This window comes from Mobula hypostoma, chromosome 23 (genome assembly GCF_963921235.1).
Source record: "Mobula hypostoma chromosome 23, sMobHyp1.1, whole genome shotgun sequence".
In the NCBI taxonomy this organism is placed as follows: domain Eukaryota; kingdom Metazoa; phylum Chordata; class Chondrichthyes; order Myliobatiformes; family Myliobatidae; genus Mobula; species Mobula hypostoma.
The window spans coordinates 3540731-3601678 of record NC_086119.1 but is presented as its reverse complement, the minus strand read 5'-3'; the positions used below and the strand labels follow the sequence as shown (position 1 = coordinate 3601678).

The 60948-nt window shown below is 48.3% G+C and overlaps 1 protein-coding gene across 1 annotated transcript; it reads right to left on the bottom strand.

Moving 5' to 3' along the window:
- Positions 1–3274: 3274 nt before the first annotated feature.
- Positions 3275–40280, bottom strand: smtnl (smoothelin, like). Its single transcript, XM_063031489.1, has 8 exons — positions 39749–40280; positions 23151–23241; positions 21654–21878; positions 18203–18278; positions 11374–11544; positions 8448–8568; positions 5136–5287; positions 3275–3617 (listed from the first exon to the last, which is right to left on the bottom strand). The coding sequence occupies exons 1-8, from the start codon at positions 40040–40042 to the stop codon at positions 3491–3493; spliced, it is 1257 nt and encodes a 418-aa protein (XP_062887559.1). The 5' UTR covers positions 40043–40280; the 3' UTR covers positions 3275–3490.
- Between the last annotated feature and the right edge of the window lie 20668 nt (positions 40281–60948).

Genomic DNA, 60948 nt, shown 5'->3' with positions numbered 1-60948 from the left:
CTTGTCAGGGGTTGAGGCAGACACATAAAGGACATTTAGAGAGTTTTAGATTGGCAAATAGAGGTCCATATGGTTAGATTGAACTTATAGAAGAAGAAAGAAGAAGAAGAAAGCCCTTTACTCTGAGTGGAGTCATCGGGACGCTGTCATTTGACGGCGTTTTTTTAAGCAGGCTTTATTTTTACGAGGTCAAGTTGCTAGCTCGACACTCAACCCCGCATGGATGGAAAGCGTGCAAGGGAGCCGGCTGGGTTCGAACTCGGGAGCCTTCGCTTCAAAGTCTGGTGCTGATGCCACTACACCACCAGCCGGCCAAGATTGATCTTATAGAGTAGGTTAAAAGATTAGCACAACACCATGGGCCGAATGGCCTGTACGTTCTATGCCTGCGGGAGGACAAATCTGGAGAGAGTTGTATTCTGTGTACATAATTAATGTACTTTGAAGCAGTCCTCTCAGATCCATGTCGTGCAGCCGACAGAGGACAGCACATTTTAAGCAACAGTTAATAGGGTTTCGAACTGGAGAAGAGCGGGTCTTGTCCACAATCGAATAAACGTTGGAAAACCGCAGCTGGTCAGGCAGCACCTATGGAGGGAGAAACGGATCTGATGTTTTGGGTCACTAGTTCCAGTGAAAGGTGAGTGATACAAGGCAGGAGCTACCTTGCTCCCTGTAGACACTTCCGAGCTCTTCTCATGGATTCTCATGTCTCCTGTCTCAGCAGCGTTTTGCTTGGTTTCAACACAACATGTTAGGAGCTATTTCTCATCCGTGCTTGTCTGACATGATTTCATGAACAGCTTAATAAACATGCTTAGTAGGAACTCGAGAGGGCGGATTTCCAGGTCTACGTCCCCTTCCATGCTCCCAAAATAGCCAGTGAGATGCAGATTCAGAATCAGGTTTAACCACTGGCGTATGTCATGAAATTTGTTGTTTTGTGGCAACAGTTGGTTGAAATGTATAACAAATCTGTAAAATACAGTAAGAATTGTATATATATATATATATATATTTAAACAGTTAAATTTAAAAAGTAGCGTAAAAATTAAAACAAATTTAAAAGTAGTGAGGTAGTGTTCATGGGTTCAGTGCCCATTCAGAAATCTGATGGTGGAGCGGAAGAAGCTGTTCCTGACAATGGATGAGTTGACGGCGCTAACCGGGAGTCAGAGAACATTTCGGGAGAGCAGTGTTATGTGTTTTACTGAAACATGGCTGCACGACGATATACCCGACCAAAACTTTTCTACGGAGGGCTTCCAGATCGTTTGGTGTGACCAGAAGTGCACTGAGAGCGGTAAGCGTAAAGGAGTTGGGGGCTTGCTGTTCTGGTTAACAACGGATGGTGCAATCCTGGTCATATTACGATCGAGGAACGTGTTTGTAGCCTGGATATTGAACTTTTTGCTATTGGACTCTGGCCATATTCCACCGAGATACAACACTGGGTGTTCCTGCCTGTGGACATCGAACTTTGCAGCTCCTTGCGTAGAGGGTCAGACACCCTGGTCCTGGACTTATTTCCATCTGGCATAGTTTGCATATTGTTGTTTGATTGTTTGTAGTTTTTGTATTGCTATATTTATGCTCTATTCTTGGTTGGTGCAGCTGTAACAAAACCCAATTTCCCTCAGGATCAATAAAGTATGTCTATTTATCTATCTGAATCGTTGAGTGTGTGCCTTCAGGCTCCTGTACCTTCTCCCTGATGGTAGCAATAAGGAGAGGAATGTCCTGAGTGATGGGGGTCCTTAATAACGGACGTCGCCTTTCTGAGGCACTGCTCTTTGAAGATGTCTTGGATGTTCAGGAGGCCAGTGCTCAGGATGGAGCTGAGTAAGTTTACAACTTTCTGCAGCCTTTTCCAATCCTGTGCAGTAGCCACCGCACCGCCCCCCCCACACCCACCACCCATGCAGCTAGTTAGAATGCTCTCCACGGTACATCTAAAGAAATTTGCAAGTGTGTTTGGTAACATACCAAATCTTCTCGAACTCCTACTGAAATGTAGCTGCTGTTGTGCCTTCTTTGAAACTGCATCGATATGTTGGGCCCAGGTTAGATCCTCAGAGATGTTGACACCCAGGAACTTGAAATTGCTCACTCGCTCCACTTCTGATCCCTGCAGGAGGACTGGTGTGTGTTCCCTCATCTTACCCTCTCTGGAGTCCCAATCAATTCTACGGTGTCACTGATGTTGATTGCGAGGTTGTTGCTGTGACATCACTCAGCTGGCTGATCTATCTCACTGCTGTACGCCTCCTTGTCATCATCTGAAATTCCACCAACATCAGCAAACTTATAGATGGCATCTGAGCTGTGCCTGGCCACATAGTCATGGGTGTAGAGAGAGTAGAGCAATGAGCTAAACACACATCCTTGTGGTGCGCGAGTTGCAGAGGGAGGTACAGAGGCCCAAGTTTTGGAGCTTTTTGATCAGAACTCTAGGAATATTTGTGTTACATGCTGAGCTGTAGTTAATAAACTGCAGTCTGACACATTGTCCAGGTACAGTACTGGAAGAGGCAATGAGACTGCATCCACTGTAGACCTATTGTGGTGATAGGAAGATTGCAGCGGGTCCAGGTCTTTCCTGAGTCAGGAGTTAGTTCTGGACATAACCAGCCTCTCAAAGCTCCTCAGCACCGTAGATGTGAGTGTCACTGGATGGTAGTTGATAAGGCAGTTCACCCTGCTCTTGGGCACCATTATGATTGTTGCCCTTTTGCAGCAGGTGGCAACTTGTGAGTTCTGACACGGGATTGCTGAATGGTCTATGACCACTACCTTACTATTTTTCACTCTCTTTGGTCTGTTTATTTATTTATTTGATATTTCTATTGTAACTTGTGTGGTTTGCACCATACTGAGGATAAGAGGTGACTTGATAGAGGTGTACAAGTCGATAAGAGGCATAGGTTGGGTGGGCAGATATGTAGTATCACAATACTCCAGACATGGTCTGATCAATGCTTTATAAAGCCTCAGTCTTATCTTAGTACTCAGCAGGTCAGGCAGCATCTACAAAGGGGAATAAATAGTTGACATTTTGGCCAAGACCTTGCATCAGGACCTCCAGGAAGGGTCTTGGCTCAAAACGTTGACTGTTTATTCCCCTCCATAGATCCTGTCTGACCTGCTGAGTTCCTCCAGCATTGTGTGTGTTGCTGAGAAATCTCAGGACAGAAAGCTAAAGAATCACCCTGAGACAACAGCAGTTCTCACTGCCTGCCACCAAATTTCAGAGTTGGTTTCGTACGGAAAGTTCTCCTGACAATACAAGTGAAATTTCTTTTTATTGTAATCTTTAAAGTAAGATGCTACTTCGGAGTGGGTCAGGACGATCCTGGTGCAATCTGCGTTGGGTGCTTGTACCCTGTGTCAGCGGGAGATGGTGTTCGGGATTTGTTCATCCCCTGGCACCGCGCCCCTGGAGCTGGGATTACCAGTGCTGCTTGGCCACCGCTCTGGCAAGGGGGTGGCCTCATTCAAAGCGGCGCAGGTGGTTGTAGAGCGACTGGACGTAGGTGAAGACACACATGGGGTCGGGCTTGTTCCCCATCGCCATCATATCCTCCACTTCAATTAGCCTGTCGCAGTGTGCCAGCTTCCTGTAACATGAGAAAAAACAAGACTCTGACTCCTACAGCACTTCCCCAGCCTCTGCCGACACTACAATACCTTGGGGTTGTCCCTGAAGGAGAGGGAGCCTGTCAGGCGGCTGTCTCTGCAGGGCAAGGTCCTGGAGAGCGGTGTGATAATGACCGGTGGTTCAGGTTTGGTGGTGGTCGTTGAAGGACAGTGACAGCCAGAGCCTCAGGGGAGCTCTCCTGCCTTCCAGCATGGTGGGAATGTCCTCCCGAGAGGGGAGGAGACTGTATTTAACTTCCCAAAAATGGTCCCTCAAATGTTGCTGGCATTGGAGGTGTTGGACTTATGGAATGAAGCTCAAATCCATGACCCCTTCAGGCAGGACCATAAAACATGGGAGTAGAATGAGACCATTCAGCCCATCGAGTTTTCTCTGTCATTCCATCATGGCTGATTTATTATCCCTCTCAAACCCATTCTCCCTCCGTATCCCCGTAACCTTTGACACCCTAACTAATCAAGAACTTTATCAACCTCCGTTTTAAATATACCCAATGATTTGGCCTCCACTGCCGTCTGCAGCAATGAATTCCACAAGTTCACCATCATCTGGCTAAAGAAATTCCTCATCTCTGTTCTAAAGGGACGTCCCTCTATCCTGAAGCTGTGTCCTCTGGTTTCCCCACCATTGGAAACATCCTCTCTATATCCATTCTATCCAGGCCTTTCAACATTTGATAGATTTCAATGAGATCCCCCCCTCAGATTACAGCTAGTTCCTGAGCATCCAGACAACCCCACATGAAGTTAACCTCTAACTTCATTTTTATATAATCTTTAATTTTTGTAGTTGTTGAATGTGTCTGTTTCTGTTGCGTTTTGTGTCCTAAACAACATGTCAGAGCAGATTCCGAGTACGTGGAAATGTCGATCACATTGCAGCCCCATTCGTCGCACACTGGGGATAATTACAAGATGGTAAGAGGCTAGATTGAGTGGGCAGCCAGAGACTTTGTCTCAGAGTGGAAGTGGCTAAGGTGAGGGGGCATCGTTTTAAGGCGATTGGTGGAAAATATAGAGGGATGTCAGAGGTAAGTTTTTCACACAGAGAATGGTGAATGTGTTGAACACCCTGCCAGGAGTGGTGGTAGAGGCAGATTCATCAGGGACATTTAAGAAACTCTTAGAGAGGCACATGGATGGTAGAAAATTGGAGGGCTAGGTGGGAGGGAAAGGGTAGATTGATTTTGGAGTACGTTAAAAGGTCAGCACAACATCATGGCCGAAGGGTCCATATTGTATTCTGCTGTTCTGTGTTCTATGTTCCAAACAACCATTCTTTGTTTTAATACAGGAAACATTTAACTATGTGCAAAGGTCCTAGCCTCGTACCCAACACAGTCAGAATTAGTGGGGATATTCAACTGCAGAGTGCATCACAATCCCCAGCAGGCTCCAAGGATTGTGGTCCCTGTATGTTCGATTGTCTACCCCCCCCCCCATGTTTATGGCCCCTGATATACGGGGATGGTACTCACTCAGCCGTGCCGAACGCCAGCTCGAAGTTGTGCTTGCGGTCGCTGGGATTGAGCTCATTGTAGTCAAAAGCCTCAGGGAAGAAGGAGTGGACGAGGGCGCAGAATGCCATTCCAGTGCTCCAACTGGAGGAGAAGTTCTGGATGTCAATGAGCTGCAGAGAAACATTTGAAATTTATAATCCATGTCCGAGTACAAAGGCTCAGTCATTAACAATAGTTTCCATCCCAGCTACTCAGTTCTGGCTGGTGGTAGAGTAATTCTTTACATTCTTTCATCTACAACTCTCAGAGCAGACAGCATGAACTAGACACAGACACAGACGAGACATATACATGGACATGGACTGGACACATATACGGACACGGACTGGACAGAGACATAACTAGACATAGACACGGACCAGGCATACACGCGGACTAAACACAGACACGAACCTGACACAGACACGAACCTGACACTGACATGGACTGGACACAGATATAACTAAACACAGTCACGGACCAGGCATACATGCGGACTAGACACAGACATGACTAAACACAGACACGGACTAGACACAGACATGACTAAACACAGACATGGACCTGACACAGACACTGACATGGACTGGACACAGATATAACAAAACACAGACACGGACCAGGCATACACGCGGACTAGACACAGACATGACAATACACAGACATGGACCAGACACAGACACGGACTAACACAGACACAGGCACGGACTAGACACAGGAACAGACATAGACTAGACCCAGATACAGGCAAAGTTCCCTCCCATCAGAGTCTGAAGACAGGCATGGATTAGATCCAGTGTAAAGCTCCCTTGGCACTGTCCTGTTTACAGTTGTGCAGACCCCTCAGCCCAATAGATCTGCTGGTCATCACACCTGTCCACACTAATCCCACTCACTGGCCATCACACCTGTCCACACCTACCCACACTAATCCCACTTGCCCTCTTCTGGTAATTCATTCCAGACACCAACTGTTCAATAACATAGAACATTCCAGGCTCTTCAACCCACTATGTGTGCTGACTTTTTAACCTAGTCCAAGGTCAATCTCACCCTTCACTCCTCGTCCTCATCTTTAAACCTCCTGGCTGTCACTTTAAAACCTATGCGTTCCAGTTTTAGACAGCCTACTATCAGAAGTGGGTTGTGGGGTGGAGATAGGTCTTTACCAAAGGAAGTGCAAGGTGCTCCTTCCCTCTGCTAGCCTGCAGGCCACCCTTGGGCAAGGTGTGACACCTGCTTAGCAGCCCACCCTCCGATCAGGGTCACGTGAAACCATGGGAGCAGATGGTCATATGAGCAGCTGGTGCATATCACCAGTCCTGGTTATGCGACCACAGACAGCGGACAATCTCTGAAGAGTATTGACAATGGCTGGGGTCACCTGTCTTGTAAAGACACTGCCCAGAAAAAGGCAGTGGCAAACCACTTCTATCGAAAAATTTGCCAAGAACAATCATGGTCACCATAATCACCTACATCATCTGACACGGCACATAACGATGATGTCATCTGACACGGCACATAACGATGATGTCATTGGACACGGCACATAACGATGATGTCATCTGACATGGCACATCATGACTGTGAGAAACAACGACTGGCTGTTTATCATATCCACACCTCTTACAATATTATTTAGCTCTATCATGTCACTCTTCATCCTCCTTCAACAGATCCAACCTATCCAATCTCTCCTTATAACTAAAGCCCTCCGTTCCAGATAAAGTCCTTGTAAATCTTTTCCACACCCTTTCCAGCTTAATCACAACTTTGCCTGTAATGTGAAACTAGAATTTATATAGATATGTGATGGAGAGTATCACAGCCTGGAATGGAAACACCAATGCCCTTGAATGTAAGATCCTACAAAAAGTAGTGAATGTGGTCCAGTCCATCATGAGTAAAGCCGTCCCCCTCCACTAAGCAGCATCCATTGTCAGAGAACCCCCCCCTCCCCACCACCTTCACCACCACCCAGGATGTGCTCTCTTCTCACTTCTGCCATCAGGAAGAAGATACAGGAGCCTCAGGTCCCACACCACCAGGTTCAGGAACAGTTATTACCCCTCAACCATCAGGCTCCTGAACCCGTGGGGATACCTTCATTGAAATGTTCCCACAACAACAGACTCACTTTCAAGGACTCTTCATTTCATATTCTTGATACTCATTGCTTATTTATTTATTTATTTATTATTATCTTTTCTTTTTGTATTTGCATTATTTGTTGTCTGTTATACACTGCTTCAACACCCTTGTTGGGCAGTCTTTCATTGATTCTATTATGGTTATTATTCTTTAGATTTATTGAGTCTGTCCACACGAAAATTAATCTCAGGATTGTTAATGGTGACATATATGTACTTTGATAATACAAATGTAAATTTACTTTGAACTTTGAACTACGGAGAGGTGTATGGTGAACCCATCAATCTGAAACTCTGCGTCCAGAACAGAAGGGGTTAAATTAGTCAGCCCCATCATGAGCACTAGCCTCTGTAATCTCCAGGACATCTTCAAGGAGCGGTGCCTCAGAAAGGCGGCGTCCTTCATTAAGGACCCCTGTCACCCAGGACATGCCCTCTTCTCATTATTACCATCCGGAGCTTGAGGACACACACTCAATGATTCAGGAACAGCTTCTTCATCTCCACCAGAAGATTTTCTGAATGGATTACTGTAATATGTTTACTGTAATTCATAGTTTTTTCTCTAATATCATGTATTTCATTGTTCTGCTTGTTGCAAAGTTAACAACTTTCACAACATATGCCTGTGATATTAAACCTGATTCTGAACTACTGTACATGCAAAACTCCAAGTGTAGCCTGGCTAATGTTATGTAGAATATAGAACAGTCCAGAAACTACCTGCCTCTGTGTAAAAAAAATCTTCCTCTGACATTCCCCCCTATACTTTCCTTCAATCACCTTAAAGTTATGACCATTTTAGCCATTTCCACCCTGGGATAAAGTCTCTGATGGTCCACCCTATGTCTCATGTCATCTTATATATTCTATCCTCCTTCGGTCCAGAGAGAAAAGCCCTAGCTCACTCAACCTCTCTTGATAAGACACGCTCTCTAATCCAGTCAGCATCCTGGTAAATGTCCTCTGCACCCTCTCTAAATTTTCCACAGGGTCACAAACTCCATACAGCAGTGGGAAATGAACCCTAATCTTCCAATAGCTGGTGCTGTAGTAGTTTTACACTCACTGCTACACTACCATACTGCCCGCAGAATCAACTGGGTGCGTCAGTTGCGACTGTCTCCTTCCGTCTCACCTTGTACCCTATCGTTTTGGAGCGACACCACTCCAGGAGGATCTGTTTGATGCTGCTCGCACTAGCCACTCCAAAACTCTGTGACCTCTGGAGCTTTCCCTTTGAAACTCCGACTCTCCCCCTGAGGAACGAGGAAACAGACAAAGTGAACCACACCCTCTGCCCGCCACTGTTGTCAGCCTGGCCATCCCCAATTGAACCGCCCCTTGAGCAGCACCCAGTGACAGGAAGTCCATTTGGCCCATCATAACTGTGTTGGACCTTTGAAAGATATCTCAATGAATCCCGTTTCCTGCATTTTCACCCTAGCCTGGTCAGTATTTTGTGTGGATATATAATTTTGTATTTTATTTCTGACTGTCCCTTGGTACCACTTCCTCCCACATAGCACCCCTCCCACAGTGTGACCCTCCCTCAGTACCCCCCCACAGTGTGACCCTCTCTCAATACCACCCCTCACAGTGTGACTCTCCCTCAGTACCACCCCCCCACAGTGTGACCCTCCCTCAGTACCACCCCTCCCACAGTGTGACCCTCCCTCAGTACCACCCCTCACAGTGTGACCCACCCTCAGTACCACCCTGCCACAGTGTGACCCTCCCTCAATACCACCCCTCACAGTGTGACCTTCCCTCAGTGTGACCCTCCCTCAGTACCACCCCTCCCACAGTGTGACCCTCCCTCAATACCACCCCTCACAGTGTGACCCTCCCTCAGTACCACCCCTCCCACAGTGTGACCCTCCCTCAGTACCACCCCTCCCACAGTGTGACCCTCCCTCAATACCACCCCTCACAGTGTGACCCTCCGTCAGTACCACCCCTCCCACGGTGTGACCCTCCCTCCGTGATGCTAGTGTCACAGGGACTATATACACCACACTGAGATCTGCATCGGGGTTCCTGTGCTGTTGAGTCCGGCAGGGGGCTGTAAAACAGGGCAGTCTTGGACAGAGAGTAATGCAGAGCTCCAAATGTGAGTGACATCTACTGTACCTGTGTTCCTGGTGCGGCCTCTTCTACATCAGTGAAACCTGACACAGATTCGAAAACCACTTCACTCTGTCCGCCACAAAAGCAGGAGCTCCCAGTGGCTACCCATTTCAATTCGACTTCCTAAACACAAAATAATCTGCAGATGCTGGGATCAAAGCAACACTTACAGTACACTGGAAGAACTCAGCAGGTTGGGCAGCATCAGTGGAAACGATGAGTCGATGTTTTGGGCCGGAACCCTTCGTCAGGACTGAAGAATGAAGGAGGGGGAAGGATTTGAAGAATGCTTGTAGGTTCGGTTGAAAGACCAGTGATTTGAAAGACAAAGGGGTGGGGGAGGGGAAGCATTGACATCATTGGCAAGAAAACAATGGGTAGTAGTAGAAGGAGGCGGAACCATGAGGGAGGTGATAGGCAGCTGGGGGGGGGGGCCGAGGGAGGGAATTACCGGAAGTTGGAGAATTCTATATTCATACCAAGGGGCTGGAGACGACCTAGACAGTATATGAGGTGTTGCTCCTCCAACCTGAGTTTAGCCGCATCATGGCAGTAGAGGAGGCCATGTATGGACATATCTGAATGGGAGTGGGAAGCAGAGATCCTGTCTGTTGTGGCAGACGGAGTGGAGGTGCTCAACGAAGCGGTCCCCCAATCTGCGTCGGGTTTCACCGATGTAGAGGAGGCCACACCGGGAGCACCGGATGCAATAGATGACCCCAACAGACTCACAAGTGAAGTGTTGCCTCACCTGGAAGGACTGTTTGGGGCCCTGAATGGTGGCAAGAGAGAGGTGTAGGGACAGGAGTAGCACTTACGCTTACAGGGATAAGTGCCGGGTGGGAGATCCGTGGGGATGGACATGCGGATAAGGGAGTTGCAGAGGGACCGATCCCTGCGGAGAGCGGAGAGGGGTGAAGAGGGAAAGATGTGCTTAGTGGTGGGGTCCTGTCGAAGGTGGCGGAAGTTGCGGAGGATAATGTGCTGGATCCGGAAGCCGGTGGGCCCCCTCCCCCAGCTGCCTATCACCTCCCTCATGGTTCCGCCTCCTTCTACTACTACCCATTGTTTTCTTGCCAATGATGTCAATGCTTCCCCTCCCCCACCCCTGTGTCTTTCAAATTACTGGTCTTTCAACTGAACCTACAAGCATTCTTCAAATCCTTCCCCCTCCTTCATTCTTCTGTCCTGACGAAGGGTTCCGGCCCGAAACATCGACTCATCGTTTCTAACTGATGCTGCCTGACCTGCTGAGTTCTTCCAGCGTACTGTAAGTGTTGCCTCAATTCGACTTCCCATTCCCATTCTGACAAGGCCCATGGCCTCCCCTAATGCCATGATGAAGCCAAACTCAAGTTGGAGGAGCAACACCTCATATTCTGTCTCAATAGCCTCCAACCTGATGTCATGAATATCCAATTCTCTAACTTTAAATAATTTCTCACCCCTCTCCTCTTTCATTCCGCATTGTGGTTCCTATCTCACCCCTCCTATTCTGCCCATCACCTCCCTCTGGTTCCCCTCCTTTCAGCCCTTTACCTCTTCCACTAATACCTTCCCAGCTTCCCACTCATACCACCCACCTTTCCCCTCACCTGGTCTCACCTATCACCTGCCAACTTGTACTCCTCCTTCTAACCTCTTATTCTGGCCTCTGCTCCCTTCCATTCCAGTCCTGATGAAGGGTCTCGGCCCGAAACAGTGACTATTTACTCCCCTCCATAGATACTGCCTGATCTGCTGTGTTCCTCCAGCACTTTGTGTTACTCTGGATTTCCAACATCTGCTGAGTCTCTTGGGTTTAAGAAAGGGGTTCGCAACCCTTGTTATGCTGTGGACCCCATCATTAACCGAGGGATCCGTGGGCCCCAGGTTGTGAAGATGAGAGTGAGTACTACCCTCCCTGTCTACTGTGTTGTGGGCTGAGCTCTAACCTGCTGCCTTCTGGCTCAAACTTCTCAAAGAGTGCCTTTCTGGACTGGGGTGCTGATGTCCGCGGCAGTGTCTGTGACCGCATCAGCTGAGGCCTCTTCCCCCCCTGGCGAGGTGCTGTTGGTGGTGGTGACCGCGATTTGGCGTTCACGCCTGGGTAAAGGTCGAGGACACTGTGGGGAAACAGACCAGCACATAAGAATCAGGATTATTTTCACTGATATACATTGTAAAATTTGTTTGGTTTTTTTTGCCAGCAGCACAGTGCAATACATACAATTACTATAAAGTCATAGAAAACTATAGCTCAGAAAGAGGCCCTTCAGCCCATCTAATATGTGCTGAACCTTAATCTACTTAGTCCCATCGACCTGCACTCAGACCATAGCCCTCCATATCCCTCCCATCCATGTACTTCAGTTAAGTGTTGAAATCGAGCCCACACCTGCCATTTGCACTGGGAGCTCGTTCTACACTCTCACCACCCTCTGTGAAGTAGTTCTCCCTCATGTTCCCTTTAAACATCTCACCTTTCACACTTAACCCATTACCTATTCACCCAATCTCAGTGGAAAAAGCCTGCTTGCACTTACGCTATCTATACTCCTCATAATTTTGTTTACCTCTATCAAATCTCTCCTCAGTCTTCTATGTTCTAAGTCATAGTCATAGTCATACTTTATTCATCCCGGGGGAAATTGGTTTTCGTTACAGTTGCACCATAAATAATAATAGTAATAGAACCATAAATAGTTAAATAGTAATATGTAAATTATGCCAGTAAATTATGAAATAAGTCCAGGACCAGCCTATTGGCTCAGGATGTCTGACCCTCCAAGGGAGGAGTTGTAAGGTTTGATGGCCACAGGCAGGAATGACTTCCTATGATGCTCTGTGTTGCATCTCGGTGGAATGAGTCTCTGGCTGAATGTACTCCTGTGCCCACCCAGTACATTATGTAGTGGATGGGAGACATTGTCCAAGATGGCATGCAACTTAGACAGCATCTTCTTTTCAGACACCACCGTGAGAGAGTCCAGTTCCATCCCCACAACATCACTGGCCTTACGAATGAGTTTGTTGATTCTGTTGGTGTCTGCTACCCTCAGCCTGCTGCCCCAGCACACAACAGCAAACATGATAGCATTGGCCACCACAGACTCGTAGAACATCCTCAGCATCGTCCGGCAGATGTTAAAGGACCACAGTCTCCTCAGGAAATAGAGACGGCCCCCTAATCTATTCAATCTTTCCCTTTAACACAGGTCCTCAAGTCCCAGCAGCATCCTTGGAAATTTTCTCTGCTCTTTTTCAACCTGATTTTCATTTTTCCTGTAGGTTGATGACCAAAACTGCACACAATGCTCCAAATTAGGCCTCACCAACATCTTATAAACTTCAACATAACATCCCAACTCCAATATGCCAAAATCTTTTATTACAAAACTACCTGTGAGGCCACTTTTAAGAAGTTATAAATTTATATTCCCAGATCCCTCTGTTCTATTGTACTCCTCAATGCCCTACCACTCACCATGTATGACCTACCCTCCAAAAGTGCAACACCTCACACTTGTCTGCATTAAGTTCATCTGTCATTTTCAACCCATTTTTCCAGCTGGTCAAGATCCCGCTGCAAGCTTTGATAGTCTTCCTTGCTGTCCACTACACCCCCAATCTTAGTGTCATCCACAAATTTGCTGATCCAGTTTATCACATTATTATCCAGATCACTGATATGGATGACCAACAACAACAGACCCAGCAGTGATCCCTGTGGGACATCACTAGTCACAGGCCTCCAGTCAGAGAGGCAACCCTCTGCCACTGTCTGGCTTCTCCCACAAAGCCAATGTCTAAGCCAATTTACAATCTCATATTGAATGCCAAGCGACTAAAACTTTTGGACCAACGTCCCATGCAGGCTCTTATCAAATGCCTTGCTAACGTCCATGTAGACAACATCTGCTGCCTTGCCTCCATCAACTCTCCTGGTAAGTTCCTCAAAAAACTCTGTAAGATTGTTGAGATACGATTTACCACGCACATGTTGACTATGTCTAATCAGTCCCTGTCGATCCAAATACTTACGTATCTGGTTCCTTAGAATTGCTTCCAATAACTTTCATGTCATGCTCACCAGCCTATAATTTCCTGGTTTTTTTAGGGCCTTTCTTAAACAACGGAACAACGTTAGCTGTCCTCCAATCCTCCAGCACCTCACCCATGGCTAATGATGTTTTAAATATATCTGCCAGGAACCCTGTAAATCTGCAGTAGCCTTCCACAGGGTCCAATGGAACACCTTGTCAGGCCCTGGGGATTTATCCACCCTAATTTGCCTCAAGACAGCAAATACCCACTCCTCTGTAATCAGTATCTGCTGCTGCATTTCCTCACATCTATAGACTCTGTGTCCATCTCCCAAGTAAATAGACATGCAAAAAAATTCATTTAAGATCTCCCCCCCCCATCTCTTTCAGCTCCACTCTGATCTTCCAGGCAACCAGTTTTGTCCCTTGCTATCTCCTACACCAACTCCTTAGTCATGTGTTAAAACTGTATAATCTTCCTTTTGCTGGCCTCACTAGCAGGTGGCACATGTAGCAATCCTGAGATCACCAGCCTCGAGGTCTTGTCCTTTAACATAGCACCTTACTCCCTGAACTCACTTTGCAGGACCTCATCACCCCTCCTACCCCTGTCCTACATGGACCACGACCTCCAGCTGCTCACCCTCCCACTTAGGAATACTGAGTATTTGCTCAAAGATGTCCTTGATCTTGGCACCCTGGAGGCAACAACCCATCTGGGAATCTTGTTTTCATCCATAGAACCTTCTTTTTGCCCCCCTAACCAACAATCCCCATCACTGCAGCTCTCTGTTTCTCCCCCCACTTCCTTTCTGAGCCATAAGGGGAACGATAATTTACAAGAAGAAATATGTATGTATTAAAATTGAATGTAGTGCAAAAAGAGAGGAGAAATGGTGCGGGAGTGTTCGTGGGTTCATAGTCCATTCAGAAATCTGGTGGTGGAGGGGAAGAAGCTGTTCCTCAAATGTTGAGTGGGTGTCCTCAGGCTCCTGTACCTTCTTGATGGTAGCAATGAGAAGAGGGCACGTCCTGGGTGATGAGGGTCCCTAACAATGGATGTTACCATTTTGAGGCATTGTCTTTTGAAGATGTGCTCAGTGCTGGGGAGACTAGTGTCCATGATGGAGTGGCTGAGTTTACAACCCTCTGCAGCTTTTTTGCAATCCTGTGCATTGGTGCCTCCGTACCAGATGGTGATGTGACAGGTCAGAATGCTCTCCATGGTACATAGTCATATAGTCATAGTCATACTTTATTGATCCCGGGGGAAATCTGTAGAAATTTCCAAGAACTTGGAAGTGCAATACTGATGTGAGCTGGGAAGATTGGAAACAATCCTTAAGTCCAAGGTTAATGGTGGGATTCTGATCAGTCTGGAGCAACAGAGGGATCTTGTGGTCTACGTCCATAGATCCTGCACAGCTGCCACATAATTTGACAGGGAGATTAAGAAGTCATATGATGGGTTGGCCTTCATTAGTTGGGCAATTGAGTTCAAGAACCACAAGGTAATGTTGCAGCTCTATAAAACCCTGGTTAGACCAGACTTGCAATGTGATCAGTTGTGGGTGCATTGTTATAGGAAGGATGTGGAAGCTTTAGAGAGGGTGCAGAGGAGACTTACCAGGATGCTGCTTGGATTAGAGAATATGCCTTATGAGGAAAGGTTGAGTGAGTTGGGGCTTTTCTCCTTAGAGTGAAGGAGGATGAGAGGTGACTTCATAGAGGTGTATAAGATGATAAGAGGCAAAGGTTTTGTGAAGAGCTGGAGCCCTTTTCCTGGGGTGGAAACAGCTAATGTGAAGGGGAGGGGGCATAATTTTAAGGTGATTGAAGGTAAGTTTAAGGGGGGATGCAGAGGTAGGTTTTTTACATAGAGAGTTGTGCGAGTGTGGAACTTGCTTCCAGGGGTGGTGGTAGAAGAGGCAGATACATCAGGGACATTTAAGAGACTCTTAGATAGGCACATGGATGATAGGAAAATGGAGGGTATGTAGAAGGTAGGGGTTAGATCTGCGATTGCCAAACTTTTTTGAGTTACTGCCCCCTTGGCTCCCAGACCACATCTGTCCCTCTCTCCCTTTCTGGCCATTACATAAAGCCTATAAAGAATTTTGATTTATAGTGCATAATAAAAGGAACTGCAATTTCAAAGCAATGACTAATAATTGCAAAAAATTTGTAATTGAAGACTGATTTCATTAAACTTTGCAAATAATTCTGACAAATAAGCAATGTCATGCTTAATATTCTTGTGTTGATTACTGAATAAAGTATTTGAGTCTTCAGAGAATTATCACAATTTCAAAAAGTGCATGAGAGTGTCTCAGGCAGTTTCCTTTTGAGATCCATCTGACTTCTGTGTGCAACAGCAAGTGTTTAAACTATTTATCATTCTCAATACAAAGCTCTGAAAATAGTTGAGAATTGAGAGCATGGGACTTGATTTTATTTACCGCTGAGGTAACGGTATTTAAATGATTTGTGCAGCTGATCACTTGGGCATATTTGCAACAAGACGTTGTCTGTGAATTACACACTGAGTACCCCATAGGGGTGTCCTGTCATTGATGGTGCCCCTTCTGTTGCACAAGCATAAATATTGGTGAGCAGAACGTCCTTCTCTTAGAAAAGTTGCTGAACAATCTGAAGTCTTGACTCCCCCTTCATATCTGTTTCTAGTCCCCTTGGAAATAACAACGCTTGAACTATACTTTCGTCTTTTATGAGGCAAACATAACCAAGAAGCAAATATTTGTTGTCTGGTAAAATTGATTCATCCAACTGTAGAGCAAATTCTGCTGTTCAAATTATGTTGCACAATGTGTCTTCCTCATGCTCAAACATTTCACCTATTTGTCTTTGAGCAGATTTGCCACCGAGCTGAATCTCTTTAATTATTTGGTCTGGTGACTTATTCAAAACTATACTCAGGACTTCCCTCGCTGCTGGCAGAATCAGTTCTTCTCCAATTGTATGGGGCTTTCCAGACTTAGCAATGAGCAGTGAAATGTGGCACGAAACACACAATCAGTTTTGTTGAGAAGAGTTGACAAGCATGTTTTGAAGTGCTTTACTTTTCTGTAAGTTTTCGCTGAAAATAAGCCAAGTTCTTGTTTGCTTTATCAGAGTGTATTCTCATCAAAGGAACTGCATATTCCCTGTACAGGAATTGTGTCACTGCTTAATTGGATAGTGGGAATCATACTAGCTAACACTGTACTACAGTAGTGAACAGCAATAATGCACAGGCTGGACCTGGAAATAACACGATTCCTTCAGTCCAGATTTCTCATGAGATACCAAATACAGAAGTGTCACATTACTTGTCAACGACTATAATGCACTTCGAGCAAAGTCCAAGAGAACGGAGGTTTAGTAAGAGATGACATGATCAATTATGAGGCACTGTATAATTGGTAATTCATTTCTTAAATTAAGCCCGTAATCCCTCTGCTAGTCCCCTTGTTACCAAGCGCCCCCACCACCCCCAGGGAGGGTGATATTGCCAAATTTGGAACCACTGGGTTAGATTGATCTTGGAGCACACACAACACCGTGGGCCAAAGGGCTTGTGGTGTTCTGTGCTGCTCCAAGTTCTCACTTGAGATTTTGGAATATAAAGGGATCAGAGAGTTGTGAGGTTAGTGGAGGAAGGTGATATTGAGAAGGGGGATGGACAGTATGGAGCTGAGTGCCTATTTCCTGGTGCTTCTGGGTATCATGGGTGCCACCAGGCTTGGTGGACCCACCTCTGATTAGTTGATCCATCTCTGGGCTGGCAGATAGCTGGACGATCCCGAGTGACCTCAGTGGGAACTGGGCAACGGGTGGTACAACAGGTAGTCCTGTTGTCTTACTGTTCCAGGGGCCTGGGATCAACCCCAGCCTCCATTCTTTTCTGTGAAGCTGACATCTTCTGCCGTAATGGTGTGGGATTCCCCCGCGTGCTCCGGTTCCCCTCTGCATCCCAAAGACATGCTGGTAAATTAATGCACTATGGAGATTACCCCTGAGAGTGGCTTAGTAACAAAGAGATTAAAAGGAGAGTTGATAGGACCATAAGACATAAGAGCAGAATTAGGCTATTCGGTCCATTGAGTCTTCTCTGTCATACTATCGTAGCTAACTTATTTCCTCCTCTAACCCATTCTCCTGTCTTCTCCCTGTAACCACTGACACACTGACTAATCAAGAAACTATCAACCCCCACTTTAAATATACCCAATGATTTGGCCTACACAGCCATTTGTGGCAATGAATTCCACAGATTCACCACCCTCTAGCTTAAGAAATTCCTTAACTGTTTTCTAAATGGATACCACTCGATTCTGAAGCTGTGCCCTCTGGTCCTAGACTTCCTCAGTATCAGAAACATCCTCTCCTCATCCACTGTACTGTATATAGTTTACAATATTTAATTGGTTTCAATGAGATGCCCTGCTCATTCTTCTAAACTCCAGCGAGTACAGGTCCAGCGCCATCAAATGCTCCTCCCAAGTTAACCCTGTCATTCCCAGGATCATTTGGTGACTCTCCTCTGGTCTCTCACCAATGTCAACACATCCATCCTGAGAGATGAGAGATGAGGGAAGTAGAAGGGGAAAGGAAACCAATGGCATTGTTCTCCAGGAGCTGACATAGACCCAATGGGTAGAATGGCCTCCTACTCTGTACTAAGTGAGCAAGGAATTGTTGAAGATGGGAGTTGATACATGCTTTCCCGAGGTTTTACCTGGTCGGAGAACGGACGTCGCGTGACGTGGAGTGTGTGGTGGAAGAGAGCGTCCTACTGCCGTTGGCGTTCTTGCCTGCAGAGCGAAGGCAAGGAAAGAATCACAGAAACGTACAGAACCAAATCAGGCCCTTCTTCCCATTTCATCCTCGCTGACTGTGATGGTCATCCACTTCCATTCTATTTGCCCAAATTAGACCTGTATCCCTCTGCACCTTCCCTGTCTGAGTATCTTCAAACAGTGCAATGCAGTGATGTTGTGTGAAACCCATGCCATGTTTCCTCCAAGAACTCCTCACCGCCTCACACATCTGCTGCTGAACCAGAGCATTTCTTAAAGGTTAACAATTAACAGTAACGACCATACGACATGGGAGCAGAATGAGGCCAGTCAGCCCATCAGCTCTGCACTGCCGTTCCATCATGGCTGATTAATTATCCTTCTCAACCCCATTCTCCTGCCTTCTCCTCGTAGCCTTTGACACTCCAACTAATCAAGAACCTATTAACCTCTGCTTTAAATATACTCAATGACTTGGCCAAAAAAAAGCTTTATTTGTCACATGTATACCAAAGCATCAAAATGTACAGTGAAACCCTTTGTTTGCGTCAACGGCCAACACAGTCCAAGGATGTGCTGGGACCAGCCCACAGGTGTTGCCACAGTTCTGGCACCAATATAGAATGCCCACAACTTACTCACCCTAACTGGTACATCTTTGGAATGTGGGAGGAAACTGGAGCACCTGGAGAAAACCCACTTAGTCATGGGGAACGTACAAACTCTTTACAGAGTGTGGTGGTCACTGGCACTGTAAAATATTTCGCTAACTGCTATGCTACTGTGCTGTCCATATTTAATGTGCTTTTTCCCTGTGGATGGGGTGAGGGCACTACTGGCAATGCAGACATTGTTGGTCTAACCTTAACCACCCCGGGCTGAGAACGTTGATCAGCAAATGGGAATGCACGGGTGTTGCTACCACAGAGGGTCTTCAACAGGCGATGCCCCAAAAGGTGGCATCAATCATCTGGGACCCCCACCACCCAGGACAGGCTCTCTTCTTGCTGCTGCCGTCAGGAAGGTAGTACAGGAGCCTCAAGACTCTCACCACCAGAATCAGGAACAGTTACTACCCCTCAACCATCAGGCTCCTGAACCAAAGGAGATAACTTCACTCAACTTCATTCGCCCCATCATTGAACCGTTCCCACAACCTACGGACTCACTTTCAAGGACTCTTCACCTCATGCTTTCAATACTTACTGCTTATTTATTATTGTTATTATTATTGAATGAATCTTGGGCTTGTATATGGTAACGTATATGTACTTCGATAATAAATTTACTTTGAACTTTGATATAACGGTGTTGCTACCACGGAGAATCTTCAAAAGGCAGTGCCTCAAAAAGGCAGGAATGATTAAAGACCTGTATCGCTCAGGACGTGCCCTCTTCTCATTGTACCATCAGGGAGGGGGTACAGGGGCCTGAAGGCACACTCAGCGATTCAGGAAGAGCTTCTTCCCCTCCACCATCAGATTTCTGAATGGACAATGAACCCATGAACACTGTCTCACTATTTTTTTCTCCTTTTTGGCTCTCTTTTGCACTACTATATATTTTATATATATATATATTCTTATTGTAATTTATAGTTTATAAGATTATGTATCGCACTATACTGTTGCATAACTACAGATTTCATGACATATACCGGTGATATTTAACCTGATTCTGAAGGTTGAACGCAACAGGCAGTTCAGCCTTCTGGTGTATAGAACAGGGTGTTGGCAGGGTGTTGACGTTGTAGTGCCAGCTATGGAGTGCACTGCTACAGAAGCAAGGATATCCAAAGGCAGCATAGGAAGATAGCGGTTAGCATGACACCATTACTGCTCAGGGCATCAGAGTTTGGAGTTCAATTCCAGCATTTTCTGTTTGTATGTTCTCCCCGTGAACGACATGGGTTTCCTCTCACTGTCCAAAGACGTACTAGTTAGTAGGTTGGTTAGTGACTCTAAATTGTCCCGTGATTAGGCCAGGGTTAAACTGACAGCTTGCTCGAAGCTCGTACTGGTTAATAGGTTAGTTAGTCGCTGTAAATTTTCACGTGATTAGGCTAGGGTTAAATCGGCAGCTCGCTTGAAGGCTCCGAAGAGCCTATTGCGCACCGTCGCTCTAAACAAGTAAACAAATACGAGTCTATTCAAATGAGACCGTTTGGGTGGTGTTCAGAAATATAAAAGGGGTGATCACTAGCCTGGACTTGTGTCAGCAAAACACAAGAGCCGTCATTGACTTTGGGAAGAAGGGTGGAGCACACAGCCCGTCTGTATCTGTGTCCGAGGGATTCGGGGTCCTGTGTGTAAACATCTCCAATAATATTTCCTCATCTGGCCACATGGACGCCACTGCCAAGAGGAGTATCCAACACCTCTAATTCCTCAGGCTGAGGAAACTCAGGCCCAGTGACCCTCACCAATTTTTACTGATGCACCATAGACAGCATCCTGTCCGGGTGCACCATGGCTCGATACAGCAACTGCTCTGCATACGGCTGTGAGAAACTGCACAGAGTTGTGGACACAGCCTAGTCTTACACAAACCGGCTTCCCCACCCCTGGACAACACAGTCTACTACTCCCTCTAAAGATCCCAACACACGCCGGGTATTCTTTCTTCTCTCTCCCATTGAGCAGGAAAGCCTGAAAGCACATCCCACCGGGCTCAAGGACAGATTCTACAGACTCTCACACAACCAAGATGAACTCCTGCTCTCCCAATCTACCTGAGCGAGTCCCTTGCACCTGCACTGCACTTTCTCTATAACTGCAACACTCTATTCTACACTCTGTTACACTTTCGCCTCGATGTACTTACAGTGTGTATGGGAGGATCTGTCTGAATTCCACACAGATAAAAGATTTTCACTGTATTGGTACACAGACCAATAAAAATCAATTACAGATTGCTTCAGGCCTCCAGACAGTGGGTAAGAGACAGGGAGAACGTGACAGCAGCTGATGTCAGGATTAAACCCGGGCCTCTGGCCCTGTGAGGCAGTGTATCTGTCCTCTGCGCTGCTGAGGTAGTGGTCCATGGGTTGAGCGCATGGTAGCGTGGCAATTAGCGCAACACTTTCTAGTGCCAGTGACCTGGGTTCCATTCCAGCCGCTGTCTATAAGGAGTTTATACACTCTCCCCGTGACTTTGTTGATTTCCTCTGGGTTCCCTGGTTTCCTCCCACATTCCAAAGCTGTACAGGTTAGGATCAGTAAGTTGTGGGCATGTTGTGTTGGTGAAGCATGTGGCTGCCCCAGTACATCCTCTGACTGTTTTGTTTGTTGACGTAAAGGATGCACTTCACTGTGTGTTTCGATGTACATGTGACAAATAAAACAAATCTAATCTAAACCAGCGATTGTCCTGATCCCCAGGGTCACTCACCTGTCTGTGGTGCCGTCTGGCCGACACACTCTGTCTGGGGTTTGTTCACAGCCGGCTGAGCGAGGGACTCCGAGCGGGGAGTGGCGCCACTCGACACCTCCGCAGAGAACTTCTCCCCGGACTTGGTAACGGCGGTGATAGGCAGGTGAGCCAGGCTCACCGCTGCCGGCCGGTGCTGCTGTAGAGCCAGGGACGGCACGTTCCATGGTGCTGTCCCCTCCTTTTCTGTGGAGAGAGGGATGTGGCTTGAGCTGCGGGCTGGTGAGAAAAGAACCTCACCCACGAGATAGTCCGGGTGCTGGTGACAACTCTAACAGCAGAAATCCTCGAGGACGCTCTGTCCTGACGTCCTGGCTGATCTAGTCAGCCTCCGTACTCCATCTCCACCAACACCTTGGTAACGTAACGGTGAACGCAAAGCTATTACAGTTCAAGGTGTGGAGTTTGGAGTTCAATTCCAGTGCCCTCTGTGAGGAAGTTTGTACATTTCTTCCCAGGTGCACATGTGTTTCCTCGGGGTGCTCCGGTTTCCTCCCATCGTCCAAAGTCATTGGTTAGTAGGTTAATTGGCCATTGTAAGTTGTCCTGTGATTAGGCTGGTGTTAAATAGGTGGGTTGCTAGGCAGGGCTCAAAAGGCCAAATAGGGCTGTTCCTTCTGCTACCTTGAAGAAACCCGGTAACTCTCTCCTGCTCTCACGGGGAGAGGATCCAGAGATTCACAGTCCTCATAAAGATGGAAATCCCCCTCAACTCTGCCTGAAGTAGGCCCAGATTCTGAAACTCGTGTTGATAGGAGGGAAGGTGGGAGGAAAATGTTCTTGTGTAGACCACAGCAGTGAGAGTAGGACCAGGGGGATGTTTATGCAGAAACACTGCCTGCTAGTGGAAACGATGTGGAGACAAGAGAGGCTGCAAATGCTGGAATCTGCAGCAACAGACAATCAATGGGTCTTCCTGACTAATCAAGAACCCACCAACCTCCACTTTAAATATACTCAATGACTTGGTCTCCACAGCCGTCTGTGGTGTTGAATTGCACAGATTAAAGAAATTCCTCCTCACTTCTGTTCTAAAAGGACATCCTTGTATTCTGAGGCTGTGCCCTCGGGTTCCTGCAATATAGGAAACAACTTCTGATCATCCACTCTATCCTGGCTTTTCAGTGAGTTTCAATGAGATCCTCCCTCGTTCTTCTAAACTCCATTGAGTACAGTCCCAGAACCATCAAATGCACCTCAGAGGACGTTCATGAGAATGATCGTCCTCTGGACTCTCTCCAATGTCAACACATCCTTTCTTAGATAAGAGTCCCAAAGCTGCTCACAACACTCCAAGTGTGGTCTGACATTATAAAGCCTCAGCATCACATCCTTGTTTTTATCTACCCGGGAGGACTGGGAAAATTCAAAATGCACAAGACCTGAGAACATTCAAGTGAACGACAAGGTTCTGAGGTGGGAGGAGGTTTGAAAGGGAAGGGATGCCTCTGGCCTTGCCTCGTGCAGACTGGAGGGGGGCCATTTCTGTCCTGCAATGTGGAGGTCCACTGCCTTCCATTCCATTCTGCTCAGTCATCTGCTCTCCAGGCTGAAGAGACAAGAAAGAGAAAAAAAAATGGTTATGTTCTGGGAAAGGATCCAAGCCGAAGTGGATTCCGGAATCACTTTGATGCATGGAGCCTGAGAGGGTGTGGAAACACGTCACTAACAACAACTGTTGACAGTTCTGTTGATGAAGATTAAAGATCTTAAACTTAAAGATTAGCTTTATTTATCAAATGTACATCGACATATACAGCAAAATGCATTGTTTGCATCAGCGTCCAACGCAGTCTGAAGGTGTGCTGGGGGCAGCCCACAATTGTTAGCACCAGCAGAGCACGCCCACAGCTTACTAACCCTAACCCTTATGTCCTCAGAGTGTGGATCATAGTCAATGAGAGTTATTAAAGGATGGAACTGGCTCTGGGGGTGAATGCTCTCACCCTGTGCCTAGAAACCCACGAAGGCCCAGCCAGAGAGAAGGGAAATCTGTCCCTCCTGTAGAAGCGAGGGCAAGGAGAAAACTCAAGTGGGACTTGGTCAGACCTGTCCAGGCCCACAACACCTTTACAACTAGTTCTCAGGATTATTTTTATAGAGTCTACTGCTGCGATGAGGCCACACTCAGGCTGGAGGAGCAACACCTTATATTCCATCTGGGTAGCCTCCAACCTGATGGCATGAACACCGATTTCTAAAACTTCCAGTAATTGCCCCCTTCTCTTTCACTATTCCCCATTCCAGTTTCCCTGTCTCCGCTTATCTCCCTACCTGCCCATCACCTCCATCTGTTGCTCCTCCCCCATCCCATTCTTCCATGGCCTTCTGTCCTCTCCTACCAGATTCCCCCTTCTTCAGCCCCTTATCTCTTTCACCAATCAACTTCCCAGCTCTTTACTTCACACATCCGCTTCTCCAGTTTCACTTCCACCTACCACCTTGTACTTCTTCCTCCCCTCCCCCCACCTTCCTACTCTGACATCTCATCTTCTTTTCCAGTCTTGATGAAGAGTCTTGCCCTGCAACATCGACTTTTTAATCTTTTCCATAGATGTTTCCTGGCCTTCTGAGTTCCTCCAGCATTTTAAGCCATAAGAATATCAGATATAGGAGCAGAATTAGGCCATTTGGCCCATCAAGTCATTTCATCATGGCTGATCCAATTTTCCTCTCAGCCCCAATCTCCTGCCTTGTCCCTGTGTCCCTCATGCCCTGACCAATCAAGAATCTATCAACCTCTGCCTTAAATATACATACAGACTTGGCCCCCGCAGCTGCCTGTGGCAAAAAATTCCACAGATTCACCAATCTCTGGCTAAAGAAATTCCTCCTCTTCTCCAATCTAAAAGATTGCCCATCTATTCTGATGCTGTGTCCTCTGGTCTTAGACTCTCCCACTAGAGGAAACATTCTCTCCACATTCACTCTACAAGACCTTTCACCATTCAATAGGTTTCAGTGAGGTCACCCCTCATTCAAACTGCTCACAAATCTCCAAGTGAAGCCTCACCAGTGCTTTATAAAGTCTCAACATTACATCTTTGTGTTTATATTCTAGTCCACTTAAAATGAATGCTAACATTGCATTTGTCTTCCTCACCACAGACTCAACCTGCAAATTATTCTTTTGGGAATCTTGCACAAGGACTCCCAAATCCCTTTGTACTTCAGTTTTTTGCATTTTCTCCCCATTTAGAAAATAGTCAACACTCTCATTTCTTTTTACTAAGTGCATGACCATACACTTCCCAACATTGTATTCCATCTGCCATTTCTTTGCCCATTCTCCTCATCTGTCTAAGTCCTTCTGTAGCCTCTCTACTTCCTCAAAACTACCTGTCCCTCCACTCAAACTTGGCCACAAAGCTATCAATTCCATCATCTAAATCGTTGACATATAACGTAAAAAGGATCAGTCCCAATATAGAACCCTGTGGAACATCGCTAGTCACAGGCAGCCAGCCAGAAAAGTCTCCCTTTATTCCCGCTCTTTGCCTCCTGCCATTCAGCCACTGCTTTATCCACGCTAGAATCTTTCCTGTAGTACCATGGGCTCGTAGTTTATTAAGCAGGTTCATGTGTGGCACCTTGTTGATGGCCTTCTGAAAATCAAAGTACACAACATCAACCTTTGTCTATCCAGCTAGTTACTTAGACCATAAGATTATAAGACACAGGAGCAGAATTAGGCCATTCAGCCCATCGAGCCTGCTCTGCCTTTGCATTATAGCTGATCCCAGTTTCCACTCAACCCCATACACCTGCTTTCACACCATAATCTTTGGTAGTCTGACCAGTCAGGAAACTACCAATTTTTGCTTTAAACATACCCACAGACTTGGCCTCCACAGATTCACTACTCTCTGGATAATAAAACAATCCTCCCTGCCTCTGTTCTAGAGGGTCACCCCTCAATATTGAGGCTGTGCCCTCTAGTTCTGGACACCCCCACCATAGGAAACATCCTCTCCACATCCACCTTTTCTAGTCCTTTCAACATTTGATAGTTTTCAATGAAATCCCCCTCTCCCCACGCATTCTTCTAAATTCCAATGAGTACAGGCCCAAAGCTGCCAAACGATCCTCATATGTTAATCCCTTCATTCCCAGAATCATCCTCTTGAATCTTCTCTGGACTCTCTCCAATTACAGCACATCCTTTCTGAGTTATGTATGGGCCCAAATCTGTTGACAATACTCCAATTGCAACCTGACCAGTGTCTTATAAAGCCTCAGCATAACCTCCTTGCTTTGATATTCTACTCCCCTTGAAATGAATGACAACATTGCATTTGCCTTCTTTAGCACAGACTCAACCTGTGAATTAACCTTCTGGGAATCTTGCACAGGGACTCTGAAGTCCCTTTGCACTTCTTCAAAGAATTCCAATGGAATTGTCAGGCAAGATTTTCCCCTGAGGAAACCATACTGACTACAGTCTATTTTACGACGTGCCTCCTGACACCTCATCCTTGATAATCAACTCCAATATCTTCCCAACCACTGAGGTCAGACTAACTGGCTGACAGTTTTCTCCTTTCTGACTGTCTCCCTTCTTGAAGTGTTGAGTGACATTTGCAATTTTCCAGTCTTCCAGAACATTCCAGGATCTAGTGATTCTTGAAGAATCGTTACTAATGCCTCCACAACCTCTTCAGCAACCTCTTTCAGAACTCTGGGATGATCTACCTTCAGACCTTTCAGTTTCCCAAGAACCTTCTCTCTAGTTATGGTAACTTCACGCACTGCATGCCCCCTGACACCTGGAACTTCCACCATACTGCTAGTGTCTTCCACAGTGAAGACAGATGCAAAATACTTATTCAGTTCATCCATGATTTTGCTGTCCCCCGTTACTACCTCTCCAAAATTGTTTTCCATGGTCTGATATCCACTCTCGCCTCTCTTTTACACTTTATGTATCTGAAGAAACTTTTGGTATCCTCTTTAATATTATTGGCTAGCTTACTTTCATTTTCCATCTTCACCTTCTTTATGATTTTTTAGTTATCTTCTCTAGGTTTTTAAAAGCTTCCCAATCCTCTAACTTCCCACTGATCTTTGCTGTATTAAATGCCCTTTCATTGGCTTTTATATTGGCTTTGACTCTTGTGCATGTTGCTTGGATTTCCAGAATCTGCAGATTTTATTGTGTTTGTCGTCCCCAGTCTTGGTGTCATCTACAAATTTGCTGATCCAGTTTACCACATTATCATCCAGATCATTGATAGAGATGATAAACGATGGGCTCAGTATGTACCCCTGCAGCTGCAGGCCTGTAGTCAGAGAGGCAACCACCTTCTACCTCTCTCTGGCTTCTCCCACAAAGTTGATTTTTAATCCAATTTATTACCTCATCCTGAATGGTGAGAAAATTTATCTTCTTTTACACAATGGTTGTTTGTCAGTCATTGTCTGTTTATGCGTAGCTTTTCATAAAATTCCATTTTTTACTCTATGAATGCCTACAAAATATGAATCTCAAGGAGAAATATGGTAGCATATAGGTACTTGGATAATACATTTACTTGGAACTTCGAACATTTAAGAAAAGATATGCTGGTATTCAAAATAGTCCAAAGAGATTAATTAGACTAATTCCTGGAAGGAGATGATTTCCTGATCAGAATCAGGTTTATAATCACTGACATATTTTGTGAAAATTGTTGTTTTGTGGCAGCAGACAATGCAACACATAAAATATACCCTACATTACAGAATAGGTAAGCAGTGCATTAAGAGCACAAAAGTCACAGCAGCTGAAGGAATGAGATAAGTGTGCTTAGATCTGAGTTTAGAAGAATGGGGCGGGGAGGTGGGTGAATGTACTGAAACATGGAAGATCTAGAAAGGAGGTTGTTGAGATGTTCCCACCTGTGGGAGGGCCTTGAATAGATACCGGAGTAAAACTGTGGTGTGCGGGAATTTCTCGCAGAGGATGGCAAATTTCTGCAATCATCTACGCTGGAGTGCTGCAGAGTCTAAATCGTTGGAGGTGTTACAGAGGCTGCTTCGTTCATTATGCACCATGTCGTACGATGTAGGTGATCATGATCTTTCTGTGACCATGATTGTTCTTGGGAATTACTTCTACTGAAGTGGTTTGCCATTGCCTTCTTCTGGGCAGAGTCTTTACAAGACGGGTGACCCCCCCGGCCATTATCAATATTCTTCAGAGATTTCTGTCTGCCTGGTGTTAGTGGTCGCATAACCAGGACGTGATAGACACCAGCTGCTCATACGACCATCTCACGTGACCCTGATCAGGGGCTAAGCAGGTACCACACCTTGCCCAAGGATAACCTGCAGGCTAGTGGAGGGTAGGAGTGCCTGACACCTCTTTTGGTAGATGCACATCTCCACCCTGCCACCCTGCTACAGAGGTAGCAGATAGATTCTGGAATGATAGAGGTGAGGTCAGGGGGGAGATTGAAGGCAACATTGTGGAGGTGAGACCTGGGGAGATCAGTGAAAATCAGAATGAGTTGTGGGGCAGTCCCTTGTTTCAGAAACCATTCTTGTGAATCTCCTCTGGACTCTCTCAAATGCCCTCACAGTCACTGTGGGTTGAACCAAATACTCCAACCAAGGCCAGACCTATGATTTTATAAAGGTTTAAGGCTTCTCTGCTGTTACAGATTAACCCTCTATTGTTAAGCCCAGACTTGTGCTGGCCTTTCGTAACCTGTCCTGCTACGTTCAATAAACACAAGAGATTCTGCAGATGCTGGAAATCCAGAGCACACACACACAAAATGCTGGAGGAACTCAGCAGGTCAGGCAGCGTCTATGGAACAGTCAACATTTTGGGCAAAGACCCTTCACCAGGACTGGAAAGGAAGCGAAAAGAGGTCAGAAAATCTTTATATTCCTAGTTGACACATTCAGTAGTGTAAACTTAAAAAAAAACATAAACACCCACCTTCCCCCTCACCTGGTCTCACCAATCACCTGCCAGATTGTACTACTCCCCTTCCCCACCCACCCACCTTCCCGCTCACCTGGTCTCACCGATCACCTGGTCTCACCAATCACCTGCCAGATTGTACTACTTCCCCACCCACCCACCTTCCCTCTCACCTGGTCTGACTGATCACCTGGTCTCACCAACACCTGCCAGATTGTACTGCTCCCCTTCCCCACCCACCCACCTTCCCGCTCACCTGGTCTCACCAATCACCTGCCAGATTGTACTACTTCCCCACCCACCCACCTTCCCTCTCACCTGGTCTCACCAATCACCTGCCAGATTGTACTGCTCCCCTTCCCCACACACCCACCTTCCCCCTCACCTGGTCTGACTGATCACCTGCCAGATTGCCCTCCTCCCACCTCTTTCCCCTCCCCCCACCTTCTTATTTTGGCTTCTTCTGCCTTCCTTTCCAGTCCCGACGAAGAGTCTCGGCCAGCAACGTCGACTGTTTTTCCCCTTCCACAGATGCTGCCTGACCTGCTGAGTTCCTCCAGTACTTTTGTGTGTGCTCGCATTAGCGAACATGGCACCATTCCCCCTCCTGTGGCCCCCCACCCCCCCCCGAGGCGATACCTCTTTCATTGTTGCAGGAGCTTTCCCTCCGAACTCAGCCTCTCTGTGTGTGGTAGCAGGTCCTTCCCCACAGAGCATCAGCACTGGCTACTCTGAGCTCCAGGATGTTCCTCAGCCTGTGGGAGCCAGAGAAAGCTGTCCAACCCCTCGTCTACCGGTTCTGCATTACCTTTGATCTCACCGTTACCAAACAACGTCGCTCTCCCTTCACAGTAACTGAGCAGCTGGAAGTGCCAGAAAAGTTAACAGGCTCCAAGGCCAGATCTCAGATCTCACTCAGGCTCCCGGTTCCGGTCAACTCTGTAACACTCGGAGAGCTGGCTCGGATACAGGCGGTTTTGGATATTGAGTGTCTGATGTGATGGGGGATGAGCTTATTAAGTGTTGATCCTCGACAGATGGAACATAAATAATAATCTTTAAATAGAATAGAGCCAGAGGCCTGGAGCAGGGGTGAGGGGCTCCACCGAGAATGGAATTAGAGTGGGTGTGAGATGTAACAAGGGGTGACAACAGACACACGCTCTCATCTGAGTCGCCGAGGTAGGTGAGGGAGTAAGCAGAAGGCACGAAGGTTGGTGGAGTTGTAAACAGTTTAGAAGGCTGTTGTAAGTTATAACGAGACATTGATAACAGGATGCAGAGCTGGGCTGAGACATGGCAGATGGATTTCAACCCAGAGTAGTGTGAAGTGATTCAAAGTACAAAATAGATTTATTAGCCAAGTATTTATATATCACCATCTACAACCTTGAGATTCAATTTCTTGCAGGCATTCAGAACGAATAAATACAATAGGATCAATGAAAAACTACACACAGAGACTGACAATCAATGTGCAGATATACAGATAATAAACAAACAAACAGCACAGAGAACTCGAGCTGTGAAAGTGAGTCCATAGGTTGTACAGTCAGTTCAGAGCCAAAGTTGAGTGAAGTTATCCACACTGGTTCAAGAGCCTGGTGGCTGAAGGGGTAATAACTGCTTCTGAACCTGGTGGTGTGGGTCGTGAGGCTCCTGTACCTCCTTTCTCCTGGCAGCAGGAGAAGAGACCGTGGCCTGGATGGTGAGGGACCTCATTCACCCAGTAACCTTATCCTCATTGTGTGCTCTTGCCCCCGTGCTCATCACTGACCAGCCCACTGGAGACGGCCAGAGAGTGTGGTCATCCCAGGTTCCTTCCCAGGTCAGTAGCGGGTGACCCCTGTGTAAGGTCAGCCTCCTTTGCTGCCCTGGTCAAGATGGCACTGACATGCAGTGTCTTTCGGTTTGTAGGGATGGTTTTGGGACAAGCACAGGAAGCTAAGGGACAGGGATGAGAGGTTGGAGGCTGGAGTCCAGGTCAGAGTGCTCTGCAGTCGAAGGCCAGCAACCCCAGAGGTCAGATCAGCGACTCCCGGGCGGGCACTCTGGGGTTGGGGGTCTGTGTGGGCAGGAGGCACGAGGGTCGGTGACCCCACAGGGTGGAGATTCCCAGAATCCGAGCGAGTCTGGGTGCTGAGGCCAGAGGGTCAAAGTTGTGTGATCAGCGAGTGAGCTGGAGGTCCTGGTGAAGGGCTTTGGCCTGAAACATTGATTGTTTATTCATTTCCAGAGATGCTGAGTTCCTGCAGCATTTTGTGCGTGTCACTCAGGATTTCCAGCATCTGTGTTTCCCGATGTCTGTGAGTCAGGGGCCGAGATTTGTAGGCCCAAATGTGGTCTGTGCTGGAGTTGACGGCCCATCTGCGTGTGTATTAGTGGGTGGGTGTGTGGCAATGGGAGTTGATCTTATGTTGTTCTCTTGAATGTTGTGGACGTGCTATGTTGGCACCAGCCGATGTGGCCACACCTTGCAGGCTGACCCTAGCACTTTGTTAAGTTGTGTTGGTCATTTTTGATGTACGTGTGATAAAAAAAAATCTGAAATTTGAGTCCGAATCTGTCGACTGGAACCCATTAGCACATTAACTGAGACTCCAGGTAGACCTCTCCGGTTTCCGGGCTCACTGCCCTTCTTTGGTTACAGGCAACTGGTCATCGTGACTCTTTTTCCATTGCCTCAGCTCCCCTCCAAGCCAAGATCGAGGCTGGTTCAGGGTCTGTCCTCCTCTATACTCAGTCTGTGGGCTTACCCTTTGCTGACCTGCCCAGCTGCAATGGTATGAATTTGCCTCTCTGCCCATACACATCTCCTTTCAGTCTCCTGCAGTTCCCATCAATGTCTCAGTAACACCCTCTCCTGAGGTTCCTTCCGCCCGCTAAAGCAACTTCAGAATCAGCCCCCTCTGCCCCCTTCCATTCCAGTCCTGATGAAGGGTCTCAGCCCGAAACTTTTGACTGTTTATTCTCTCCACAGACACTGCCCGACCTGCTGAGCTCCTCCAGCATTTTGTGTGCGTTACTCTGGCCTCTGATCCCTTCCTTTCCAGTCCTGATGAAGGATCTCAGCCTGAAATGTTGACTGTCTATTCCTCTCCGCAGATGCTGCCCAACCTACTGAGCCCCTCCAGCATCTTGTGTGTTGCTCTTTGCTGTTCCCCTTCAGTCCACGATGTTGTGCCCATCTTTTACCTACTCTAAGATCATTCTAACCCTGCCCTCCCACAGACCCCTCCAACTCATCCATGTGCCCGTCTCAGAGTTTCTTAAATGCCTCAATGTATCTGCCTCTACCACCCCTCGGCAGCATTTTCCACACACTCTTTGTGTAAAAAACTTAATCCCCTATACTTCCCTCTAATCTCCTTAAAATTATGCCCCCTGGTAGTTACCATTTCCACCCAGGGAAAGTCTCTGGCTGTCCACTCAGTCTATGCCTTTTATCATCTTGTATACCTCTACCAAGTCAGCTGTCATCCTCCTCCTCTCCAAAGAGAAAAGCCCTGGCTCACTCAGCCTTTCTTCATAAGACATGCTCTGTAATCCAGACAGCATCCTGGTAAAGCTCCTCTGCACCCTCTCTAAAGCTTCCCCATCCTTCCTATAAGGAGGTGACCAGAACTGAGCACAGTATTCCAAGTGTGGTCTAGCCAGGGTTTTACAGAGCTGCAAGTTTACGTCAGAGCACATGCTGGGGGTGCTCAGCTGAACAGGCAGCATCTATGGAGAGGAATAAACAGTCGACATTTCACATGAGACCCTTCATCAGGACATTATCTCATGGCTAAATCACCCAACTAGTGAAGGCCAACACACCAGAACCACCCCATCACATGCACTGCAACTGTGGATGTTACCCTGCATCCATCTGTTAAGAATCTTGCCATTACCCCGGTATTTTGCCTTCAGATTTGACCCGCCACTCTTCCAATCCCCCTGGTCGCAGCCAGCAGGTTGCTGAGAACCTTCCTTGTGTAGGGGAGACTTCCATTCAGGATAAAACATTGCTGTCACTGAATGACTTGGGAAAGACGTTATTTATTGACAAATTGTCTATAAACAGTTTCTCTCCATAGCAATCCATTAGAAATAGTTTGTTATTAGTACATGTACCAAGGTCTGGCTGTGCGTTAGGACAAGACCTGCCACAGTCCAATCCTCGACCAACACCACGATGAATCAAAGTGTTAGAGAAGGGCGGCTTCATGTGGAAACGGCACCCTGCATTATTGTCTTTCTTGGCTGTGCCATTTTATTATACTTTATACTCCTTTACTAAAGATTAAAGATTAGCTTTGTTTGTCAAATGTACATTAAACATACAGTAGATAGATATACTTTATTGATCCCGAAGGAAATTGGGTTTCGTTACAGCCGCACCAACCAAGAACAGAGCATAAATATAGCAATACAAAAACCACAAACAATCAAACAACAAAATGCAAACTATGCCAGATGGAAAATAAGTCCAGGACCAGTCTATTGGCTCAGGGTGTCTGACCCTCCACGGGACAGTGAAATGCATTGTTTGCATCAACAACCAACACAATCTGAGCTTGTGCTGGGGGCAGGCCGCAAGTGTTGCCATGCTTCTGGCACCAACATAGAATGCCCACAACTTACCAACCCCAACCTGGACAACGTTGGAATGTGGGAGGAAACCCACATGGTCACAGAGAATGTACAAACTCCTTACAGACAGTGGCGGGATTTGAACCCAGATTGCTGGCGCTGGGAAACATTTCGGTAACTGCGACACCACCGTGCATACATTCCATGTGGATGTGATCACCACATCAGTGCATTGAGGTAGAACGAGGTAAAACAATAACAGAAAGCAGAACGAAGTGCAACAGCTCCCAAGGAAGGGCAGTGCAGGCAGACAGTAAGGTGCAAGGTGGATTGTGAGGTCAAGAATCCATCTTATCAACTAGGAAGATTTTCAGTCGTCTGATAACAATCTGTTCACTTCAGTTTATCGATATCACCACTGAGAGTGGCTTGACCAGTTCAATCTCCGTCTGCTCTGGGAATCGCAAGGCATCTGACGGTAAGATCCTGCAATGGATTGTGAGGACTGCTGAGAGAATCATTGGGGTCTCTCTCTTCCCACTCCACCCCTAATCCAGAACATACACCAGAAGTACAGCATTCACAGAGTGCTCACTGTTGTCAAGGACCTCTCCATCCCTCCCACAATCAGCTTGACCGCCTGACGTCAGGCAGAAGGTATCACAGTGTAAGAACAAAGACTGTGAGTACAGCATTAACAGAGCGTTCAGCATTGTCAAGGATCTCTCCATCCCTCCCACAATCAGCTTGACCGCCTGACATCAGGCAGAAGGTATCACAGTGTAAGAACAAAGACTGTGAGTACAGCATTAACAGAGCGTTCAGCATTGTCAAGGATCTCTCCATCCCTCCCACAATCAGCTTGACCGCCTGACGTCAGGCAGAAGGTACCACAGTGTAAGAACAAGGACTGTGAGACTGAGTAATAGCTTCTTCCCCCAGGCTGTGGGACTTCTCAACACCTCACTACCACCCAGTACACGTTAATTATGACAGTGTCAGTAGCATTATACTGTTGTATATTTAACTATAGGTTGTATATGAACTTTATGTCAACTTTGTACAGTATTGTACAAAAGTCTTAGGGACACTCAGTATACATAGCTATGGTGCCTAAGACACTTGCTCAGTACTGTATTTGTCTATATGGAGTGGAGCGAGTTTGTAAATCTGGCAAGAGCGAAGGATGTTGGGAATGGTGAGAGTGGAGCAGGAGGGGTGTGGAACAGGTGGCAGAGAAGGAATGCCAGGGTGCAGGTGGTGTGGGTGCAGACACACCCAGCCCTGAGACACCAAGCAAAGTCATTTGATTCCAAACAATTGGTTTATTGATCATTACAGAATGTCTCTCTGGTGCTTTCTGCTTTCTCCCCTCTCCCTTCCCCTTCTCCCAACCATGATTCCCCTCTCCCTGCCCCCTTCCCACCCTCAGTCCACAGCAGAGACCCAGATCAGAATCAGGTTTATCATCACTCACATATATCATGAAAAGGTTTTTTTGTATGGCAGCAGTACAGTGCTATATATAACATTACTACAGTACTGTGCAAAAGTCTTAGGCACCCTAGCTATGTATACACGTGTCTAAGACTTTTGCTCAGTACTGTATGTACACAGATTTTTTATTATTATCAATTAATATTACACCCTGAATAAACAGTGACTCTGTACAGTTACACAGGCAGTGACCCTCATGTTAAGTAAACAGTGACTCTGTACAGTTACACAGTGACCCTCATGTTGAATAAACAGTGGTGCTGTACCGTTACACAGTGACTGTCACTCTGAATAAACTGTGACTCTCTACAGTTATACAGTGAGTGACCCTCACTCAGAATAAACACAGACTCTCCACAGTTACACAGTGAGTGATGCTCACCCTGAATAAACAATGACTCTGTACAGTTACACAGCGACCCTCCCCATGAATAAACAGTGACTCTGTACAGTTACACAGTGACCCTCGCCCTGAATACACAGTGACTCTGTGCAGTTACACTGTGACCCTCATTGTGAATAAAGAGCAACTCTGTGCAGTTAAACACAGCGTGACCCTCTCCCTGAATGTTTGGGGAGGGGATGTGAGTCATGGTGAGGAGAGTGCAAGAGTGAGAACAGGAGGAGAGGTGAGCTTGCGAAGAACCAGCTGTTCACATGGTACCAGTGTTTGCTAGCTAGGCTGTCTCTATCTAGGGGGAAGAGAGGCAAACCAGGGGCAAATGCCACTCTATCTGTGCCTCTTATCATCTTGTACACCTCTGTCAATCCACCTCTCATCCTCCTTGACTCCAAAGAGAAAACCCCTAGATCACTCAACCCATCCTCGTAAGACACGCTCTCTAATCCAGGCAGCATCCTGGTAAATCTCTTCTGTATCCTCTTTAAAGCTTCCACATCCTTCCTTTAAAAAGGTGACCAGAACTGAACGCAATATTCCATGTGTGATGCAACCAGAGTTTTATTGTGCTGCAATATTACCTCGTGGCTCTAGAAATTTTAATTCCTTCCATTTTCTACCAGTCTGAGGTAGAACCTTGCACACTGACCTGGGCTCCCAGCTCCACCTGCCTTTTTGCTTACCCATAGAGCAGCCCAAAGCTTCCCCGCGGGGCACCACTCCTGACTTGTTCATCTTCACATCACCAGCTGCACTGGGGCTGCCTCATGCATGAATTTTATCAGAGTTGCAGAGAAACACCCACTGTGACCACAAATTCACTGGTATCATTTCAGCCACTCACCACCCAACCCCTCGCCGTGGACAGTTCCTCAGTCCTCAGCTCACTCCGCAAAGGCTCAACACCTGTACCAGTCCTAGCAAAAGGAGAGGAGGTTCACAAGCATGATTCCGGAAATGAAGGGGTTAACATAGTGGAGCGTTCGATGGCTTTGGGCCAGTGGTGTTTAGAAGAATGCAGCAGGATTTCATTGAAACCAATTGAATATTGAAAGGCCTGGATAGAGTGGGTGTGGAGAGGATGTTTCCTACAGTGGGGGAGTCTCAGATCAGAGGACACAGATAGAGTGGATGTGGAGAGGATGATTCCTATAGTGGGGAAGTCTAGGACCAGAGGACACAGATAGAGTGGATGTGGAGAGGACGTTTACTACAGTGGGGAGTCTAGGACCAGAGGGCACAGATAGAGTGGGTGTGGAGAGGATGTTTCCTACAGTGGGGCAGTCTAGGACCAGAGGACACAGATAGAATGGATGTGGAGAGGATGTTTCCTACAGTGGGGAGTCTAGGACCAGAGGGCACAGATAGAGTGGGTGTGGAGAGGATGTTTCCTATAGTGGGGGCGGTCTAGGACCAGAGGGCACAGATAGAGTGGGTGTGGAGAGGATGTTTCCTATAGTGGGGGAGTCTAGGACCAGAGGACACAGATAGAGTGGGTGTGGAGAGGATGTTTCCTACAGTGGGGAGTCTAGGACCAGAGGGCACAGATAGAGTGGGTGTGGAGAGGATGTTTCCTATAGTGGGGGCGGTCTAGGACCAGAGGGCACAGATAGAGTGGGTGTGGAGAGGATGTTTCCTATAGTGGAGGTGGTCTAGGACCAGAGGACACAGATAGAATGGATGTGGAGAGGATGTTTCCTACAGTGGGGAGTCTAGGACCAGAGGGCACAGATAGAGTGGGTGTGGAGAGGATGTTTCCTATAGTGGGGGCGGTCTAGGACCAGAGGGCACAGATAGAGTGGGTGTGGAGAGGATGTTTCCTATAGTGGGGGAGTCTAGGACCAGAGGACACAGATAGAGTGGGTGTGGAGAGGATGTTTCCTACAGTGGGGGCGGTCTAGGACCAGAGGGCACAGATAGAGTGGGTGTGGAGAGGATGTTTCCTATAGTGGAGGTGGTCTAGGACCAGAGGACACAGATAGAATGGATGTGGAGAGGATGTTTCCTACAGTGGGGAGTCTAGGACCAGAGGGCACAGATAGAGTGGGTGTGGAGAGGATGTTTCCTATAGTGGGGGAGTCTAGGACCAGAGGACACAGATAGAGTGGATGTGGAGAGGATGTTTCCTGTAGTGGGGGAGTCTAGGACCAGAGGACACAGATAGAGTGGATGTGGAGAGGATGTTTCCTATACTGGGGGTGTCTAGGACCAGAGGACACAGATAGAGTGGATGTGGAGAGGATGTTTCCTATAGTGGGGGCGGTCTAGGACCAGAGGGCACTGCTTCAGAACAGAAAGACATTTGTTTAGAACAGAGATGAGGAAGAGTTTCTGTAGAGAGGGTGGTGAATCTGTCATTGCCATAGATTCACCAAGGTCAAGTCACAGGGTATATTTAAAGCGGGGACTGATAGGTTCTTGATTAGTCAGGGCATCAAAGGTTACGGGGAGAAGGCAGGAGAATGGGGTCGAGACGGATTATAAATCAGCCATGATGGATTGGTGGAGCAGACAGCAGAGGCAATGGTCAAAGGGCCTCACTCGGCTCCTGTGTCTTATGGAATGGCAGAGCAGACAGGATGGGCTGACTGACATAATTTTACTCCATTGTCTTATGGTCTTTTCTGCTGCTCCCTTTCCACCATCAGAGGACCCCTATCTCTGTGTAGACCCCGGTCTGCCCATCCACCCCCTCCCCAGGCTCTGTCCCTCTGTCTCTCGGTGGGGGTACACCAGTCCCTCATCCGTGGAACCTAACTGCCCTACCAGACAGGGTGAAGGTTCATCAGCAGCTCTTGCACCCTCACTTTCTGCTGCGGAACCCAGCTGCTGCCTTCGAAATGCAGTACCGTAACGTGGCTGTCAGTGTCACACGTGACACAACAATCACCCATTTCATTCCCGCCACATTCAGCAGCAAGTCTGCACGCGACGTGTGGGTTTTCCCAGAGTCCTCCGGTCTCCTCCCACATTCCAAACATGTGTGAATGAGGGTTCCCGAGTTGTGGACTTGCAACGACTGACACGAGAAACATGGTGACACTTGCTTGGTGCAACCAGCCCCAGCATATCCCACGACACAAACGACACATTTCACTCTATGTTTCGATGTATGTCTCACAAATAAAGCTGTTGCTTACTGTAAATCAGTATGAGACTATCAGTATAAAACACCGGGGTATAAGACTGACAGTGTGAAACACCAGGGTACGAGACTGTCACTGTGTAACACCGGGATACGGTACCGGTGGGGACGGGTCAGTCACTGTATAACACCGGGGTACAGTACCGGTGGGGACGGGTCTGTCACCGTACAACACCGGGGTACGGTACCGGTGGGGACGGATCCGTCACTGTACAACACCGGGGTACGGTACCGGTGGGGACGGGTCTGCACTGTATAACACCGGGGTACGGTACCGGTGGGGACAGGTCTGTCACTGTATAACACCGGGGTACGGTACCAGTGGGGACGGATCCGTCACTGTGTAACACCAGGGTATGGTACCGGTGGGGATGGGTCTGTCACTCTGTAACATCGGGGTACGGTACTACTCCATACGAGTGTCAGTGTGTGTGTGGGACCGTCATCTAGTGAGGATCAGTGTGTGTGTGGGACCCTCCCCCAGTGAGGGTCAGTGTGTGTGTGGGACTGTCCCCCAGTGAGAGTCAGTGTGTGTGTGGGACCGTCATCTAGTGAGGGTCAGTGTGTGTGTGTGGGACTCTCTCCCAGTGAGGGTCAGTGTGTGTGTGGGACTGTCCCCCAGTGAGAGTCAGTGTGTGTGTGGGACCGTCATCTAGTGAGGGTCAGTGTGTGTGTGGGACCGTCCCCCAGTGAGTGTCAGTGTGTGTGTGGGACTCTCTCCCAGTGAGGGTCAGTGTGTGTGTGGGACCGTCCCCCAGTGAGTGTCAGTGTGTGTGTGGGACTGTCCCCCAGTGAGTGTCAGTGTGTGTGTGTGTGGGACCGTCCCCCAGTGAGGGTCAGTGTGTGTATGGGACTGTTCCCCAGTGAGTGTCAGTGTGTGTGTGTATGGGACTGTTCCCCAGTGAGTGTCAGTGTGTGTGTGTGTGGGACTGTCCCCCAGTGAGGGTCAGTGTGTGTGTGGGACTCTCTCCCAGTGAGGGTCAGTGTGTGTGTGGGACCGTCCCCCAGTGAGGGTCAGTGTGTGTGTGGGACTGTCCCCCAGTGAGGGTCAATGTGTGTGTATGGGACTGTCCCCCAGTGAGGGTCAATGTGTGTGTATGGGACTGTCCCCCAGTGAGGGTCAGTGTGTGTGTGGGACCGTCCCCCAGTGAGGGTCAGTGTGTGTGTGGGACCGTCCCCCAGTGAGGGTCAGTGTGTGTGTGTGTGTGTGTGGGACCGTCCCCCAGTGAGGGTCAGTGTGTGTGTTTGTGTGTGTGTGGGACTGTCCCCCAGTGAGGGTCAGTGTGTGTGTGTGTGTGTGTGTGTGTGTGTGTGGGACTGTCCCCCAGTGAGGGTCAGTGTGTGCTGGACCGTCCCCCCAGTGGTCAGTGTGTGGGGACGTGGGGACAGACGTCCTGTGAGGGTTAGTGGGATTTTGAACCCTTGCACTTTTGCAGGGACGCGGAGACGAGCCGGGTTACGGGGCCGTGATGGGAGAGGTCCCGGCCGCTCTCCCTGTCCCTGTCCGGCACCCAGCGGCAGTCACTCACCCTTCCGGCCGGCTCGCTGCAGACCCCGGCTGCTGTGTCGGCGTCTCGGCCGGCTCTGCCCGTCAGCCGCTCCACCTGCTGAGCGAGGCGCTGGACCTGTCCGCGCAAGTCTCGGTTCTCCGCCTGCAGTCTGTCCACGATCAGCGACAGCGGCTTCACCAACTGCAGCAGCTCCTCGATCCGCTGCTCCACGTCCCGTCTCAGCGCCCCCATGTCCCCCTGAACCTCCAGCTCCACCTTCCGCAGAGCCGCCTCCAAGTAGCCTACCGCCTGATCCACGCTCTCCGGCTCCATTGAGCTCAGTTCGTGTCCCTGGGATCGCCCGGAGCTCCCGATCACTCGACAGAGCGTTGCTCAGCTCCGCTGTAAAACTTTCCTTCAGATACTGTCGGTGTCTGTCACCTCCCCCCGTATCCTTATCTACACCGGCGTTTCTTCAGTTCCTGCAAGTCGATCCTGACTGCTGGCTTCACCCTGTGTCTCTGTCTCTGTATCTGTATCTGTGTCTCTGTCGTTCCCCCCGCCTCCCACTCTCCTTCTCACACACTCCCTCCCTCCCCCCCACCGTCTCTTCCTCTCACTCTCCCCCCATCTCTCTCTCCCTCCCTCTACCCGGCTCTTCGTTTCCTCCCCCCGCCGTCTCACACTCCCCCACCCTTTCTATCTGTCAGTCTCTCTGTCCCTCTCTCTTTCTCAGACACACACACACTCTGTCTCTTGTATACACTCTGTCACTCACTCTCTGGTTCTCCCTCTCCCCCTTTTCTCTCTCTGTCCCCTCTAACTCCCCTTCTCTCTCTCTCTCTCTCACACACTCACTCTCTATCCCTCCTTCCCTCTCTCTCACTCCCTCCCTCTTTCTCTTTCTCACTCACTCTCTCTCTCACTCTCTCACGCTCTCTCTCACTCTCTCTCACGCTCTCTCTCACTCCCTCTCTCTCACTCCCTCTCTCACTCACTCACTCTCTCACGCTCTCTCTCACTCACTCTCTCTCACTCTCTCTCTCTCACTCACTCACTCACTCTCTCTCTCTCTCTCTCACTCCCTCTCTCACTCACTCACTCACTCACTCTCACTCCCTCTCTCTCTCACACTCACATTCACTCTCTCTCACTCCCTCCCTCCCTCTCTCCCTCCCCCCCCACCCCCACCCTGGACACATGTGCTCCGTGGTCTCGGAGACAGAGACAGCGGGGCGGACGCTGCCAAACTGTGAGGGAGGGCCAGGGCCGGGGCCGACCAGGACGGGGTGGTGTGGGGGTGCTGAAGCAGCTGCTCCGGGGGAGGGGGGAAGTGACTGTTGATGGAGGAGGGGTGGGGAGTGTCTCCTTGTAACCAGACACTGTCACGGCACCGTCAGCCAATTCAAGGATTGCTTATCAGTCAGGCTGGAGACGCCGGGAGAGAGAGAGAAAAACGTAGGCTCTCTCACACAAACACACAGTCAAGGAACAGCTGTTCTCTCTATCTCTCTCTCACTTTCTCTCTCTCTCTCTCTCTCACTCACACACTCACACACAGACACACAAACTCACACACAGACCCCCCCCACACACACACAGACCCACACACACACTCACACACACACACTCACACACACTCACATACACACACACAGACACACTCAGTCACACACACACTCACACACACACACACTCAGACACACACACAGTCACACACACACACACACACACTCACACACACAGACACACACACACACACACAGTCACACACACACACACACACTGACCCTCACTGGGGGACAGTCACACAGACACACACAGTCACACACACACTTTCTCATACTCTCCCTCCCTCTTCTTCTTGCACTTTATCTCTCTTCTCTCTCTTCCCTTTTCCTTTTGCATTCCCTCTCATTTCCCTCTCTCACCCTTGCTCACCCCTCTCTCCTTATCTCTCTCTGCCTCTCTCTATCTCTTCCCTGTCTTCCTCTCCCCCTCTCTCTCTCCCCCTCTCTTCCTCTTGCACTCTCTCCCCCCACTTTCTCTTCTCTCTCACTCTCTTTTCTCTCTCTCCCCCTTCTTCCCCTTTCTCTTCTGCCTTCTATTTCTATCCCCTTCCTCTTGCACACTGTCTAGCACTCTCTCTTTCTTCCTCCCTGCCTCTCTCTCCCTCACATACACACACTCCACCTCTCTCTCTCTCTCTCTCTCTCTCTCTCTCTCGCACACACACACACACACACACTCTCTCTCTCCCCCCCCCACTCTCTCTCCTCCTGCTGAGCCCTGTTTAACCCAAGGTCTTCCAGTCCATACATTAGAAATTGTGGAAAGTGAAGTCACACCTGCCAAGTTCTGACCAAAATAGAGGCAATTATTGCCCCTTAAAGGGGAAAGTTCAGGGCCATACCTGTTTGTTGTGTGATCCTGAGCCCTGGGGTTACTGAATCGGTAGCTTGCTGTATCGAGGCCAGATCTCCAGAATCCGCGCCCCCCCCCCAGCCCATCCAACTCTGCTGTCACCATGTTACCAGACGGTCAAGGTTTCGTGTCTTTGAGGAATCTACCCTTCTCCAAGGTCTCAGCTTTATACCCACAACACATTTTCACTGTCGAAGCAAAGCAAGTAATTTGGTCTGCATTTGTCCCAGGTTGACCTACTCTGTCCTTCCCCCTCAGTCAGTACACACAGACTCGCTCACACACGCATACACACACACACACACACACACTCATACACATACAGAGTCGCACACACACACACACACACACACACACACTCATACACATACAGAGTCGCTCACACACACACACACACACCCATACACATACAGAGTCGCTCACACACACACACACACACACACACACACTCATACACATACAGAGTCGCGCACACACACACACACACACACTCATACACATACAGAGTCGCTCACACACACACACACTCATACACATACAGAGTCGCTCACACACACACACACACACACACAGACTCGCTCACACACGCATACAGACACACACACACACACTCATACACATACAGAGTCGCTCACACACACATTCACTCACTCAAACACACATATTCACACACTCACACACAAACACACAGACTCACTCATACTTACACCAACACACTCTCATTAACACTAATGGGTGCAGACACAGACACACAAACACATTAACTCGCACAGACACCATAAACAAGCATAAAGTCACATTCACTTATTGACACTTACATAGAGCCACAGATTCACACACACACATGTATTCCCTCAGTCAAACAGACACACAGAAACACACACTCACTCACACTTACACAAAAACACACCCACACTCACTTGTACACAGATGGTTACTCACACACAAACTCACACTTACAGATACACACACATCACTCACACATGGATGCACTTGCTCACTTACGTGCACTATCACTTACACATATCCATACTCACTCTCACAGACACTCACACACACACACAAAGACACACACAGATACTCAGACACACACACACAGAGTCTCAGCCAGTGAAGTTACACAGAGAACGCCCTGTCAGAGGTGTTGGTAGAGGCAAATACATTAGGGACATTTAAGAGACTCATAGGCACCTGGATGGTAGAAAAATTGAGGGTGTGTGGGAGTGGAGGGTTAGATTTATCTTAAAGTAGGTCAAAATATCAGCAAAACATTGTGGGCTGAATGGCCTGTACTGTTCTATGTTCTATGAACAATAATACAGAATCAGTTCGCACGACGTATTACAGCTTGGGCCATGACTGTTCAGAGTACAATTCTGGCCCCATCCGTAAGGAGTTTGTACCTTCTGCTCATGACCCTATGTGTTTCCTCCGGGTGCTCTGGTTTCCTCCCACAGTCCAAAGACCTACATGTTAGCAGGTCAATTTGTCATTGTCACATGATTGGTGATTAGACAAGTGATAAAATAGTGGGTTTCTGGGCTGTGTTAAAATAGTGGGTTTCTGGGCTGTGTTAAAATAGTGGGTTTCTGGGCGGTGTTAATTAGTGGGTTTCTGGGCTGTGTTAAAATAGGTGGGTTTCTGGGCTGTGTTAAATAGTGGGTTTCTGGGCGGTGTTAAATAGTGGGTTTCTGGGCTGTGTTAAACAGTGGGTTTCTGGGCGGTGTTAAATACTGGGTTTCTGGGCGGTGTTAAATAGTGAGTTTCTGGTCTGTGTTAAATAGTGGGTTTCTGGTCTGTGTTAAATAGTGGGTTTCTGGTCTGTGTTAAATAGTGGGTTTCTGGGCTGTGTTAAATAGTGGGTTTCTGGGCTGTGTTAAATAGTGGGTTTCTGGGCGGTGTTAAACAGTGGGTTTCTGGGCTGTGTTCAACAGTGGGTTTCTGGGCGGTGTTAAACAGTGGGTTTCTGGTCTGTGTTAAACAGTGGGTTTCTGGGCGGTGTTAAATAGTGGGTTTCTGGGCGGTGTTAAATAGTGGGCTTCTGGTCTGTGTTAAATAGTGGGTTTCTGGTCTGTGTTAAATAGTGGGTTTCAGGGCTATGTTAAACAGTGGGTTTCTGGGCTGTGTTAAATAGTGGGTTTCTGGGCTGTGTTAAATAGTGGGTTTCTGGGCTGTGTTAAATAGTGGGTTTCTGGGCTGTGTTAAATAGTGGGTTTCTGGGCTGTGTTAAATAGTGGGTTTCTGGGCTGTGTTAAACAGTGGGTTTCTGGGCTGTGTTAAATAGTGGGTTTCTGGGCTGTGTTAAATAGTGGGTTTCTGGGCTGTGTTAAATAGTGGGTTTCTGGGCGGTGTTAAACAGTGGGTTGATGGGCGGTGTTAAACAGTGGGTTTCTGGGCGGTGTTAAACAGTGGGTTTCTGGGCGGTGTTAAACAGTGGGTTTCTGGGCTGTGTTAAATAGTGGGTTTCTGGGCGGTGTTAAATAGTGGGTTTCTGGGCGGTGTTAAATAGTGGGTTTCTGGGCTGTGTTAAATAGTGGGTTTCTGGGCTGTGTTAAATAGTGGGTTTCTGGGCGGTGTTAAAACAGTGGGTTGCTGGGCTGTGTTAAAACAGTGGGTTTCTGGGCTGTGTTAAATAGTGGCTTTCTGGGCTGTGTTAAATAGTGGGTTTCTGGGCTGTGTTAAACAGTGGGTTTCTGGGCTGTGTTAAAACAGTGGGTTTCTGGGCTGTGTTAAATAGTGGGTTTCTGGGCTGTGTTAAACAGTGGGTTTCTGGGCTGTGTTAAAACAGTGGGTTTCTGGGCTGTGTTAAATAGTGGGTTTCTGGGCTGTGATAAAATAGTGGGTTTTTGGGCGGTGTTAAAATAGTGGGTTTCTGGTCTGTGTTAAACAGTGGGTTTCTGGGCGGTGTTAAACAGTGGGTTTCTGGGCTGTGTTAAATAGTGGGTTTCTGGGCTGTGTTAAAACAGTGGGTTTCTGGGCTGTGTTAAAACAGTGGGTTTCCGGGCTTTGTTAAACAGTGGGTTTCTGGGCGGTGTTAAATAGTGGGTTTCTGGGCGGTGTTAAACAGTGGGTTGCTGGGCAGTGTTAAAATAGGTGAGTTTCTGGGCAGTGTTAAAACAGTGAGTTTCTGGGCAGTGTTAAAAATTGTGGGTTTCTGGGGTGTGTTAAATAGGAGGTTTCTGGGCTGTGTTAAATAGTGGGTTTCTGGGCTGTGTTAAACAGTGGGTTTCTGGGCTGTGTTAAAACAGTGGTTTTCTGGGCTGTGTTAAACAGTGGGTTTCTGGGCGGTGTTAAATAGTGGGTTTCTGGGCAGTGTTAAACAGTGAGTTTCTGGGCAGTGTTAAAAATTGTGGGTTTCTGGGGTGTGTTAAATAGTGGGTTTCTGGTCTGTGTTAAACAGTGGATTTCTGGGCGGTGTTAAACAGTGGGTTTCTGGGCTGTGTTAAATGGTGGGTTTCTGGGCTGTGTTAAACAGTGGGTTTCTGGGCTGTGTTAAACAGTGGGTTTCTGGGCTGTGTTAAACAGTGGGTTTCTCGGCTGTGTTAAACAGTGGGTTTCTGGGCTGTGTTAAAACAGTGGGTTTCTGGGCTGTGTTAAATAGTGGGTTTCTGGGCTGTGTTAAACAGTGGGTTTCTGGGCTGTGTTAAAACAGTGGGTTTCTGGGCTGTGTTAAATAGTGGGTTTCTGGGCTGTGATAAAATAGTGGGTTTTTGGGCGGTGTTAAAATAGTGGGTTTCTGGTCTGTGTTAAACAGTGGGTTTCTGGGCGGTGTTAAACAGTGGGTTTCTGGGCTGTGTTAAATAGTGGGTTTCTGGGCTGTGTTAAACAGTGGGTTTCTGGGCTGTGTTAAAACAGTGGGTTTCTGGGCTGTGTTAAAACAGTGGGTTTCTGGGCTTTGTTAAACAGTGGGTTTCTGGGCGGTGTTAAATAGTGGGTTTCTGGGCGGTGTTAAACAGTGGGTTGCTGGGCAGTGTTAAAATAGGTGAGTTTCTGGGCAGTGTTAAAACAGTGAGTTTCTGGGCAGTGTTAAAAATTGTGGGTTTCTGGGGTGTGTTAAATAGGGGGTTTCTGGGCTGTGTTAAATAGTGGGTTTCTGGGCTGTGTTAAACAGTGGGTTTCTGGGCTGTGTTAAAACAGTGGTTTTCTGGGCTGTGTTAAACAGTGGGTTTCTGGGCGGTGTTAAATAGTGGGTTTCTGGGCGGTGTTAAACAGTGAGTTTCTGGGCAGTGTTAAAAATTGTGGGTTTCTGGGGTGTGTTAAATAGTGGGTTTCTGGGGTGTGTTAAACAGTGGGTTTCTGGGCTGTGTTAAAAATTGTGGGTTTCTGGGGTGTGTTAAATAGGGGGTTTCTGGGCTGTGATAAAATAGTGGGTTTCTGGGGTGTGTTAAATAGTGGGTTTCTGGGCTGTATGGCTCGTTGGGCCAGAAAGGCCTGTTCTGCACCGTATCTCCAAAATTAAATAACATCACGACAACAGTTTGCATTTATATAGTGACTTCACCATCAGAGCTCAGAGAATAGTCAAAGAAAGGGAAATATTGGGAGGGAGGATCCCAGAGATGGAGATGGTCACTGAAGCAGGAGGGGTGAGGGGGTGGGGAGAGGGGGAGATTCCAGACAGCATTCTGGTGAATCATGGCGGGAGAGTAGGGTGAGGGGAGAGGTGAGGGGGTAGGGAGAGGGGAGAGGTGAGGGGGAAGTTCCAGACAGCAGTCTGTTGAACCATGGGGGGACTGAGGCTGGGATCATGGAGACAGCTGAGAGCAGGAAGGGTTGAAGCAGGTTGTGTGGAGCTGGGTACTGGGGGTGGTGGAGGTAGCCTGAGTGCAGCACATAGTCCTGACTGGTGTGGAGATGCCGACCTTGTCAGGCGGCTGCACTGGGGGCGGGGGGGGGGTAAGAATCAGACCACAGCGGAGGCCCCCCCTCCAACAGAGTCCTGGGGTCAATACCAAAGGTCAAAGACCGAAGTTGGCGACCCTGTAAGTTAAGGCCCCTGGGTCAGAGTGTCTGGAAGTCAGAGACCCGATAACTGTGTCTGGCCCAGGGACTGGAGGTCGGAGGCCCAGGGGTGGCTTGTCCTGTTATTGGAGACCTGTCGGTGGGTGGGTGGGGAAGGGTTTTGTCTTGCTGCTGTTGTTGTTTCTCAGCTGAACATTGTGGACGTGCTGTGTTGGCAGTGGAATGTGTGGCCACTCTCGGCCATTAGATCTGTTGGTCATTGATGCAAACAATCTAATTCACTGCACGGTTCGATGTACATGTGACAAATAAAACTGCATTGGAACCTGAGTGTGGAGAACGACAGTCCACTCCTCGTGGAAGGAAAAGGTGGAAGGAAAAGGATTCCCCAGGGTCTTGGGCCAATGTTACTCCTAAACCAAAACCACAAACGGAACTGATGTTGCTGTTAGTGGGAGCGGAGTATCAGAAGTCCGACCTTCTGGGACAGTACCAGTTGGGTGTCAGTGGGCAAACACCAGTCCGCATCCAGCTTTCAGCAGGTCCAAGTTCCTGGGCATCAACATCTCTGAGGATCTGTCCTGGGCCCAACAGATCGATGCCCTCACAAAGAAAACACAACAGAGGCTCAGTTTCATTCGGAGTTTGAGTCCATTTGGTCTGGTACCAAAGACTGTGGCAAATTTGTACAGATGTACTATGGGGAGCATTCTAACTGGCTACATCACCGTCTGGTGTGGAGGGGCCACTGCACAGGATCGGGAAAAGCTGCAGGAAGTTGTAACCTCAGCCAGCTCCATCATGGGCACCAGCCTCCCCAGCATCGAGGACATCTTCAAAAGGCGATGCCTCTAAAAGGCAGCATCCATCGTTCAGGACCCCCACCACCCAGGACATGCCATCTTCTCACTGCTGCCATACTGGAGCCTGAAGACACACACTCAACGATTCAGGAACAGCTTCCTCCCCTCTGCCATCAGATTTCCGAACTGTCCACAAACCCATGGACACTACCTCTCAACTTTGCTCTGTTTTTGCACCATTGATTAGATTTTATATACTGTTATTGTAATTTATAGTCATCTTTATGTGCTGCACTGTATTGCTGCCAAACACCGAGTTTCATAACATTTCAGTGAAAATAAACCTAATTCGGGTTATTTAATTAGTTTTTATTTTCAGATACAGAGTGAACAGGCTCTTCAGGCCAAGCGAGCTGCACCACCCAAAACCCCACCTATTTAACACGGCCTAATCACGGGTCAATTTACAGTGACCAATTAACCTACCAACCTGCAACGTGGGAGGAAACCAGAGCACCCGGAGGAAACCCACGTGGTCACTGGGAGAACGTACAAGCTCCTTACAGAGGATGCCGGAGTTGAACTTTGAACTCCGACGCTCCAAGCTGTAACAACGTCGCGCCAATCGCTATACTACCGTGGCGATCAGATTCTGCTTCTGAAATCATCTCCCTTGCATCGCTGGGGGTTGGGATTTTCTCAGGGGTGGGTGGTGCTGAGTAAAGGGGGTGGGCTTTAGGCGGGGCCTGGGATTGCAGCAACAGTCTGACTGAGCCGGGGGACTGCGGGTTGGATGAGCAGTGGTGGGACTGAAGGGGTTAAAGGCTTCAGGTATGACTCAGAGTGCAGGCATCTCAGGGAGCTGAGTGTAAATCTGCATCTGTTTGACAAGATCAGGCGCATGGGCTGTGGCGGCAGAGGGAGGGGGTTACAGCCTCCCCACCCCCCACATACACTCGTCCCCACTCTTGTACCAATCTGTCACATTGTGAATGCCTGACCCACAAGCAGAGTTCCACAGCCCCCGCCTGGCACCAAAACACACCCCACTGTGTCACAGCAAACCCAGGTAACCTGACCCACAACTCCACAACCCTCTCCTGGCATCAAAACACACCCCACTGCGTCACACTATCCCAGATAACCTGACACAGGCTCTACAACTCTCTCCTGGCACCGAAACACACCCCACTCCGTCAGACTATCCCAGATAACCTGACCCGGGGCTACACAACCCTCTCCTGGCACCAGACACACCCCACTCTGTCCTCGGAGAGGAAGCATGTGGTCACAATGGTGACAGTGAGGGATTTCTGGAAATGGTGGGCCCCCCCAGGGAATTTACTGTTTTATAGACAGTAATGATCAGATTTTAATTTGAATTTATCACTGTCTTGTAAATACTGAATGTTTGTACTTTGTATTTTTGTCTAAATGAAAGGCTGGACTGAGGGAGGAGTGTTACTGAGGGAAGGTGTTACTGAGGGAGGGTGTTTCTGAGCGGGTGTGTTTCTGTGGGGGGGGGTGTTACTGAGGGATGGAGTTTCCGAAAGAAGGGTGTTTTCTGAGGGGGGTGTTTTCTGAGGGAGTGTGTTTCTGAGGGGGGTGTTTCTGAGGGGGGTGTTTTCTGAGGGAGTGTGTTTCTGAGGGGGGTGTTTCTGAGGGGGGTGTTTTCTGAGGGAGTGTGTTTCTGAGGGGGGTGTTTCTGAGGGAGTGTGTTTCTGAGGGGTTGTTTCTGAGGGAAGGGTGTTTTCTGAGGAGGTATGATTCTGAAAGGGCGTGTACTGAGGGAGGGGTGTTTTCTGAGGGGGGTGTTTTCTGAGGGAGTGTGTTTCTGAGGGGGGTGTTTCTGAGGGAGTGTGTTTCTGAGGGGGGTGTTTTCTGAGGGAGTGTGTTTCTGAGGGGGGTGTTTCTGAGGGAGTGTGTTTCTGAGGGGTTGTTTCTGAGGGAAGGGTGTTTTCTGAGGAGGTATGATTCTGAAAGGGCGTGTACTGAGGGAGGGGTGTTTTCTGAGGGGGGTGTTTTCTGAGGGAGGGTGTTTCTGAGGGGGGTGTTTCTGAGGGAGGGTGTTTCTGAGGGGGGTGTTTTCTGAGGGGGGTGTTTCTGAGGGAGTGTGTTTCTGAGGGGTTGTTTCTGAGGGAAGGGTGTTTTCTGAGGAGGTATGATTCTGAAAGGGCGTGTACTGAGGGAGGGGTGTTTTCTGAGGGGGGTGTTTTCTGAGGGAGTGTGTTTCTGAGGGGGGTGTTTCTGAGGGAGTGTGTTTCTGAGGGGGGTGTTTTCTGAGGGAGTGTGTTTCTGAGGGGGGTGTTTCTGAGGGAGTGTGTTTCTGAGGGGTTGTTTCTGAGGGAAGGGTGTTTTCTGAGGAGGTATGATTCTGAAAGGGCGTGTACTGAGGGAGGGGTGTTTTCTGAGGGGGGTGTTTTCTGAGGGAGGGTGTTTCTGAGGGGGGTGTTTCTGAGGGAGGGTGTTTCTGAGGGGGGTGTTTTCTGAGGGGGGTGTTTCTGAGGGAGTGTGTTTCTGAGGGGTTGTTTCTGAGGGAAGGGTGTTTTCTGAGGAGGTATGATTCTGAAAGGGCGTGTACTGAGGGAGGGGTGTTTTCTGAGGGGGGTGTTTCTGAGGGAGTGTGTTTCTGAGGGGGCTGTTTCTGAGGGAGTGTGTTTCTGAGGGGGGTGTTTCTGAGGGAGGGTGTTTCTGAGGGGGGTGTTTTCTGAGGGAGAGTGTTTCTGAGGGGGGTGTTTCTGAGGGAGGGTGTTTCTGAGGGGGGTGTTTCTGAGGGAGGGGTGTTTTCTGAGGGGGGTGTAACTGACAGAGAAGCAGTGTATAAATGAATGCAGTCAGTTCCTCAGACACCAAACTGCAAAGACCATTTTCCAGCTGCTCCCAGTGCCGGTCAGTAACGGAAGGATTTTGGAACGGGTAAGGACAGTTGTGGGAGTCAGACTGTCTTGTAGCTACAGCCTCAATGATCCACTCCATCAGCTTCATTACACAGTCATTAGACCGTAAGACATTGGAGCCCATCGAGTCTGCTCCACTATTCAATCTTGGCTGGTCCTTCTTTCCCCTCCTCTTTCTTTTTAAATCTTTTTATTGAATAAGTATACAAAAGGGTAAGCCATACAGGCACTAATACACTGTTAGAATATAATAAAGTTACAGGAAATATTAATACAGAAAAAAAAGTGATACAAACAATGTAATTTAAAGATAACATACTAAGGTAACATAATAGTATACTAATTTATATGTATATATCAATAGAGAAAAGGAAAAAAAAACCCCAAAAGAACCCACCGTGCAACTAAACTAAAAGCAAAGCAAAGCAATGGGCTAACTTGGAACCAAGCAGAGTTAAAGAACTTAAAATAACGTCCTCAAACCCAACCTCCATTAAAAACAGTAAAAAAAAACAAGAAGGGTCTTCTTTCCCCTCCTCAGCCCCACTTCCCAACCTTCTCCCTGTAATCTTTGATGCCATGGCCAATCAAGAACCGATCAAGCTCTGCCTTAAATTATACCCAATGACCTGGCCTCCACAGCTGCTTGTGATAACAAATTCTACTAATTCTCCACCCCCTGGCTAAAGAAATTTCTCTACATCTCAGTTTTAAATGGATGCCCCTCTATCCTGAAGCTGTGCCCTCTTGTCCTAGACCCTCTCACCATTGGGAAAGATCCTCTCAACATCCACTCTGTCTAGACCTTTCAACCTTCGAAAGGTTTCAATGAGATCCCCCTTCATCCTTCTAAATTCATTTTCAACTTCTTACTGCTCCGGGCAGAAGTTCCCACCTGCTTCAAAAAGTTAACAATTATACCACTGCCTAAGAAGAATAACGTGATCTGCCTTAGCACTCACAGCTACAGTGATGAAATGCTTTGAGAGGTTGGTCATGACTAGACTGAACTCCTGCCTCAGCAAGGACCCAGACCCATTGCAATTTGCCTATTGCCACAATAGGTCAACGGTAGGCACAATCCCAATGGCTTTCCACATGGCTTTAGACCACCTAGACAACACAAACACCTACGTCAGGATGCTGTTCATCGACTATAGCTCAGCATTTAGCACCATCATTCCCACAATTGTGATGGATAACTTACAGAACCTGGGCTGCTGTACCTCCTTCTTCATTGGATCCTTGACTTCCTAACCGGAAGACCACAATTTGTGCGGATTGGTGATAACAAATCCTCCTCACTGACGATCAACAATGACACACCTCAGGGATGTGTGCTCAGCCCACTGCTCTACTCTATATACACATGACTGTGTGGCTAGGCACAGTTCAAATACCATCTATAAATCTGCTGACGATACAACTATTATTGGCAGAATCTCAGATTCTGTATGAGAGGGCGGACAGGGGTGAGATATGCCAACTAGTGGAGTGGTGCCACAGCAACAACCTGGCACTCAACGTCAGTAAGACGAAGGAGCTGGTTGTGGACTTCAGGAAGGGTAAGACAAAGGAATACAAACCAATCTTCCTAGAGGGATCAGAAATGGAGAGGGTGAGCAGCTTCAAGTCCCTGGGTGTCAAAATCTCTGAGGATCGAACCTGGTCCCAACATATCGATGTAGTTATAAAGAAAACAAGACAGCGACTATACTTCATTAGGAGTTTGAAGAGATTTGATATGTCAACAAAAACACTCAAAAACTTCTATAGATGTACCGTGGAGAAAATTCTGACAGGCTGCATCACTGTCTGGTATGGCGGGGGGTGGGGTGGGGGGAGGGGCACAGGACCGAAAGAAGCTGCAGAAGGTTGTAAATCTAGTCAGCTCCATCTTGGGTACTAGCCTACAAAGTACCCAGGACATCTTCAAGGAGTGGTGTCTCAGAAAGGCATTGTCCATTGTTAAAGGGAGAGGAAGAGTTGGGGAGAGTGAGAGGGAGAAATGAAGAGGGAGGAAATGGGATAGGGAGAGATGGAGACAGTGGAAAAGGTAAAATGGAGAGAGGATGAGATGGAGAGGGAAAAATGGGAGAGAGAGATAGGGAGAGGGAGAAATGGGGAGAGGAGAGAGTGGGAGGAGAAAAGGGGAGAGAAGGATAAGGAGAGATGGAGAGAGAGTGGGAGATGCAGAAATGGGGAGATTGGGAGAGCGAGAAATGGAGAGAGAATGGGAGATTGAAAGGTGGGTAGAGGGAGAGAATGGAAGAGGGAGTGCTAGGAAGAGAGATTGTGGGGAAGGGAGAGATGAGGATTGCAAGACTTGGAGAGAAGGAGTTGGTAGGAGAGGGAGAGATGGAGAGTAGCAGAATGAGAGATTGTGAGAGAGATGAAGTGGGAGAGATGGGGAGTGGGAGAGAGAATAATGCAGAGAGGGAGAGATGGGGAGGGGGAGAAGGTGAGAGAGTGGGAGATAGAGAGAGGGATAGATCGTGAGGGTGGGAAGGGAAAGCATGGGGAGATGGAGAGACGAGAAGGGAGAGATGAGGAGAGAGAGAGGTGGGAAGAGAGGAGGAGAGGAAGAGATGGGAACAGATGGGGAGAGAGAGATGGGGAAAGAGTGAGGGGAGATGGTGGAGAGTGGAAGTTGGAGAGAGTGGGGAGCAGAGACAGGGACAGTGGGAGAAGGAGAGATGGAGATAGTGTGAGAATGAGAGATGGGAAGAGGGAGAAAGAGATAAAACAGGGAAGGGGAAAGATGGAGAGAGATGGGGAGAGGGAGAGATTGGAAGAGAGAGTGTGAGTGGGAGAGATGAAGAGAGTGTGGGGTGAGAGTGGGAGAGGGAGAGAGTTGGAGAGGGAGAGATGGGGAAGGGCGATAAGGAGAGATGGAGTGATGGGGAGAGAGAGAAGCTGGCAAGTGATAGGTGAGACCAGGTACAGAGGTAGGTGGGTGGATTTCGCATTGCATACTATAAGCCCGTGATAGTAAACCTCATTCGAATTCTCAGTTGGAAACTTTTGAGCATATTTCCATTTAAAGATTAGTTTTATTTGTCACATGTACATCAAAACATACAGTGAAATGTGTAGTTTGTGTCAACGACCAAAACAGTCCGAGGCTGTGCCGGGGGTCAGCCCGCAAGGGTCGCCGTGCTTCCTGCGCCAACGTAGCATGCCCACAACTCTCTAACCCTAACCCATACGTCATTGGAATGTGGGAGGAAACAGGAGCACCCCGAGGAAACCTACATAGTGACTGGGAGAATGTGTAAACTCCTTACAGGCAGTGATGGGAATTGAACCCGAGTCCTCTGGGTTAAAACGTTATGCAAACTGCTCTGTTGCTGTGCCTCTATTCCATTTTGCTCTAAGTAAAGGAACTGCAAGGGTTAACCTGTAGCAGCAGGACGAGGGCTGAAGGTAATGGAAAATCAGCAGAGATAACTGTGTGTCAGCAGGCTGACAAGGGATTTATGTTTCCCTGGGTTCTGGTAGGAGCTGATAAGGATATAATAGACCGGGGGGGTGGGGGGGGGTAATGCTGGGTATGTTACACTGAGCTGTGGGAACCTCAGCTGCTTGAAGGTAACATGACATCACTGGCTGAAATGTCCCGATCACCTGCAGGTAAACACAGGGTGCATGGTGGGGGCAGTTCAGGGTCTGTCTACTGCACCCTGTGCGCCCGCCTTCCTCGAGAATCTCACAGCCACACATCATTGCAGCAACTTAGTCGTAGGTGCAGGAAACAGAGCAGCACTGCAGCACGGTGACTGCCACAGGAACTGCAGCGTGACGGCAGCGTGGTCGCAGTGGCAAGCGGTGCCCCAGTCCGACAGTGAAGGAGTTGCAGAGATTTGCAATGCATGCACTGCAGCATCGGAATCAGATTGATTATAAGATCATTAGGCCAAAGTTCAAACATTCAAAGTAAATTTATTTTCGAAGTACGTACAGTATATGTCACCATATACAACCCTGAGATTCATTTTCTTGTGGGCGTACTCAAAAAATCTATAGAATCATAACCGCAACAGAATCAATGAAAGACCACACCAACCAGAGTGCAGAAGACAACAAACTGTGCAAATACAAATAGAAGGAAATAATAATAATACTAAATAAATAAACAATTAAATATTGAGAATATAGAAGCAGAATTAGGCTATTTGGCCCATCAAGTCTGCTTCACTATTCCATCATGGCTGATTTATTATCCCTCTCAACCCCATTCTCCTGCCTTCTCCCTGTAACCTTTGACACCCTGGCAAATCAAGAACTTATCAACCTCCATTTTAAAGATACCCAATGACTTGGCCTCCACAGCCGTCTGTGGCAGATTCACCAGCCTCGGGCTAAAGAAATTCCTCCTCATCTCTGTTCTAAATGGTCATCCCTCTATTCTGAGGCTGTGCCCTCTGGTCCTGAACTTCCCCACTATAGGAAACATCCTCTTCACATCCACGCTGTCGAGGCCTTTCAATATCCAGTAGGTTTCAATGAGAATCCCCCTCATTCTTCTAAGCTCCAGTGAGTACAGGCCCAGAGCCATCAAGCACACCTTTCCAGGAGCATTCACGTGGATCTCATCTGGACCCTCTCAAATGCCAGTACACTGTTTCTCAGAAAAGGGGCCCTGCGTGCACTGCTCACAATACTCTGAGCGCAGTCTGACCGATGTCTTTTCACTTACATATATCATGAAATTTGTTATTTTTCCCAGCGGTACAGAGCAATACATAAAAATTCCCATAATTTACAATAAGAACATATAAAAATAAATAAAAGTGCAAACAGAGAGCACAATAGTGAGGTAGTGTTCATGGGTTCAATGTCCATTCAGAAATCTGATGGCGGAGGGGAAGAAGCTGTTCCTGAAATGTCGAGTGTGTGTCTTCAGGCTCCTGTACCCCGTCCCTGATGGCAGCAATGAGACCTTTGTGGGCTTGGGGTTTTACTGACCTCCCCTCCCCTGGATGGTGAGAGTGGAGCAGGAGAAGTTCACCAAAGGTCAGAGGTCAAAACAAATTTATGCTCAGAGTAGATATATGTCACCGTACACCACAAGGGTGGGAGGTGAGAGAGGTCGGAGGTGTCATGGTCACCAGAGTCTCCAGCACAAGAAAACCCCACCTGTAGTGAGCCAACTACCCAGCACCACCCAGTGAGTGTAAGGGAATATGGCCTTCCTGTACATTTAGACTGTGGGACTGGTCTTGGAGGGATCCCCTGGTCCTCCGGGGTAATCCTACACCTCAAGTTTAGCGTTGAGAAGCCAAGATTGTGACGGGCCAATGGCAGAGGCTGCAGTGGCCACTCCTCTGGGAAGTGGTGGGGACAGGAGTCACCTGTACATCCTATGTAACAATGAACAGGTGTGAGCCTGCAGAACTAAAGAGGGGAGTGGGGTGTGCATGTGGTGAGATACCAAGACTAATATAGTTTAACATTATAAAACTATTGAACAGTGTCCTTGTACAATAAGATAGATTCTTGACCTCACAATCTACCTCATTATGACCAAACCATAAACCAGACTCGGGCTGAATGGCCTAATTCTGCTCCTATGTCTTATGGTCTATGGTCTAATGAACAAGAGATTTAGATTATGAGAACACTCAGTCCTCTTTTATTGTCATTTAGAAATGCATACCATCATTAAGAAATGATACAATGTTTCTCCGGAGTGATATCACAGAAAACAGGACAGACCAAAGACTAACACTGACAGAACCACATAATTATAACATATAATTACAGCAGTGCAAAACAATACCATAATTTGATGAAGAACAGATCAAAGGCACAGTAAAAAATAGTCTCAAAGTCCCCGAGTCGATCGACTCCCGAGTCCCCGATAGCAGGCGGCAAAAGGGAGAAACTCCCTGCCATAAACCTCCAGATACCGTCAACTTGCCGATACCTTGGAAGCAGCCGACCACAGCCGACACTGAGTCCATCCGTCCAAAAACTCCGAGCTTCCGACCAGCCTCCCGAGCGCCATCCTCTGCTGAGTGCCTTCGACCTTCTCCCCGGCCGCTGAAACATGCAAAGCCGAGGATTTTGAGGCCTTCTGCTCTGGAGATTCTGGTTACCACACAGTAGCAGCAGCAGCAAAATTTCAGAAATTCTGCAGATGCTGGAAACCCTGGTCAACACACACGAAATGTGGAGGAACTCAGCTGGTCAGGCAGCTTCAGAGAGGAATAAACAGTCAAGCTGAGATCCTTCAACACAACTGCAGAGGAAGGGGGCAGAAGACAGAATAAGAAGATGAGAGGGACGGCAAGCTGGCAGGTGATAGGTGAGACCAGGTGAGGGGGTAGTCGGGTGGGTGGGGCAGAGGGGATGAAGTAAGAAGCTGGGAGATGATAGGTGGGAAAGGTAAAGGGTGGAAGAAGGAGAAGGAATCTGATAGGAGAGGAGAGTGGATCATGGGAGAAAGGGAAGGAGGAGGGACACCAGAGAAAGGTGATGGGCAGGTGAAGAGAAGAGAAGTGATGAGAGGGGAGACCATGAGAGAAAGGGAAGGAGGAGCAGTTCCAGAAGGAGGTGATGAGTGGGTGGGGAGAATTACACTCAAGGATCTTGCACCCTGTTGTAACCTGCACTGCACTCTCTCTGTAACCGTAACACTTTATTCTGCATTCTGTTATTGTTTTACCTCAGGGCGCTGTGTGCTGATCTGATCTGTAAGAACAGTGTGTGAGACGTTTTCACTGTGTGCTGATCTGATCTGTAAGAACAGTGTGTGAGACGTTTTCACTGTGTGCTGATCTGATCTGTAAGAACAGCGTGTGAGACGTTTTCACTGTGTGCTGATCTGATCTGTATGAACAGGATGCAAGGTAAGCTTTTCATCTTTTCTTGGTCCACGTGACAATAACAAACCAACTCCAATTCTAAAAGTGTGAACTCTCCAGGCCCTGTGCTCAGAGACCTGGCACCCTGAGTCCGGGCTGGGTAACTGTGGTCAGAAAGGGGTACCTCCAGACCACCCTGCTGTGGAGCCATCCCAAACCCCACACCGTCAGCCTCTCCTTTACTGTCCCTTCGATCGGACCCTCGTCTCAGCAGGGAAAGGCTGACTCTACCCCCAGGCAGAGTGATGTGACATATTTCCTCTCTCTCACACAGGCAGGGACGGTGTCGGTGTGAAATTGACCCTCCCTCAGCAGCACTTCCCCATCTGTTGCTGGAATATTCTATCCCTCAGATTGGATAGGGTAAACAGAACTTTACTCTATGTCTAACCTGTGCTGTCCCTGCCTTCAGAGAGTCGGTACGTCAGGGACTGTGCCCCAGGGAGAGTCGGTACGCCAGGGACTGTACCCCAGGGAGAGTCGGTACGTCAGGGAGACTGTAAAGAAAAATATGAGGAGTCAGAGTTAGGGGGAGGGTGAAGTAAAGAGCTGGGAAGTTGACTGGTGAAAGAGACGTGGGGCTGGAGAAGGGGGAATCTGATGGGAGAGGACAGAAGGCCACGGAAGAAAGAAAAGGGGGAGGAGCACCAGAGGGAGGTGACAGGCAGGTAAGGAGATAAGGTGAGAGAGTGAAATGGGAATGAGGAATGGTGAAGTGGGGGGGGGGTGTGGAGGAGTGGTCACATTACCAGAAATTTGAGAAGTCAATATTCATGCTATCAGGTTGGAGGCTACCCAAACAGAATACAAGGTGTTGTTCCTCCAACCTAAGTAAGGCCTCATAACGACAGTGGAGGAGGCCATGGATGGACATATCGGAATGGAAATTGGAAGTGGAATTAAAATGGGTGACCACTAGAAGATCCCGCTTGTTCCGGCGGACGGAGCTCAGATGCCGGTGAAGCGGTCTCCCAATCTAGGTCGGGTCTCACCGATATACAACAGGCCACATCGGGAGCACCGACCACAGTAAATGACTCCAACAGACTCACAGGTGAAGTGTCGCCTCATCTGGAAAGGCTGTTTGGGGCCCTGAATGGTGGTGAGCGAGGAAGTGAGGGGCAGGTGTAGCACTTGTTCTGCTTGCAGGGATAAGTGCCGGGAGGGAGATCAGTGGGGAGGGATGAATGGACAAGGGAGTCGCGTAGGGAGCGATCCCCACGGAAAGCAGAAAGTGGGGGGAGTGAAAGTTGTGTTTGGGGTGGGATCCTGTTGGAGATGGTGGAAGTTCTGGAGAATTATGTGCTGGATGTGGAGGCTGGTGAGGTGGTAGGTGAGGACCAGGGGAACCCTATCCCTGGTGGGGTGGCGGGACTATGCGGTGAGAGCAGACATGCGTGAAATGGAAGGGATGCGGTTGAGGGCAGAGTTGATGGTGGAGGAAGGGAAGCCCCTTTCTTTGAAAAAGGAGAAGGACATCCCATTTGTTCTGGAGTGAGAGCCTCATCCTGAGAGCAGATGCGGCGGAGACGGAGGAATTGAGAGAAGGGGGTGGGTGGTGGCGTTTTCACAAGTAACACGGTGGGAAGTCCGGCTCATTGTGAGAGCCAGAGGTTTTATAATAGACATCAGTAGATAAGCTGTCTCCAGAGACAGAGACAGTGAGATTGAGAAAGGCGAGGGAGGTGTCGGAAATGGACCGGGAAAATTTGCGGACTGGTGGTGGAAGTTGGAGGCAAAGTTGATGAAGTCGACGAGCTCGGCGAGGGTGCAGGAAGCAGCGCCGATGAAGTGTAGGAAAAGTGCGGGACGGACAGCAGTGTAGTTTTGGAACATAGACTGTTCCACGTAGCCGACAAACGGCAGGCAGAGAGGACACTTTACGAGCAGTGCGGCTCCGCCCAGCCAGCACTCCTGGTTTCGGATGGAAGAAGTTTGTGTGTCCTGAGCTGTCATAAGCGTCTGCGTGCCAGGGGCTGGAGATTAGAGCCTCAGTCAGATCTCGGATTGCGTTAACTCCCCTTTCCGCGAGAGCCCAAAAACATCTCATGCCGGGAAACCGGTCAGAATCCGGCATCGCTGGGAGGCAAATCCCTGCCTGGATCGGGGCTGCAAGTGGAATGGGACTGGCTTCAAGCTCGGGCACGGCACGGCAGTGATTACTGGCGCGACTCAACTCCCGCCCCTGTCTGTTAACTTCTCCCCGTAACTGCTGGTTTTCCTCTGGGTGCTCCGGTCCCGCCTCACTTTCCAAACCGGTACGGCTCAGGGTTACCGAGTTGTGGGCATTCTCTTGGCGCCGGACTCTTGTGGGCAGCCCAGCTCAATCCTCGCTGATTCTACCTGACGCAAACGACGAATGTCACTGTGTGTTTCAGTGCAGGTTTGACAAATACAAGTCATCTTCGTCAGTAACACACGGGATCGGAGCACGGGTGGATTTTTTGTTGTTGTTTGCTGTCTATGGGCATCTCTGTAGAGGCCAAAAATTTATCCCCGTCCCCGTCCCTGTCTCTGTCTCTGTCCCTGTCCCCGGCCCCGTCCCTGAGAGGGTGGGACGTGGGAGCCGCCGCGCACTCGGAGAAGGCGCGGCCGCACTCTAGTTAGTGAGGGAGACCCGGTGACGGTGAAGGAACACGCGGTCTTTCCGAATCAGGACGGAGTGTAAATGTCTTTTATATAAAGATGAGCTTCATTTTCCACGCCTACACTGAAACATGACGTGAACGGCGTCGTTTGCATCGGTGGCCAACACACTGAGGCGTGCCGGGGGCCGGGGGCTGGGGGCTGGGGGCAGCCCGCGAGTATCGCCACGCTTCCCGCGTGTGGAGTGATCTTTCTGTGCCGCAGACACAGACGAGCCCCGTACGCGTGTCTACCGATCAGAACAGGTATGTTCAAAGTTCAAGCTGAAAGTACACTCACTATCAAAGTACATATGTCACCATATACAACCCCGAGTTCATTTTCTTGCGGGTATTCACTGTAAATCCAATAACCACAATGAAAAACCCACCAACAGGCCAGAGAAACAACCAACGTGAAAAAGACGATAAACTCTGCAAATACAGAAGAAAGAGAAAATAATAATAATAATAAATAAGCAATAAATATCAAGAACATGAGATGAAGAGTCCTTGAACGTGAGTCCATAGGTTGTGGGAACAGTTCAGTGATGGGATGTGTGAAGTTTTAGAGTCTGATGTTTGAGGGGTAATAACTGTTCCTGAACCTGGTGGTGTGGGTCCTGAGGCTCCTGTACCTCCTTCCTGATGGCAGCAGTG

Excerpts from the sequence above, each read along its gene's own strand:
- smtnl (XM_063031489.1), bottom strand. The coding sequence starts at position 40,042 with ATGGAGCCGGAGAGCGTGGATCAGGCGGTAGGCTACTTGGAGGCGGCT. Across the intron at positions 11,545-18,202 it reads GACGTCCGTTCTCCGACCAG|TGTCCTCGACCTTTACCCAG; the intron begins GTAAAACCTCGG and ends GTTTCCCCACAG. Across the intron at positions 8,569-11,373 it reads TTTGAGCCAGAAGGCAGCAG|GGGGAGAGTCGGAGTTTCAA; the intron begins GTTAGAGCTCAG and ends CTCGTTCCTCAG.